Genomic DNA, 60,948 nt, shown 5'->3' with positions numbered 1-60,948 from the left:
TGCCAAGGAGACTAGAGAGCACAGGAGGGCCCTAAACCCAGCTAGCCAGGGCAGAAAGACACCTGGAGGCCATCCCTGAGCTGAACTTAAGCTGACATCTGACCCCTGGCCAGGAGGAAGTGGTGGGGGCAGGGCAGCAGGAATGCACTCAAACTAAGACCCACCCAGAGCGAACACTTACCAAAATAATCTTCTCACTTGGCAAAAGGAGATTTTCTAAAGACTTGGTTTTGAACATTTTTTTATTCGTAACTAAGTTTATGCAAAAAAATTTTAATTAAAACAAGTCATTTCATTATTAAAAAAAAAAAAAAAAACTTGAGAGGCTGGGGATGTAGCTCACTGGTAGGGCATGGACTTTGCATACGCAAGACTCTGGGCTGGATCCCCAGCCCCACCAAAATTTTTTTTAAAAAAACAAAACCAGGGGCTGGGGTTGTGGCTTAAGTGGTAGCGCGCTCGCCTGGCATGCGCGAGGCACTGGGTTTGATCCTCAGCACCACATAAAAATAAAATAAAGATATTGTGTCCACCTAAAAAAAAACTAAAAAAAAAAAAAATTTAAAAAAACATGTTGAATGAAGTTTATACTAGTGCACATCTTATGCTTCAATCATCTTCTTCCTCTTCACCCCTTGCTTTCCTCTTTCTGGAATATTCATCTCCTGAACAGATAATAGATGAGTTGTAAAATTCAATATAAGGCATTTTTGGAAATCTTACTAAAATAGGTTCTAGCTGACAAGGGAAGAGTCAGCTCCTCATGTTAGACCTTGACACTCCTGGTGGCTGACCTGCATCACACAAGACAGTGGCTCTAGAAGGTCAGGCTCCTAGAAACTGGGTTTCCCAGGGCTGCTGTCATGTATGACTGACTGTCTTTCTATACTGACTATGTTTTTGCTTTGCCACACTGGAGATTGAACCCAGGGGCTTGAACATGCTAGGCAAGCCCTCTACCACTGTTTTATTTAATTATTTATTTATTTATTTTTAAAGAGAGAGTAAGAGAGGAGAGAGAGAGAGAGAATTTTTAATATTTATTTTTTTTTTTAGTTCTCGGCGGACACAACATCTTTGTTGGTATGTGGTGCTGAGGATCGAACCCGGGCCGCACGCATGCCAGGCGAGCGCACTACCGCTTGAGCCACATCCCCAGCCCCTGTTTTATTTTTTAATGTTTTAAAATGTGTTTATTTTTATGTGGTGCTGAGGATCAAACCCAGTGCCTCACGCTTGGGAGACAAGCGCTCTACCACTGAGCCACAACCCCAGGCCCACTGTTTTATTTTGAGACAAGGTCTTGCTAACTTACCCCAGCTGACCTCAAACTTATGGTCTTTCAAACCTCCTCCCTCAGCCTCCTGAGTATAGGAATACCTATACCTATAGGTATGTGCACCACGCCTGGTTTACTGAGTGACCTTACCATATTACTTGAAATATGTCCCTCTGTTCCTCAGTACTTCACTTTTCTCTATCTACAATTCTGTATTTTAGAGCTTTTTAAAAGCCTTTTGATTTTAAGCAAAGATTGCTAATGACTTATGTGTTTTTTCAGTATGGTTTTAAATCTTTAAATATATATGCGTATGGAAAACAAATGAAAAAGTCACTGAAGTTTAATTAAGCATTTATGTGACTGTGAGACTTATTTCTATCTGTATCTCTGGAACTTAGAATGCAAGCCAGGCACAGTGGCACATGCTTGTAATCCCAATGACTCAGGAGGCTGAGGTAAGAAGATGGCAAGTTCAAAGCTAACCTCGGTAACTTAACAAGACCCACCTAGGAGGTAGGGGGAAAAGTTGGGGATGCAGCTCAGTGGTAGAGTGCCTGGGGTTTAATCCCCAGTACTAAAAAAATACATACATATATTAAGTGTTACAAAAATAATGAATATGGCTGGGGATGTGGCTCAAGCGGTAGCGCGCTCGCCTGGCATGCGTGCGGCCCGGGTTCAATCCTCAGCACCACATACCAACAAAGATGTTGTGTCCACCAAGAACTAAAAAATAAATATTAAAAATTCTCTCTCTCTCCTCTCTCACTCTCTCTTTAAACAAAAAAAAATATTTTAAAAAAAATGAATAAATTCATATGGCATAAAGGCAATAACAGTGATTCTCATACTTAGTTAAGACTTAAAATTTCTTTGTTCCTTTGAAGTTATAAAAGAAAACAAGGAATTAGTGGGAGAAATATTTCAATAGAAATAACCCTCAACTACTATAATATCCAAACAATAAAGACACTCATTTTCCCACAACAAACATGATAGATCCCTTGTTTTACTGACACCAAACTATCATTCTTTACCTGAGCCATGGTATCTGAGAATCCTGCATCTTGTCTTATAGTATGTTCCTACCTGAAATGCTCAACTCTGGCCCATGTGCCTGCCGAGCTTCCACTTACTCTTAGTGCCTATTAGAAGTCTCCTCTGAGAAGCCTTCCAAGAGCCATCAAGCACAGGTATCAGACCCTTCTCTGGGCCCCTCTAATTCCTATTATTGCATTTGTCTCACTGAATTTCAGTGAGACAAATTGCTTCTGGTCTGTGAGCTCCTCTTCCCAGGAGTTGGTTCCTGGGCACAAGGCCAACCCTTAGAATTGAGTAAATATGGGCTTACCTCATCACCAGTGATTTTCTTTTCTTTGAGTAATCTTTGAACTTCATCTTCTTCTGATCTTTCATCACTGTCGTCTGAGGAATATCTAGCTTGTTCCTCTGAAAGCAAAGGAATTTTAGACATGGTATTGACCTCTGTAGTGATTCAACTTGACCTGACCATAGCCATCTTGAATCATCACCACCATGGTTGCCCCTGAGCAATCCTGTCCTATGCATAGTGGTTTGTGAGTCTTTATGATCAGACCCTAGTTCATCAGCACCAGGAATGTGCCTGACGTCTTTGCTGTTAGTTGCATATAAACCTGGTAGATGAACACCACCTTTGTCCTGACCACTACATAATCCTCCTTCTCTCACCCAAGTTGAGGATCCACTGATCTTGCTGCCAGCCTTAACCATGCTTCTGTCAGTAAGTCCCCAATAAATTGCATTCTGTGCAATCCTGAAACTGTCTACTTCTTTTTTCAGTCTGTCAGCACCTTCTGCCTACAGTGGCCAGTCCTTTTACACTGGCTTTTCCCAGAACAACCTTCGAAGATGATGACCCTTTTATTCTTGAAAGTTTCTTCTGCTGAATATTGTTACTTCCCACTAGACATTTTCCTTGAGAAGACAACAGGTATTTTTAAGTGTCAGTGGGAAGGCAGATATAACTTTCCCACTTGCTGAAATGACTTAGATTGAAAGGTTTTTCTCAAGTTATTTGACCACCTCAAATATCCAAGAAAGGGGCTGGAGATATAGCTCAGTTGATAGAGTGTTTGCCTCACATGCACAAGGTCATGGGTTCAATCCCTAGCACTATAAAAACAAAAACAAAAACCAAGAAACGTTAGGTATTATCATCTTTAAGAACTATGAAATTTAAATACTGAGTCCTTAATTATACAATTAACTACATATATAACAATTTATATGATAACATACATTTTCCTCCACAAACATTTATTTAATAAATTTTCTTTGTTTTGGAAATGCCTTATGTTCACAGTTAACCTTTTCTGTGGGAGAGTGGCTCTAACAAAAACAAAAACAACCAAAGTGGTGGGGGGTGGGGTGGGGGGTGTTGTACTGGCTGATGGACAGGGAGGAAGAGCTCACCAGAGCAAAGCAGGCCCTGTCACCTGAAGTAAGATCTGACCACACCTGGCGCAGCCCAGAGTTTCCCTTAGTGATGGGCCTCAGTGGCAGCCAGGCTGGAGGCCTCCTCACCTTCCTCATCCTCATCACTGCCAGGGTCCTGGTCAAGAACACTTGGCCCCTGCTGGTTCTGTTTCCCCTGCAGATGGACAGCCTGGTGAGTAGACAGCCTCAAGCGTTCTTCTTCTTTCTGTAAAGAAGCAAATAAACTCTTAGCTGGACATGGTGGTGTATACCTCTAATCTCAGCTACTGAGGGGGCTAAGGGGGAGGATCAATTGAGGCCAAGAGGTTTACCAGCCTGGGCTACAGCCACACCCTGTCTCAAAAAAAAAAAAAGCTACTTTCATGCCTACTTGAATCCTCTTTTACCCTAAGAAACATGTAAATGCCTAGTCCAAGACAGCACCTAGGCCTTGTATCTCCAGAGTGCAGACACCTCTCTTTGCACCTCTGTTACCACACACAGTGGATGGTTTGGTTTGGTTTGACATCATGAAGGCAATACAAGGGTGAAGAGGAGGGAAGGATCCCTCACTCTAGTCAGCCCACTCAGATCTGGCACAGGAGTAGTCTCAGAACTTATACTGTTCTCTCAGGACAGTGCCACTCAGCCCATGCAGAAAAGTCAACAGCCTGAGAAACCCGATCCATGCCCGGGACAGCTGAATTGACTTCCCAGGGGAGTGGGGGCTGTCTTTGTCATCCCTGAGCTGCACACACTGGACCTTCCTAGGTTCCACTCCCAAAGTGTCTAGATATTCCTGTCCTGACCCTCAACCCAGAGAGCTTCCCACAGCATCTGACAACAGGCGGGGGTGAGGGGATCCCCAAGCTACAAGGCAGAACCTTCCTTGCCTTACAGCTGCCTGGCATTCTGCACTTTGGTCAAAAGGCTGGACCAGTGTCAGGCAAGTCTGGAATGTTCTTTTGACCTTCCTATTTTCTAATACAGTTTTGTAATGTCTGTCAAAAAGACATTGGGTTCTAAAAATCAATAGTTTTTCTCTGAAATCTTATAGATCATGGGGACAGCGCCTGAGTCCCTTGTTTGCTATAAGCTTCCATCAGCCGTTGAATTATTATGGCTGATTAACTACAAACTTAGCAGGTTAAGCTGGATTCTGGTAACTACAAGAAATGAAATAATAGTGGCAGCAAAAAAAAAAAGTGAATTAATATTCTGTAAAATAACACCTCTTAATACACACACAAAAAAAATCTAGGATAAAACCTAGAGAACATACCTTAATCATTTCTGTGCGATGGCATTCAGGATCACGACCAGCTATTGGCAAGATTCTAATCTGTGTCTTTGAACTTCTATCCAGGAGTGGCAAGGTCATCTTTCTATGTGTGGCACTGTCTGTAGAGTGAGGTCTGCCAGGAAATTAACAACAATAATGTCTCACTCTTTACCAAGAACATTTGGGGCAAGCATACTAACAGCCACATAACCTGGAGACAGTAACAGCCTCACACTGGGCAGAGCAAGGAGGCAGAACCACAGTTTCCCATTCTCTGGCTGAGAAGCTCCCCATCCCCCGCTGCCCCTCCTGCTGGGGAAATCTGACTGTGTAAGTAGAAGTGGAGTGGAAAGGAGGGAAGGCAGGTGGTAAGGTCAAGGGCTTTTATAAAGAACACACACATAGAAGAGAAGTAATATGAGATCTTAGTTCTTAAAGGGTGGCACAAATGCAGAAAGTACAATTGGAGAACTGAAAGTGCGTCCCTCCACCTGGATAAAACTGGGAGAAAGGTCAAAGAGCAAAGGAAGGATGAGCTTTAGGAAAGGGTCTCCGAAGAAGGCATGGCTACAGAGAAATGTGAGAAACAAAGTTGTGTTGGGCAGATATCCCACTGTGGAACACGGGGCAGTATGGGGCAGCACAGGGCAGCACGGGGCATGGTGCAGAACAGGCAGAATAAGTACTGCGTATCTTTGGGATGCCATTCTAGGAGACATCCTTAAAAGGAGCACCATTTATTGTGCCAGGTTTCTGCAGGAAGTTTTATATAGTCTTCAACTTAAGTAACACAAAATCTCCGAGAGGTAGACATTATCTTCATGTTATAGCAGAGGGAACTGGAAGTTAGTGAGTTTGAGACCCCTCCTCAAGATTACACAATCTCAGAGCTGTCCCTCACAATGTTTATATAAACACCAACAAATTCTCTGGGTATAATAATATACCATAACATTCACTCTTTTTAAGTATAGAATTAAATGATTTTTTTTTTTTGCAAAGTTATGCAAGAATGACTGCAATCTGATTTTAGAAGATCTTCATGATCCCAAACAGAACCTGTGCCCATAACTCTGGAGGAAAGTCGATCCTAATCTCAGCAGTGTGTCTTTCAGAGGGAGGGTGTCTAGAAGGCGCCACAGCACCACCCATGGCAATGAGCTCAGCTGATCTACACATTGCTTGGGCACAGCAGGTCATGCCTGTTGCATCTACACACTGGCCCCATTCTGATGACACTTAGCTTCCAGGTCAATTTCACTAAAGGGAAAGGCCACACAGATGCATTGTTAAGACTGTTACCAGGTGCGCTGACCAATGTGAGTCAATATACCTGTCTCCTAGGTTATACATCAGTCTCCTGTGAGTTTTGATGGCATGAGCTAGCTCCCAGAGAAGTGGCGTCCAAAACAGAAACTCACAGTTAACTTGAGAATCAGTCCCCAGTCCTTGGTGAGCTGCACTATGGAATTAGGTCAGTTGGAAGAATCGGGAACAACATCTCCACTTTGTTACTCTTTAACCACAAGTGACAATGTGCAGATAGGAACAATTACCTAAAGGTAAGTCTGGATTTAAAGATGGCTTGTCCCAGTAGACCAGTGTCTTCCCTTATAAATAGGTGGTTGTGATTGCCCTGCAGTGGGGTTTTGTAGACATCAAACACTTCGTTGCCTAAATGCAGAGACATGCTGGAAAGGAAAAGCCATTCAGCTATTAAGATGGATATTTAGTGAGCCCTACAGCATCCATTCTACCCTGTTAGCTTCACTTAAAAAATGAAGAACTGTGGAATCCTGTCTTCATACTGAATTCATAAGGAAGAAAAGCTACTGTCAATAACCTACTTCTCTTCAAATCTATCCTCCTTTCAACTTGAAATATAATTCCTTGTAATTTCCCCAATTGCTACCACTTCATTAGCCAACAGAAATCATTTTTCAAAAATATAAATTAAAATATCTGGAATCTCACAGATGAGAACTAGCCTTAGTCTTTCACATGAACAAGGCAGATATAAGGGATTCAAACACAACTTGGGTCCATGTCCAAGGTCTCCCACAAGCAGGGTTAGAATGACCTCGACTTTGCTTCTCTCAATTTTTCTAGGTAAAGCCAGGGGTCTACCGTTTGTCAATTCTTTAATGAAAATAACACCCAAATAAAGTCCTACTCATCCAGGCCTCCCTGGAGTATTTCAACATTCTTGGGGCATATTGCACTTACCTCCCATCTGACCACTTGACTATCCGGGCATTGCTTTCTTTAACTTTCTTTCCTTCTTCATCTTGGCGAATCCTCCATCGTATAGTATTTTCTACCTGATTCAAAACACAAAGATATTAGAAAACCAATTTAAATACATCTTTTTTCCTCAAGTGATCTATAATCATATGCCAAGAATTGATAGGTAATGATGGAATAAGCTTACTAAACACTGAAACCCATCTGCTGCAAATACCTAGAGTTATTGGTTGAACTAAACAGACATTTTGCTTAAAAAACTTCTCTGAGATTCAATTCACAGCAGTGGAAGCAGAAGCACAGCATGATGCAGGCTGAGGCTTTGGTCCACATATAGTGGGCAGTTCAAACTGAGACCTCTGGGCTGGGGGTGTATTCAGTGGTAGAGCGCTTGCCTAGCATGCATGAAGCTGTGGGTTACATCCCCAGTAGAAAAAAAAAAAAAAAGAATTTGAGACCTTTGTCTTTACAGAGTCCAGGAAAGAAGGGCTTAATATGCGTCCTTTAGCTTAATGAAACAGAGGAACTCTGTGCATGAAATTAAATTTTTAAAAAAGAATAAACAACTAACTAATTAACAAAAAATTAAAACCCAAGACTTGTGCTCTGCCATGTTTTTGAGGCCAAATTTCCCCACATAGTGGGAAACTCCAAGTCATAAAAGTAGAGTAAAAATTGACCATGTCCCGTGCTACCACTGGGGCCCCTGATAGGAGCTCAGAGGAAACTGATTAAGGAAGGCAAAACATCCTGTGGAGCCTGACAGGTAGTGCCCGCCAGCCCAGGCCTTCTAGAGAAGAACAAGCTAATGGCAATGTTTATTTTTGTGCATAATTTGAATATCCATAGAGTCTAAGACTTTTCTATTGTGGAATGTTGCTAGCATCTACCCACCAGAAAATGTGGAGGCAGTTCTGTATACCTCACTACATAATCCTGAAGGAAGAAACAGTTTGCAACAATTTTTATCCCTACTTCTATCAAAAAATTTGAAATTGCAAAAAAAGAAACAAAAAAGAAAAGTGACAAACCTACAGGAAGTTAAAAAGAGAGAGAGTATGATGTCCCTTCTCCCCTAAAAATACTTTGAAAAGTCATTTATTTCTTTGTTCTAAACAGTTATTTATTGATAACAGGTAACATGAAAGATTTTCATAAACTCGAGTCTTGAGTTATCATTCCTGTACTTTACAAAAGAAAAAACTAGGCCAGGCAGAGTGGTGAGTGTTTGTGGTTCCAGCTACTCAGGAGGATCCTTGAGCCCAGGAGTTTAAGGACAGTCTAGACAATACAGCGAGACCCCATCTCATAAAAAAAGCAAACAGGGCTGGGGTTGTGGCTCAGCTATCGAGCGCTCACCTAGCAGGTGCGAGGCGCTGGATTCGATCCTCAGCACCACATGAAAAAATAAATAAATAATATAAAGGTATTGTGTCCAACTATAACTAAAAAAAATTTTTTTAAAGAAACAAACAAAAAGAAAAACAAAAAAGGAATAGAGCATGAGGTAATACCTTTAATTTTAACCTGGTTCTGTCTTCCTCAAAAAGCACTTTCTCATCTTCAAATTCATCTTCATAAAACTGAGGATCGAAAGGTCTAAAATTTTGTAATGTCATATTAGTCATAGTTAATAATGAATATTATTGACACTATTACTCATCTTTCTAATATGCACCAATGTTTCTTAAAATCATAGTGAGCAACTTCATGTAAGCCTTTAAGGAAGTATGCAAATTATGGTACTTTCTTGAAATTTATAAAACATATTGTCTGAAATAAAATCCAAATGTGACTAACAATTCAAAGTCTTCTTTGGAGGAATATGTCTTGCAAAGTATAAGCAACACATGATCTAGCATTTCATATATTTTTTTAAGAACAGGTCATGCTTAATCACAAGAGCTTATACCCATGTGCCACATAGGTACTACCCATCAACATTATTTTGTTGTCAAAATAATTTTTTCTAGATTCACAATGATCTCTGCACTGAACATTTGTGGTTTGTCTCATCTTCCTCACTCATTTTCCAATTATTCAGCTTTACACTAGTGAAAAATGCCTCCATCAATCATGATGTCTGTTTTAAGTACCAAAATGCTAGAAAGATTATTAATATTAAAGCTCTTACCAATAATTCTTCATTTTTCTACCTTAGTACATCCTAAATTCATTTTTTAAGTTACAGGAGAAATATCTTTATGATTAGTCAACTCATGATAAATAAGAAAAATATTTTTGTTCTTCAAAGTTTTAGTCAGTATCTTGAAATTTTTAATCAGTTCTCTTACTTGGATTCTATACTGAGAAACTTGGGTAGTTTAACAAAATATAATTCATTTCCTAAGTCAGAGTTGATACTGGGAATTTTTATTTCTATTCTGGTTTCAGAAACAGGCTCTTCTTCCTGCTGATCCTGAGGTACTCTGTGTTCATCCTAAGAGAGGAATCAGAAGGTAAGAGTGTGAGGAGACATTCAAAATGCACTAGCTTTATTCTGCACCAGGCAGATGAAGGTTTGAAAGGAGGTAAATTCAGGCACTGCTTTAGGGATAAAATAGCAATTTCTCCAAGCCTCTCCTAGAACTTCACCTTCCACCACTTAAAACCAGCCAACAAAAATAACATGGGAACGAGGTCTGTTAGCCTGGGTTACTAGAAAAAATATTTATTTTATTGATGTTTCTATTTTTCATAAGATAGCCAGAGACAGAAGTGTGAAATTATTCAACCCATCAATACTTACTGCTAAAATCAGAAAATACCAACATAGCCCAGGTTATGAGTCCTCCTGGTCCCGCCCGAAGTTGGTATCAGCTTTGTCTGAGCAGTTCCTGCTGTGACTTCTAATATCCCACATTCCCAGTACAGCTAAGAATACCCCCATTCACCAGGTGTTCAGTTATCCTTGTCCTCTCTCAACATCAGAGAAACATACCCTCAGCCTCTGAACCTTTTTCTTACCTTCACATAATGAGATCAATTGAGATTCATGATGGTACTTACAACAGGCTGTCTTGGAATGGGTAGTAGATTGTCCTCATCACTCTCTGAAGAAATGTCATCTATATCTCCAAACAGATCCATGGTCCCACTATGATGTTCAATGTTGGGGGGAAATGCACAATATATATTGGTCTGATTAAAGTTCTTCAACATGCTCCCAATATTTTTCACATTTTTTTTAAAGAGAGAGGTAGAGAGAGAGAGAGAGAGAGAATTTTAATATTTATTTATTTTTAGTTATTGGCGGGCACAACATCTTTGTTTGTATGTGGTGCTGAGGATCGAACCCGGGCCGCACGCATGCCAGGCGAGCGCGCTACCGCTTGAGCCACATCCCCAGCCCAACATGCTCCCAATATTCACCAACCAAATCTCCACTAAACCAACCTCACACTGGCTCTCCAAGCCTGGCCCCAGAAGCCTGACTTGTGCCTTGGAGATGGAAGAAGGCAAAGTCAGTTGGCCAAAGGCAAAGTCGCTATGACTGCCAGCTTTCAAGATGGCTCCCAGAGATTCCCACCTCTGGTTTCCATGCTTTTGTGTGGTCGCCTCCAACATGGTCTCAAGATTGTTCTATGTGGTCAAGGGAGTACAACCTCACTTCTAGGTCAGGCTATGAATAACACTGGCTTTTCTGTGTTGCTCTTTCTCTCTTGGGTCTCACTCTGGGGGAAGCAGCTGCAACACTCGAACTGCTGGTGGGAAGGCCCAAGCAGTGAGGAAACAGGCCTCTGCAAAGAGCCACATGAGCTGTCTTGGAAACAGCCTTCAGTTCCAAGACTAGATACTGCAGTACAGCCTGTGTGACCCTAAGCTCTCCTGAATTTCTGACCCTCAGAAACTGTGTGAGATAGGAAATGTGCATTGTTTTAAGCTGCTGGCTGTTGGAGAAATTTGTTAGAGCAATAGAAGGCACTCTCTCCCTTTGTTCTCTGCATCCCTGTTTCCCATTCACTTTGTACTCCGGGATCCCAGTGACCTCCTACTGTCAGGATACTCAAGTAGAGGCTTGAGTTCTCCAACAGCTCTGTCCTCTACTTAAAACACATAGAGCTACATTGGCCCCCACATCCCTTCCTTCAAGCGAGAATATCAGGTAGAACCATGCATGGTGGTATACACCTTTTTAATCCCAGCTACTTGGGAGGCTGAGGCAGAAGGATCACATATTCAAGGCCAGCCTGGGCAACTTAGTGAAATTCTGTCTTAGAAAAATGAAAAAAAAAATGCTGGGGGTGTAGCTCAGTGGTAGAATACCTACCTAGCATGTACGTGCAGGGTCCTGGGCTCGATTCTCAGTACTACAAAAAGTGGGATGGGGGAGTATTCCATTGGAAATGGTGGCATACACCTATAATCCCAGCAATTTAGGAGGCTGAGACAGGAGGAGGATCACATATTCAAGGCTAGCCTCAGTAATTTAGTGAGACCTTGCTTCAAAGTTAAAAAAAAAAAAAAAAAAAGAAAAGAAAAAAGGAGGGGGCCCTGAGGATGTAGTTCAGTTAGAATACTTGTCAAGAATGTGTGTGCAAGGCCCTGGGTTCAATCCCCAGTACTGCAAAAGCAAAAACAAAATCAGCCATGTGTAGACAAAAATAAACTATGCAAAACAGAATACTCTAAAGGACTGTGGCAATGACGCAGGAAGAAGCTAGCAGGGAGAAAGGAAGCTAAACCTCAATAGATTTTAAAGGTCATTATTATTCAACCCAAAATAAATGACCACTGCCAGTAACAACTGTTCAAAGAATTCAACTTTGTTTTGAATTCTCAACTCCATAAGACTGATCAGCTAGATAAATTTAATTTTTCACAGTTCATGAATATTTGTGTGGTCCCAGGTCCTTCAGTATTCCTAGTGCCACACTCAGCCCTCTGTCCTCATATTTGTCTTCAAAAAGGTATGTCTTTAATATGAATAAGGGTCTGAAGAATTTCCCTTAATCTCATGGTTGGCCTACATGAAGTATTCCTGTGGAGTAGTTTATTCTTCCTTTGACAGACAAGGAATTCAAATGCTTATTAACTTGTCCAAAGTCACACAGGGAGTGAAGGAACAAAGAGGTCTCCTGACTCCAAAGTCTACACACAGAATCATGGCCCAGAAACAGCAGGCTCTTAAGCCCTGTCCTTGCCTCTCTAGAACCCCCTCTAAATGCCCACTTCACCTATGGACAGGTAGTGTTACTTGCAGTTACTGACATAAGCTGCATGATATTTATGCGAAATTACATATGAATAAATATGCCAGCAACATGAAATAGTAACAGGCTAACTTAACAACTTGTAAGTAAAGTAAAAGCAAGTGTCAAGTTTGAAACATCCTAGATTATAAAACAATACTTAACAAATTTAAAAATTTAAAGCCATGCAAAATATGGTCTCTGATCACAATGCAATCAATATCACAAAGATAACTGGAAAATCTCCAAATATTTGGAAATTAATACTTTCAAAATAGTCCATGAGTTAAAGAGGATGCTTCAAGGAAAATTAGGAAATATTTTGTAACTGAATAAAAACAAAACTATAACATTAAAATGTGTGAAATGCAGCTATATAAGTACTTAGAGGGAAGCTTATAGTAATAAAAATTCTTTTGGAAAACAAAAATGATCCTGAATCAAAAACCAAAGCTTCTACCTTGAGAAAATAGAAAAAGAGTGTGATAGTGCACACCTATAATCCCTAGTGACTTGGGAGGCTGAAGCAGGAGGATCTCAAGTTTAAGGCCAGTCTCAGAAATTTTATCAAGACACTGTCTCAAAATAAAAAAGGACTGGGAATGTAGCTCAGTGGTACAGTGCCCTTAGGTTAAATCTCCAGTACCACCAAAAACAAAAACAAAACAAAACAAAACAAATTTCAAAACAAGTAAAAAGAGGAAAAAGAATCAATGTAATTGAAAATAGGGAAAAAAAATCTATGAAACCCAAAGTTGGTTTTTTGGGATCATTATGTCATTTTTTATATTTTGAGAAAGGATCTTGATATGCTGTCCAGGTTGGTCTTCTGGACTCATGGATCCTTCTGCCTCAGCCTCCCAAGTGCTGAGGATGGAACCCAGGGCCCTGCACATGCTAGGCGAGCACTCTACCTTTAAAGAAATTTAGTAGTATTTCACCTTCAAAAACCATAACACTTCTGTAAAAAATGTTACAAACCTTTCCCAAATTATTGGCTTTTAAAAAACGATGCACAGAAATGTGTCACGTGGAATCAGGACAGAGAGCCAAAATGCATGCCTTTCTAGAACACAGAAAGCTGCCATTGCTTAGGGCTACTGTTCTAATTAATGTGTAAAAGTCAATGACTTGATAGACTAGTAGTTGTATACAGCTAGATGTATAATTTATATCATTTTTTATTTTATTAGACTAGTAGTTGTATACAGCTAGATGTATAATTTATATCTCTTTTTTATTTTGTTTTTTGGTACTGGGAGTTGAACCCAAAGGTGCTTTACCACTAAGCTACACCCCCAACCCTTTTTTTTACTTTGAAATAGGGTCTTCCTGTGTTACTGAGGGTATCCCTAAAATGCCGAGGCTGGCCTTAAACTTGGAACCCTCCCTGCCTCAGCCTCCTGAGTAACTGGAACTAAAGGCATGGGCTACCATCCTCAGCCATATACCATGTTATAAGTTGAAGAAAAAGTCATCTTTTGCAATGGAGTTATGCTCTTTTTCTTGTTTAATTCCCCAACTTGTCACAAAGTAGGATGGATAGTAGCTTTAATTGTGATTGTGGCTCCCTAACAGAGACATCTGCTAACTAATGCTGATAGGGCTTCCTGATGAAATGCATAGCACAGAAGCCAGTTGGGTATGTATTTACCCATGTTTTTGCAAAATGTTCAAGTCATTTGGCTCAGAATGCCTGAGTGTATATAGTATGTCATTCTACTCCATTTCAGTTTCTTGGATGTTTTCATTAGTGTCGGCACAGTTACTGCCCCGATCTTGAACTACAAGTACTGCAATCTTTTACATTCTCAGTATGAGTGGAGCTTTTTGATCTACAAAGCTAATGGAAATTTGCTTTGTGTGGCCGCTGTGTGTGAATACATCCAGAACCTAGTAAATATCCATGGTCATTTTAGTATTTGCATTTAGGAGGGCCAAACAAATGAATACATATATTGAGGGTAAATGGAGCCAAGAATTCTTGCTTTTAGAGGAGACTGAAGAGGCAATTCCACAGGTGTCAGTATTGAGAACCCACAAGAAACTTGCTCATACCCTCTGGACCTCATTGGACCAGCTGACAGATTGCCATTACATACACCCAGCTTACAGTTTTGGACATAGGTTCACAATAAGAAGCTCAGCCTGTATGGTTTTTCTTTTCTTTTTTTCCTGTGTGGTTTCTTGATGCCTGCAATTGAGTGTTTAGAAGCAAACCAGCAGGTGTTTCTCAAGCAAGGTCATCTACAAAACAGGGTGTGAATATGGTTCCACCCCCTAGAAGCTGGTGCTCAATTCTTTAGTGATATTGGTTAGAGGGTTCATACAGCGGTGGTACTTGCTGCAGAAATACCAAGCATTATTGGATCTGCTGGATTATCAGGTGTCATTGGAAGAACAACTTGCCCTGCAGACTGGACTGACTGCCAAACATTCCCTTCTTGTTGTCCTTACTCAAAACAGGAAGCATCTATGGCTTACTTGGCAAAAGAGTCAAACAAAGTAACAACTGAAGTATGTGTACATTAGCTCCCAAATCCAAAAGGGTCTACAGTTTTGTTTTATTTGGGTAGCAGAGATTGAACCCAGGGGTGCTTAACCACTGAGTCATATTCCTAGCCCTTTTTAATATTTTATTTAGACACAGGGTCTCACTGAGTTGCTTAGGGCTTCGCCAAGTTGCTGAGGCTGACTTTGAACTTGCGATCCTCCTACCTCAGCCTCCCAAGCTGCTGGGATTACAGGCATGCGCCAAGCACCACTGTTCTTTGGAGGCAATTATCCATACACACCCCATACCATTAGCTCTCCAGAAATGTTGCTGAGGTGATGAGGCCCTGAAATTTGATGGTGATTCTTTCCCACCCTCTGATTCATATGCTCATTAATAAGGCATCTAAAGTATTTGCTGTTTCCTGTTCATCAGATTCACTCAGCATATCAATGTAGTGGGCCAGTGAGATTCATGGACTGTCAAGATGATCAAGGTCTCCTTGGACTCCATTAGAATGCAGGTGGGTCCTTGGACTCAGACAAGGCTGTAAAGTTGTGCCATTGGTGTGACAAGTAAAAGCAAACTCTTTCAGTTTGTTCTTACAAACTGATATGGAGAGAATAAAAATGTTTGTCGCCAAAAGCTACAGACCAGGTATCGGCAGCTGTAGAGCTGCTCCCGCTAACACATGCTCATAGGAAATGGCAGCTGTTATTGGAGTCATGCTCTGATTGGGTTTAAGATGACCCTTCATTTCTAAGGTCAACTTGCTGCCTTCACAGGTCAAACTGGAGAGTTAAATGGGGGTGAGTGGTATCATCACCTCTACTTCTTCCGAATCTTTGATGGTGTCTTTCCTCTCCACAATTCCCCTTAGTCATGCAGTGGTTTTGGTTTATTATCTTGGTAAGCAAAAGAAGTTCTGGGGGCTTCTGCTCGGTCCTTCCTGTCATAATGATGGTTATTACATGACTCAGAAAGACAACATGGGGAATCTCTCAGTGACAAAATATGTCAACTCTAATTGTAAGAACTGGAAGAAATAACCACAGGGTATGTTCACAAATGTGCTGAGCATACTGTGAGTTGAACTTGAGCTAAAACTCAATCTATTACTTAAGCACTCTAAGCCCCCCTATTGGCTAGGTAGGCCACAGAAGCATTTAGATTCAACAACTGAGAGTCAGTATTCAGGAATCCTCGTATTTCCTTCCCCATTGCAGTCATCCTTGTATATGGCTACAGTTTCCCTTGGGGGATTGCTTGTAGGAAGATTCATAATTTATACTTGTGGTGATGCTTCAGAATCCTTCTTCAAGGGAAGGATTCAATAGGAGATTCCGGGTCTGGAAACATATTGCATATCTGAAACTTGAAGAGACAGGGTGATTCTCCGTTGTGGCAACTCATTATGATCTTGGCCTTGAGCTCTAGTCTTCCTATCATACAGACCTTGCTTGGCATCCTCATGAAGGGAGTATCTCTTGGCCCTCTCAGGGAATGAAACTGGGGAGAGATGGGGTAGTATGAAGGTCACACAAGATAAGTTGACTCTAACACTCCTATCTCCCTAATCCTCCTCCACACAACACTGGAGGAAGTTTTGGCATCTCAACTTCACAAAATATAGGCCACTGCTGAGTTTAAGTTTTAATTAACCACTCAACTAGAGCACCATGTCCAGCTACATGCTAACACAGTAACTCCAGAATATATTCTTACAAAATTATTTATTTATATTCAAAGATTTGGCCATGCTCAAGTTGTTTGTTACCTCTTAAAGTCCATTTCCATACATACTTCCCAGGCTTCTGCCTATACTGATTAGCAAAATCTTGTAATTCTTTTGGTGTGCGAGCTATTTCTTCTTCACACTTTGTGCTTGCTTTGCTGGAGCATGAGATCCTAGTGACAGGTTCACTAACAGAAAGGCAGGTCAGATGGCACTCAGTTGTGTGAATCTTGAGATTGGAAACTGCTAAACATGTTATTACAATGTTTTCATGCAAGACTAGTTTCCTCAGACACAGGGAAGGAAGCTATGTCTCACAGGCAAGGGAGGCCCAGAGTCACTAAGAAATTAGGTTTTTCAGTTCATCTGAGACTAGATATTCCCTTAGTCAGCTAAGCTGCTATAACAAAATACCAGTCTGGGAAGTTCAAGATCAAGGTGCCAGAAAATAGATTTCATTCTGAGGCCTCTTCTCTTAGATACTCGGCAGCTACCTTCTTGCTCTGTGTTCTCATGACCTGTTCTTTGTGAGCATGCAGAGTGAGCAAGCTCTGGTCTCTTCCTCTTCTAATAAGTACATAACTTACATTATGGTGCTGTGTCCTCATAACATCATAAACCAATCACCTCCCAAAGGCTCTATCCCCAAATGCCATCACATGGGGGCGGTTAGGGATTCAACATAAATTTACCAGGAACATAAACATTCTGTCCATAACATCCCCATTCCTATTTTCTTTCCCAGTCAATGCCTTAACTTTAACATGAGACGTGGGGAGGCTACGAATTCAATTGATTTTATAATTCTACAACCACACAAATATTATTTTTGATTTTCAGATAACTCAGCCCTACAAGATACAAGACTGTGTTAGGGTTGTGATGAAAGCTCACTTTTCCCATATGATGTGAGCTGAACATTTTATTTTTTAAATTTTAACCTACAGCAACCACTTGACCCCTCAGCCGCGATAATCTTATTCATGATGATCTTATGCATCACCACGCATTTCCAGCATCCCATTTCCTGGGAATGGGGAGCTCAGTCCTGCACCATTCTATTTCATCTTTGAAAATTTGTTTTCTGAACCACCCAGACAGGTTTCTAGTAAGTTAAGGGAAAACACACTCGTTGCCTATACAGATAGAATTTAATATATTTTTAAAGATAGTAATTGAAGTTGTTGACTAGGTTACCAAAAATTTAAAACAAGAACTCGTAGGGATCAGAGTAGTAGTAAATACAGAGAGTAACTTCCACCCCTAGAGCTGAGAGAACCATATTTGAACATATGAGAGGTGCAATTATTAAAACTTAAATGATGCATGTACCAATATATAATAATGAATCCCATCATTATGTACAACTATACTGCACCAATTTAAAAATGTGGAAAAAAATTAAAAACTTAAATGCTTCCAGAAAGGGCCCCTTGGAGTTGAAACTCATACCTGTGGAAGACCAGCTGTCCAACTAGTATTGATGTCTCTCAGGGAATACAATGAGGCTGATTCTCCAAGTGTTGGTATACCACAAATTGGATTCAGCTGCTGTAGAAAAGAACTGCCTCTGCTGAGGTCAAGTGTTGATGGGCGACACTTATAGAAACTGCAAGCTAACAGGAAGCCCCCAGAAAGTTCCATGAACAAACAGGAAGGAGCAATCCTTTCTTTGCTTTTCAAGTTTCCAGTCTTCCTTTAGCGCCCCCTAATGTGACAGCTGGCAAGGCTGAAATAGGGTTTGTAGAGTCTTGAACACAACGCGAAAATAGAGGGATGGGTTTGAAGAAGAGACAAGAAACAAGAGCTTACCACACCCCATACCATTAAGTCCCCAGAAATGTTGCTGAGGTGATGAGGCCTTGATGTCTATTAGTTAAAAAAAAAAAGCAAACAAGAATATGTTGCCTTGGAAAGAATGGAGGTAGAATGAAGGCTTTTAAAAGCCAGGTATTGGCCAGGCACCGTGGCACACACCTGTAATCCCAGCAACTTGGGAGGCTGGGGCAGGAGGATCCCAAGTTAAATAAAAAAAAAAAAAAGGCATTGACATTTCAATTTGATAAACCAGGAAACAGCAAAGCACTTAAAAGTTTTGTTAGGAAAACATTTTTTCAGTGATAGAAATGAGCCCTGAGCCTGAACCTCACATATGCTAAGAGCTCTACTACTTCACTACATCCACAGCACTTTCCCCTCTCTTTTTCCAATGTTACTTTTCTTTACATCTGCTCCCTTTGAATACTGGGACCACCGTGAGCTACTCCTAATAGAATGCAGCAGAAGTGAGGTTGTACGATTTTTTCATACTAGGTTGTATTACAACAGAATGCAAAAACAAGGTAATACAATTTTCACTTGGTACTTTCAGGGCGCTCACCTTTGAAGCACAGCAACCTTGCTTGAGAAAGCAGAGCCAGGACAGGGATGTAACAATACAACACTCACCTTGCTCACAAACAGAAGGGTGTCAAAATCTCTGTACTCAATAATATTGTAATGCAAAAACTTTTTCTTTTTCTTTTTTTTTTTTTTTTTTTTTTTTTTTTGAGTGCTGGGGATAGAACCCAGAGTTTTGGGCATGCTAAGCACACACTGAGCTACACACCCTACCCCTGGTCTCTGAGAAGCAGTAATTTTTTTTTAATCAAAATTCATGTCTAAAGAACTTCATAATAAAAAAAAAATTAAAAATAATCCAGCTAGGGATGAAGGTACACACCTGTATGGCTACTAGAAGGCTGAGGCAGGAAGATTGCAAGTTCAAGGCCAGTCTTGGTCACTTAAGGAGACCATCAGTAACTTGGCAAGACCCTGTCACACAACCACAAGAATGGGAAGTTATATTCCACATATGTATGTCAAAATACACTCTACTGTCATATATAAGGGGGAAAAAGGACCCTGTCTCAAAAAAATAAAGAAGGACTGGGCATATAACTCAGTACTAAAGTACCCCTATGTTCAATCTTCAGTACCAACTAAATGAATAAACTAATGTAATTAATTTTAAAAAAGGGTTGAGGATGTAGCTCAGTGGTAAAGCACTTGTCTAGGATGAGGCAGGCCCTGGATTCCCAGTACTGTTAAAAAACAAATAACAACAAAAACAAAACAGAATTCAACCTGTAGTTGTATGAATCTTGTAATTAGCCTCACTCTATTCTAGTTGTTAAATCTCATTTTAAAATTTTAACTTTGTTCATCATGTATTTTGCATTAATTTTGATTTTTATGTAACATTACTTAATGTGATTATTGTAGGACATTGACTAGTATTCATTGTGACTAGTATTTTATTTTATATTTTGGTCCCGGGAATTGAACCCAGGTATACTTAACCACTGAGCCACATCCCTAGCCCTTTTTTTGTATTTTATTTAGAGACAGGGCCTTGCTGAGTTGCTTAGGGCCTCTCTAAATTGCTGAGGCTGGCTTTGAACTCAGGATCCTCCTGCTTCTGTCTCCCAAATTGCTGGGATTACAGGCATGTGCCACCTAGGACTAGTATTTTATACCCCCTAAAATTTGTCTACCCAGAACCTCAGAATGTGACTTTATTTGGAAATAGGGTTTTTGCAGATGTAACTAGTTAAAATGAGGTCACATTGGATTAAAGTTGGCCCTAAATCCAATGACTGCTTTTCTTATAAAAAGAGGGACATCTAGAGACTCAAGAACACACAAGAAAGAAGGCCACGTAAAGACAGAGGCAAAGATTTGAATTATGCTACCCCATGCCAAGGACTGCCAGGAAACACCAGAACCTGGGAAGAGGGAAAGGAGAATCCTTCCTGGAAGACAGCACTGCTCTGCAAACATCTTGATTTCAAACTTCCTGTCTCCAGAACTGTAAGAGAATAAATTTCTGTTGTTTTAAGCCACCCTACTGTGGTACTTTTGTAGGGCAGTCTGAGGAAATAGACATGATTCTTGAGGTTATTTTCATACTCCTTTAAATACTGCATCTGAAGAGAGGGCTTACTCCCCCTCACCCCAGTCTTGTTCCTGGCCAGCAGACCTCTTTGTGGGGATGAGAGGAAGTGGAGTAGGGGAGCAGGAATTCACGAAAACCCAACTCAATGGAAATATTAACAAAGTCAGCTTGCTTTAGGAAAAGCAGATTTCTTAAACAGTCACTTGCTTTTAATTTTTTTATTACAATTAAAATTACACAAAGGCAAATCAATTCGTTTCAATCAAAATAACTCATGTTTACATCATATTTATAAAACAAACTATACAATAAAATATATAAAAGTTTTCACATTTTGTACTTTAATCATCATCATCTTCTTCTTCATCACTGATCACATACTTCTTATGCTTTTTATTTGCTTTATCATCATCTTCTGCTTTTCTCTTTCCAGAAGGTTCACCCTCCTAAATAGATAAAATTTTTAAAAATCTAAAATTCAACAGAGAACATTTCTAGGAAAGGCTTATCAAAAGTAGCTCTGAGCTGAATGACCCTCTGATAACTCAAAGTAACTTTTTGTTTGTTTTCCTGGTGCTGGGGATTGAACCTTGGGGCACTTTGCATTGAGCTATACCCCCAGCTCTTTTTTAAAAATTTTTCAAACAGCATCTCGAAGTTGCTAAGGCTGGCCTCAAACTTGCAATCCTCCTGCATCATCCTCCTAAACAGCTGTGATTGCAGGCGTGTGCTACCATACCCTACTCAAAGTAACTTACAGTAAAAACATTCAACAGATGAATGAAACCACTAGTCAAGGTGATGGCCAGTTTTCAAATCTATTAGAGGCATTGTAAAATGACAACTCTGCAAGACTCATTACAAACTATAAAATTCAACTCATGCCCCTGCAGATATTAGGAGAGAGCTATGCAACCAAAGTTTATCTCTTACAGAGAAATCAGTGCATAACAGAGTCTGTCCTGGGAAGGATCAGGACTCTCCCAAGGAAGTTTTGCCTGTATGACCATTTCTTGTCCTAAAATATATTCACCCTTATCAGGTAATCGGTCAAAATTTTTTCTCTGCTTCTTCAGCATTTAGCTTTTTTTTTTTTCCTTATCTAAAACTCATTATTTTAAACACTATTAATTTTTAAAATAATAATTTCTTGGTTTGGATATATTAAAAATATAAAGGTCTTTAATAAAATATTTGAAGATGTCAAAATGCCTTCTACTGTCAAATATAACTAAAAAGAACAATTAAAATTTCTTGAAGAAATTAAATGTCTTTTATATGCACATTTCCTCTGTTTAAAATAATTCTGTACAATGTCCTAACAGAAAGAATTCAGAGAATTGTCTATAAAACAATTTTTACAAATAGAATTTGAACATATCATCATTTAAATATCAAATACTCATTACAGGAGTTGACACTAACATGACACTATCCTCCTCGTCAAAAATTAAATGGATCAGCAAATGGTTTGAAGGTTAAGGTTGGGGAAGGCCTGACATCTTGCTGTGACCACAGAGTGCTTCTACATGTACGATGTAATCTGGTGCACCCACTTTTTTCCTGATGGTCCCAGCAGCTGGCCCTCTGAGGGACGAGATAGCATCTCACACTTGTTTCCTGCCTTGTTATCACAAATGCATTCCCACAGACCTAGAGTACCACAGGAGGGCTCAAAAAAGAAAGTTATGAGCCTACAGTAAGGAGTCTACTTTCATCCCAGTGTGCAATAGTACAGTGACCCCAACAGCAATTGTCTTCCATTGTTGCCCATGCCCAGAACATGAACTGGAATAATATGAAGAGGCAGTAGCAGAGGTTGGGAGGTCCAGGCAAAAGTAAAGTCTTTGTATTTAGAGAAGGGAAGAAAGAAGACCAAGAGAATATTTGGGTGGTGAAGGTAGAGGTCCATTTGCATGAGGCATTTTTGAGTTAGGCATTTTGCAACTGCCTAGCCCAGAAGGTCTTTTTTTAAGCAAAGAAAAATCTCATTTCTGAGAATACTAGGAATAAACCGAGTTCCATAGTACTTCTCAATTTTCATTAACAGTTTCTGCTTGCCAGGCCACAAATAGCATCTGCTTAGATGAGGACTTCCATTTGCCAACAGTTCAACACACTGCAAATGTATCATTAAGATGTCACCTCATCTAATTTAAAACCAATATGGTGCAGATTAATTTAACAAATTTTTTACTAGTTATTGTTCACAGTATGGCACTGAATTTCAGTGAATTGTGTATATATCTGTGCTCCTGGTCTCTGAGCTCCTCATTCCCAGGAGGTAGCTCCTGAGTACAAGCCAACTCTTATTATTGAGTAAATGTGAGCTTACCTCATCACTGGTGAGTTTCTTTGCTTTGAGTAATCTTTGAGCCTTATCTTCTTCTGATCCCTCATCACTGTCTGAGGAATAGATTCTGGCTCTTTCCTCTGAAAGCAAAGGAATTAGACTGAGTGACTTTCAATGATAGTGATCTATTCAATCTCAGTTTTTCCTTCTTATCAGAATTGTACATTTTCCCCAGAGGAACTAAATAATTTTGAATTGCTGATTTAAAGATAAAGCTCTAAATACATTGAAATGAAATAGACTTACTCTCTCCAAATATAATCCTTCCCTTCTTCCAACTCCTTGCCTAGCTAAGGACTGCCCAAAACTGAGTGTTACTTGTCTGTTGTGTTTTAATCTCTGAGGAACTGAATATTAAACATCTCTATCCCTAAATATATCTTTAACGTTTAGTTGTTTTTATTTTTGTGTGGCGTAATTTTAAAATTAATTTTTCCTGTGGAAAATTAGCAATGGCAAAAATGGAAAGATCTCTGTACTATTGTCCCAAGATAAATAATAGGTAGGTAAGGCTTAGCAGGTCACTAGACAAAAGTAGTCACTGAAAAATGAGAAAAAGTTTTGTAGGACAGCCAGAAAAAGGAAAATTTGGGTGTTTTTATAATTTTTTTACTCAACAGGAAAAACCACCTGGGGCACACTGTGATTCTCAAGGTGTGTCAAAGGGAATCGAGAGAGCATTAGAACTTCATTTTATGGACAAAATACTTAATATCAAAGAAGGGCAGTCAAATGCTCAAGGCTGATGAGGTGAAACAACAAATGGTAGCTTTAGGTAACATTTATCATTCAACCCTCAAAACACCCTTATGTTGCAAACACTATTAGTAACAGGTTGTTTTTTTTCCAAAAGAGACCACAGATGTTTAGGGAAGTAATAGGATCTTCTAAAAGTGATTTTATGACTTTTGCTAGTAAATGGATGGATCTAGAGACTATTATGTTAAGTGAAATAAGCCAATCTCAAAAAACCAAAGATCGAATGTTCTCTTTGATTTGTGGATGCTAACGCACAACAAGAAATGTGGGGAGTAGAAGTTCAGTGGAGTACAGAAATGGAAATGAAAGGAAGGGAGGAAGGATGGGAATAGAAAAGACAGTAGAATGAATCTGATGTAACTTCTCTGTGTTCATATATGAATACATAACCAGTGAAACTCCACATCATGTACAACCACAAGAATGGGAAGTTATAATCCATGTATGTAAAATATGTCAAATTACATTCTAATGTCATGTATATCTAAAAATAACAAATAAAAAAAATTTTTTTAAAGGTGGTTGGTTGGTAGGTGGTCGCAGGTGTGATTCAGCCCCCTGTGGGGAAAAGGAGGAGGGTTTGAGCATGGCAGAAGGGGACACCTTGGTATCAGTGGATTACACAATTTTGGGGAAGGTGCAAGGGGTGTTTTTCCGCAAGTACACTCAGGGTAAGGGTAAAAAGTTAGGATTGGTAGGCTGGGTCCAGAACACTGACCGGGGCACAGTACAAGGACAATTGCAAGGTCCCATCTCCAAGGTGCGTTACATGCAGGAATGGCTTGAGACAAAAGGAAGTCCCAAATCGCAAATTGACAGAGCAAATTTCAGCAATGAGAAAGTCATCTTGAAGTTGGATTACTCGGAGTTCCAAATTGTGAAATAATAGCCTGAATTTAAATTTTCCAAGAAAAAGTCGGTTTTGGTTTTTATTATTAATATAGAACTATTTTGTGTTCAATATTAGGATTAGTTATTTTTGTATCAAATATTTGTAATTGTATGTTCCATGTGTGATGGAACACAGCTTTACACTTTAGAACCATGTTAAAAAAAAAAAAAAAAAAAAAAAAAAGGTGGTTGAGTTGAAAGCAGAGTAAGCAGGGTCAGGAGTTCAGCCCAAGCCTTGAGTTTGCTTTACAGCATCTCATCTTTCCACCAGTTGTGGGGGAATCTCTGGGTAAGACCCAAGAAGGTTTGTTGTTATTATTATTATATTTTTTTTTACTATGAGGTCTTTCATTATTTACTAAATGAGGTCCATGTCTTAAAAGACTCATCTCAAATAAATAAACATGATCAGATTAAATTATTTATAGAATCTATATGACAATGACACACAGGCACAATGATTTCCTTTTCTAAGAATCAAAATAATTATGCTTAGGTTACATAGCAACAAGTCATTGTATGATAATAAAGACACACTATACAGGAAATTTCATGAGATCAATTCTCATTATATTCCTCATGTAAACCCGGTGAAACAATAACCCTATGGGATTTATTCCACTGACCATAATAAGTAATTCTCTTCCAGGTATTTCTTCTTCCTTGAAAACTATAATTTGATTTTCAATGAAATGTTAGACAAGTGAAGAAAGACTAAGTCAGGAGTCACCATCCTTGAAAAGTACTTAATTGCAAATACTTTATGTATCCTATTGAGTCTGTGGTAAGACTGATCACATTATGATAGTTAGGAAGCTTAATGAGGATGATTCACTGAAAAGGGACCCTATTATATCAGTGCTTTGTCATATTTGCCATCTCTCATTTCTCTTTGCACCTCTATATTCCTGTATTATTGTTCTTCTCTCACAGAAATATAGACACCTCTATCAAAAATGTTATTCACATTCAGTCTGTTATATGAATTTACACTAGAATTATTTTCTAAAACACATATTATGTTGTCGTTAATACTGTTCATTATTCCCACTGCCTGAAGACCAATGCCTAAATAAGACACCCTACAAACCCCACTGAAATGTATCTCTTTCTGAACATAGCATGCTGTTCCATGTCTATGTCTTTAGTTTTAAGTCTTTATTCTCGTTCTACTTTCCCAAGAAGATTTTAGAAGTCAGATGGCCTTGGTTTAAGAATTGGCCAACTACCAATTATGTGTCTTTTGTCAAGTTACTCAACCTCTCGAAGTTTGTTTCCTCAATAACAAGAACAATAAAAGGAAATAGGTCAGGCTAGGGATGTGGCTCAGTGGTAGAGCACTTGCCTAGCATACACACAGCCCTTAGTTCCGCTCCCAGCATCACACAGGCATACACACTTGAACACACATACACACACACACACAAAGGCCCACAGTATTTAGAGATCAAATAGGACAGCAAATATTGAGTTTGTCTGGGGTTCAGTATGTACTGAAAAACATTACCCATTATGAATTATTAATACTTGTCAAAGGAAGGAATCTACAAAGGACAGCTCAGAAAAAAAGTAAAAGAGGAAGAATAAAAGAAAACATCAAGCATTTTTTCATTCCCAATTTTTTGTCATGATTCTCTTGATTCCCAGTTAGTAATAAAACAAAGATAAGAAAAGTTCTAACATAACTGGCAAATCTTCAATCTAGAAGCAGAAGTTCAAGGGATAAAACTGAAAATGGGAGCAACATCAGTTTCCATCTACCCTTTCAGGCTCACCTGAAAGAATTCTGTAATGATGAGACCAGAAACCTTAAAAAGAACCACTTGTTAACACTGGTTCTTTAAAAATAAAATGTTCAGGAGCCAAAGGTATTACTCAGTAGTAGACTACATGCTGGGTTTAATCTCTAGCACCAGAAGAAAAAAATGTCCAGTGACATGGCATTCAGATCATGTACAATTCAAACAATTGGAACCTTGACATTAAATTCTGCCCCAGACTCACCTCGAATGCCCCCTTTGTATCGGTTTTTAATGGCAGCCAAACTGATGGACTCCTCGCCTTCCTCTTCCTCATCATATCGATCAGGTTCTAGGTAACTAGCACTCAGTCCCCGCTGGTGCTGTTTCTCTCTCATTCGACGCTGTTGAGACTCCCTACGAATGGAAGCCCTCAAACGTTCTTCTTCTTTCTGTGAAGAAACAAATAAACCATTTGCTATGGTGTGAAGGTGTCCCCCAGGTTGCATGTGCTAATCGCCAAAGTCATATGTTAAAGTTCTTTGAGAGGTAAGATATGGGGGAAGTGACTGGGTCAGGAAGCTGTGCCATCAAGAAAGGATTAATTTATGCATTAACAGATTAATGGATGGTCATAGGAGCGACTTTGTTATAAAAAACAGCTGCTCCTTGCTCTGTCTCACCAACTGGTGCCCTTCACTGTGTTATAATGCAACAAGAAAGCCCTCATGAAATGCTGGTGCCATGCTCTTGGACTTTCTAGCCACAAAGACTGTGAGCTAAATATCTATTTTTAAAAATTACCCAGTCTATTGTATTCATTTATAACAACAAAAACAAACTAAGACATCATTCAGCTTTTAAAAACAAACTATTTTCAGGCCCACTTGAACCCACTTTTACTATAAAGAACCTGTAAATGCCTAGCAGGATAATGTCTTCAGATTACAGTACTCCACTCACCTCTGTTACCACACACACAAGGGTAAAGAGACAGAAGGGATCCCTCATACTAACCAGTTCACTCAGAACTGGCACAGGAGTAGTCTCAGGAACTACACTGTCCTCTCTGTTGTAATTCACAGTTCAAGGAGAAGCAACCAGCCTAAGAAACCCCTTCCATGCCTGGGACACCTAAATTGACTTCCTAGGGCAGTGGAGGTTGCCTCTGTCATCCTTGAGCTGCAGATACCTGACTCACCCGGGCTCCACCAAAGTCCCAAGGTTCCCAGATATTTCTGTCACAACCCTCAATCTAGAGAGCTTTCCACAAATCCTGACAACAGAGTGAGGAAGTCCCAGTGGTGTGAGGGTTCCCAAGCCACAAGGCAGAGCACCTTCATTTCCTCAGCTGCCTGGCATTCCACATCTTGAAGTTTACACAGAAAATGAGGATGAAAGGAAGTCTGGGGATATTCCGGCATTTCTTTGAAGACCTTCCTCATTCAATTGCTACATATTATCATATATAACTCCAATTCTGTTGTTAGAAATTCTATGCAATAGAGTGTTTAACCCTTTTTGTTCCATTGTCCCAGATGTGGGACACCTATAAAAATTTAAATACAGTATATAATATTACTATTATATTGTAATAATATTAACATAATAATTATAAGCTCTATAATATAATATATAAGCTCTAGATTATGATTCCCAAACTATTTTAATGTGTTGATTTAACTGAAATATTCACAGAATTGAAAATTTGGGACTTATGGGTTAAGTAGTATGTGGCTGTACTGAGGTTAGAGTAAAAGTCACTGACAGTGGTATAAAGACTAAGAACAAACTAGTTGACTCCTTGTCTACATTTCCACAGGAGTTGAAGATGTGGGAATTCTCAGAGTGGTTCACAGCACTCTTCAAAATGCAAAGAATGAAATCCTTAGGTTCCTCCAGCTCCACTTGTCTGAATAGAAAAGGTGGGGAAATGGAGCAAGAAGCCAGACTTCAAAGCTAATGCTCCTTATGCACCTTTAGGCCAGGCACTGTCCGGGTCTTGGTTAGTTCATCTGCCTCCAGGAATAGGCTGGAGGGAAAAGCAGGAACAAGGGCCAAACCTTTCTTAAAGCTTACCAATGAGATTATAAGAAAGGTCCTGAGGCAACTGGATGCCTAGGCCTCAAGGTATTCCATTTCACTTAGGAATGTAATCAATCATGTGAGGCAAGCAGGACAACGACCAAGATTCAGTGAGGATTAGAGAAGATGGAGAGGAGACCATGAGAATGGACTACTGCATTCAGCTTCTCAAAGCAAGCACTGCACCAGGAAACCTTGGTGTCAATACAAGCATATGCTCTGTCACTCAGTAAAAATGCACCAGAATTGAATCTTTGAAGATTATTAACAGTTCTGTCAAATCTGAAAATGTATCAGTAAAATGTTATTAAGCGACCTTATTTTAAAAAGAAAAAACTGGACTAGGGATGTAGCTCAGTGGAGGAATACTTACCTAGCAGAGCAGAGTGCCCTGGCTTCAATTCCTAGCACCAAGAAACAACAACAACAAAAAAATACACAACCTTTTCTTACTCTGCTAGATTCTACTTTCGGCACTCTCCCATTCAAACTCCTGGTCTATATTTCATACTAAGTCTCCAGCACTTGCACTGATTCCCCCCGCCCCCCACTGATTTTTTGACATGGATTCTAAACCAAACATAGATGATTTAATGATCTTTAAAACTATATGTGAAAGTTCACTAGTTTGTGGCTGAACTCTCAGGCCGCTGTGGGAAAGAATCTAGTCTCCTGTTTCTATTTTACCACTACTGTCACATCACTGTTAACAATGCTTATGAAATTAATCAAACTCCCTATTCATGTTGGTTGGAAGGGGAAAGGGTGGGCCAATAAGATGATGGACGGACATTTTGGGAAGTATTGTTCTTAGAATACCAAAAAATTCCAGGGAAAAGACTAGCAAATATACCTTAATCATTTCTGTGCGTTGGCATTCAGGATCACGACCAGCCATTGGTAAGATTCTAATCTTCTGTGTCTTTGAACATCTATCTGCAAGTGACAGTGTCATCTTTCTATGTGTGGCACTGTCCGTAGAGTGAGGTCTATCAGAAAATAACAAAAATATCTCATTATTTATTAAATATATTTGTGAGCCAGTCATACCCATATCACAAAAACAAGAAGTCAATGATAATTTCCTATGCATCAGAAAAATAAGCAGGGACACCAAACTAAATATATTATGTTAGGAACTGTGAACTTTATTTATTATATAGTTTACGAAGACATTTTTATCTCATGGGTAAAGTGAAAAACAGAGGCCTGGGGAAGACAAAAGGATTTGTATAGCATGATTACCTTCTAAAAGCACTAATGGATAAGCTTAGGCAACATTAATTAGATACTATGTACCAGGCACTATGCTTTGTGTTTCACACAATATTTGATTTAATTGCCGTAGATATCCTATAACATAATCATTACATTTTACATTTTATAGATTAGGGAACAAAAATTGTATAGGGTTACACAAGTGGAAAGGGAATTCAAATACTGGTCTGATTCTAAAGTCTATCCTTTGACCATTAACAATTCTCAAATAGCTAAATCATAACCAACATTATTGTGTCCCCTCTAAAGATCAGCATTATCCAAGGAGAATGATCTGATTATAATCAGGAAAAGATAAACAACTCAGTCTAAGGAAGGGTAGTGCCCTTACTAGCTGACCTGTGTATTCCAGTCTGCTTGGGGACACTTCTACAGTCACACTGGATGTGGCAGCACAGGGCAACGAGAGGATCCCAGGCCCCATATTTGACAACTTAATGCCTTTCTGATTACATGCACACAAACTACCTGTAGTTATCAACTGGCCTACCAGATCAATTTTACTGAAAAAGGCACATGGACTAGCAAAGAAAAGCATGTTACACCTTTTGGCAGTTATAATAATCACTGGTAATAAATTGAATTTCTGATTTACAAAATAGTCTCTTGTAATTCTGGTTAATATAACTTGGTTTCCTAACAGTACTTTACAAAATAGGTTTTGGGCCTTCAGAACTGAAAATCAATTCTTGGTCCTTGGTGAATTATACTGTAGGGTAACATTAACCAAAAGTCAGGCACTATAGAAACACCTATATTTTACTGCTTTTTACCATTAGCAAATAGTACATTGATAAAAATAGTTACCTGAAGGTGAGTTTTGTTTTAAAGACGGCTTGCCCCTGCAGACCAGTACCTTGTCTTATAAAAAGATGATTGTGGTCACCCTGCAGTGGGGCTTTGTACACATCAAACACTTCATTGCCTAAATGCAGGGACATGCTGAAGAGAAGAAACACTTCACATGTTAAAGTCACAAAGCTTTCATGATACACTTCACTAAAAATGTGAATTCAGTTGCTGCATTCTCTCTTTACATAATTCACAAAGAATGAAGAGAATAAAGAAGTTATATATGATTTTTTAAAAATGGCTGACTACACAGGAGTAACACCTGCTGTGGTGTTTGCCCAGCCTCTACCATGTTCCCAGCAAAAGATAATTGGGCTGAGGAAGCAGTCTAACTTTTCCAAATAAGATGATTACATTTTGGCATACTCTTAATGTTTTCCACCAGTCTATATGACCTCCAACTACCTATTTATTTCTCTCAGGTTTTCTATGTAATCACAGGAAATAACTAATGGAAACTCAAGGTAGCCCTGAGTCGGGCATGGTGGTGCATGCCTAAAGACCCAGCTATTCTAAAGGCTGGGGTAGGAGGATGGTTTGAGTAGTCTAGAGGCTTGAGGCCAGCCTAGGCAACACAGTGAGACCCCTATCTCTTTAAAAAAGAGAGAGAGCCCCCAATAAGATCCTACTCCATAACTTGCTCCTTCTTAACCCATTCTGGGGATTTCAATAATCTTCAGGCATGTTGTACTCACCTCCCATCTGACCACTTGACTATCCGAGCATTGCTTTCTTTAATTTCATTTCCTTCTTCATCTCGGCGTATCCTCCATCTTATGGTATTTTCTACCTGTTGTAAAATACATATGCCTTAGAAAACTATAGTTCAACTGCCTTCAAGCCTTTTTTCTCAAAAGACTCATGATCTTAAAAGAAGCACACATAGGTAGTGACAGAGAAAGAGACAATGTTGAGACCATCTTACTTTAATCACCTAAAGTGGTATTAAAAAAAAAAAAAAACAGGAAAAAAAATAAGCTTATCTGAATTTCTAAGTTCCCCATATCAGAAACAGAGGATCTGAGCAGACACAAATCTCCAGCAGCCCTGGAATAATTTAAGAGCAACAGTTGAGAGCTGTGAGGGCAGGAGATAAAACTTGAGCCATCACGTCAAATTTAGAGCTAAGATCCTTATAAGTTTATAAGTTGTCTCACGGAACTAAGAACTCTAGAAGTGAGACCAAAAAACTTGGCCAACTTGCCCAACAAATGGGGAAGCTCTGGCGGCTGGGGTGTGGCTCAGCAGTAGAGTGCTTGCCTCCCATGTGGGAGGCACTGGATTCGATTCTCGCACCACATTAAAAAAGTAAATAAACTAAATAAAGATACTGTGTCTATGTATAACTAAAAAATATTTTTTAAAATTTGTGGGGAAGCTCCCAGCATTGCTAAGGCCGGCATTACATGTATATACCACTATATCTGCTATTAATTAACTCTTTTAAGACTGGTAAAATCTAAGAAAATCTAAGACTGGTAAAATCTAAGAAAATCAAAACCCCAGATTTGAATAGGTTGAGAGACAAATTTTGTATTACCGCATAGTGTTTCCCACCAGATAGATTTAGAAAATGAGAACCACTACTAATGAAATTAAAAATTCAGTGAGGCTGGGCACAGTGGCATATGCCTATAATCCCCATGACTAGGGAGGTGGAAGGAGGATGGGAAGTTCAGCCTCAGGAACTTAGAGAGATCCTGTCTCAAAATAAAAAGTAAAAAAAAAAAAAAAAAAAAAAAAAAGGCTGGGGACATGGTTCAGTGGGAAAGCCCCCTGTGGATTCAATCCCCAGACAAAAAACAACTCAGTGAGTCTTCCAGGAAAATACAGCACATTTAATTCATGAAATTTATTACTGATATACCCTAGAAACCCACTAAAATACCAGTAAAGAACAAAAAAAAAGGGGGTGGGTACACTTATAAGGTTAAAAAGAATAAGAATGAACAAAAAGAAGCCAACATTTTGAAAACTGACCACACTTCCCTATTCCTCCACCATCAACCATAAAAACAGCTGTTTTCATTCCCAGTTAGATATTTTGGATCTCCACTATGTTAAATATCAATGTCTTTGCATATGTGTCTTAATGGTTTGCTTCCAGTTTTTCCCCTCCTTATTCATTCCTCACTAAATAAGCAAATATAAAGTCAGCTGATTAAAGGTCTCAATAACACTCTTAAATTAGATATCATATCTGAGATTTGTGTCAAAATAGTCTGGGGGATGCCAGGCACAGTGGCACACTCCTATAATCCCAGTGGCTCAGGAGTCTGAGGCAGGAGGATCACGCTTTCAAAGCCAGCCTCAACAATTTAGCAAGGCCTTAAGCAATTCAGCAATACCCTGTCTCAAAATAAAATATAAAATAAGGGCATAGCTCCAGTTTAAGTGCCCCTGGGTTCAATCCCTAGTACCAATTTTTAAAAAAAATGTCTGAGGAAGGTAAGTATCAAGACAGATGAAACAAGATTATTCAATTTGACAATTGTTAAAGTGAGTGATGGGCACATGAGAACTCATTATACTTTTTGCCTTATATATGTTTGAAATTTTCCTTAATAAGGAATTAAAACAATTTGTCACTATTTACTTGTTTTCCCTCTCATAAAAAAATAGGTTGTCCACCTATAAGTATATATACTGGCATTATTAACTGAGAAGCCATTTTGAAAAATGCTTGCTTTCTTTTTCCTTTTTAATATAGCTGGGGATTGAACCCAGGGATTCATACATGCTAAACAAGTGCCCTACTTATGAGCTATATACATTTCCAGTCTTTCTACTCAATAAAGTGATTCAAATAATAATAATTAAAACACACTGCTAAGTCTTGTCCTATTGGAATGAAAGACTCATGAAAGTATTTCTAAAGATGACCTCAAAGAGGTACATAATCTGTACCTGATTGCTTGTTGATTAAAGAATTAACTACTTAATCAACTAACTCTTTTTGACCTAGGAGACTAGAAGGGTGGCAGGGGCAAGGAAGGTATTAGGGGTTCAACCCAGTGGTGCTTTTCCACTGAGCTACAAAAATTCCCAGACCTTTTTATTTTTCAAGATGGGGTCTTGTTAAATTGCTAAGGCTGACAGGTGTATGTGCCATTATATCAGCTACCAATTAACTCAAGACTGGTAAATCTAGTGTTAAACATTAATTAAGAAATGAAAGGGGCTGTTGTGGCTCAGCGGTAGAGCACTCGCCTCACACATGCGAGACCTCAGCACCACATACAAAAATAAACAAGTGAAATAAAGGTGTTGTGTCCAACTACAAGAGGGAGGAAGGAAGGAAGGAAGGAAGGAAGGAAGGGAGGGAGGGAGGGAGGGAGGGAGGGAGGGAGGGAGGGAGGGAGGGTAGTGAGGCACATGCCTATAATCCCAGCAACTTGGGAAGCTGAGGCAGGAAGCTCTCAAGCACAAGGCCAGCGTGGAAAACTTCTTGAGATAAAAAGGGCTGGCTCAGTGGTAGTGCCCACCGCCCCCCAAACCCACCCCAGTTCAATCCTCAGTACAAGGCAGGCAGGCAGGCAGGCAGGCAGGCAGGCAGGAAGGAAGGAAGGAACAAAAGGTCCATGGTTCTTTTTGTTTTAATCACACACCCAGGTTCTAAAAGACAGTAGTCTACATTAAATACTGATATATTGTACTCTGAAGCACTGAGGCTTTAGAGTAAGGTATTTATTTCCAAATTCTGATGCCCACAATGGAATATATAATAGATAATTGATACTTGCTATTACATTATGACAGATACAAAAAAGAAAAAATGCAAAAATAAATGAATAGATAAAAAGTAAATAAATTTATAAAAAGGATAGAAACAATGGAAAACAGGAGAATAAGGCCAGAGGCATTAAAAGAGCCATGGGAAATTAATATTGCTAATCACAACTGAATACATACATATCCTCCAAAGAAATATTAACAGATGGGCCAATGGTTGAAGGGTGGTGGAGGGAGGACAGCACACACACAAAAAAACCCACGATCTAAGGAGTAGCTCTATTAATTGTGTGATCTTAAGCAAATCACTGGCATTAGTTTAATCTCCATTTTCTTATTTGATTTGCATTTCCATTAAGAAGAGAAGCAGTGTCGGTTGTAGTGGTGCATGCCTGTAAACCCAGCAGCTCAGGAGGCTGAGAAGAAGAATCACAAGTTCAAAGGCAGCCTCAGCAAGTTAGCAAGGACTTAAGCAACTTAGAGACCTTGTATCTCAATGAAATAAAGAAAGGAATGGGGATATGGTTCAGTAGTTGAGTACCCCTGGGTTCAATCCCCAGTACCAAAAAATAAAAGAGAGAGAGAGAGAGAGAAGCAGTGAAGCCTCATTGAAAAGCTTGGGAAGCCCTATACCCCTTGCTCAAAATTATTTAGGTACTTGATCTACCACACTTGGACAGATGGTATTAGTAGAAATGTAAAAACTCAACTTCCTGAACTCTAAAAATGCCAAACTGCCCCTTCTTAACACTGAAATACCATGTATAATATCCACTGGCAAATAAAAAACTTATGAGAAATCCTTCAGATTTAAGAATTTAAAATGTGGCCTTAAAAAAATAAAATAAAATAAAAAATAAAATAAAATAAAATGTGGCCTTAGCGGGTCTAATTTGAGCAAAGTGTCCTTGCCGGGATGGTGCCTCGATGCCAGGTTGAAATATTATATTTTGCAAAAAGAGCTGAAATAACAGGAGTTTGTTCAAAGACCGTTTCTGTGCAACAAGAAATAAAAGCATTGCAACTGTGGAATGAAATAGAAACTCGGCATCCTGGATTGGCTGATGTTAGAAATCAAGTGATATTTGCAGTTCATCAAGAATATGTAGAGCTGGGAGACCAGCTCCTCCTCCTTCACCCAGGAGACGAAATTGCCATTATCCCCCCCATTAGTGGAGGGTAGTGTTTTTTGAACTATCTAGAAAAGATATGGACAAAGTTGAAGAGACATCTAAAGACATAATAAAATTTACTGCTGAGAAACTTTCTGTGGATGATGTCTCCAGTTAGTGACATCTCCTCTCTGTGGGGCAATATCCCTGTTTGTAGGGACTACAAGAAATAACTTTGAAGGAAAAAAAAAGTCATTAGCTTAGAATATGAAGCATATCTACCAATGGCAGAAAATGAAATCAGAAAAATTTGTAGTGACATTAGGCAGAAATGGCCAGTGAAGCACATAGCAGTGTTCCATAGACTTGGTTTGGTTCCAGTGTCTGAAGCAAGCATAATTATTGCTGTGTCCTCAGCCCACAGGGCTGCATCCTTGAAGCTATCACCTATGCCATTGACACTTTAAAAGCCAGGGTGCCCATATGGAAAAAGGAACTATATACAAAGAATGCTTTTGGGCAACCAACAGTTAATCACTTATGTTTTTTTCGAGCACTGAATCCTAAATTTAGTAAACTTCTATTGTTGATCACATTTTGATCTTTCTTCTCCACAGTTTACTGAAGTTTACTGAAGCACAGGTTATACCTGTGAGACAAATGGCAAAAAAGAAAGCAAAATACGTGGGTATGTAGGATGAGGGATTACTTGGGGCTAGCAATAGGGAAGAACTGTGATAATTGAGAGATGTCTATGGAGATATATCATATCCCTCATGACTAATTTTCAATTGAAACTCAAATCTCATATTGGTCGAACTGGAAAGTCATTGTCAGTTTTGATATTGTATGTTATATATTTTCAGAACATACATATTTAAAAAAAATAAACCTAAATAAACCCATGATCTTCAAAAGTAAAAAATAAAAATAAAATGTATAGCTCCAGTTTCAGCATCATGGATTGAACTGCTTCTTTTTTCTTGGTACAACTCAGCTCTAACATATCTAAAGCTATACCCTCCTTACTTAGAAGAAGATCAAAGGCTTTCCCTGGATAGAGATAATGAGACAGTAAAGGGTATCAAAAAGAACATAAAGGGGAATTTAGTACAATATAATTGCCTTTTCACAGATCAAGAGGAATGACTGAAAGCGCACAAAAAGAGAAAAGGACACGTAAGGAAGTGTTAGGTACTAGTAATACACTTTCCTTTCATATGTGATTTAACTATAGATTAAAGAGTCTGAAGAATTTCCTCCTAAGGAAGTTGCTAAAACTTTTACCATAGTACATCTGAAAGTAGTTCTAAATATTTATCTACAGTACTATTAATCTGAAGGAAGCAGACACCAAAAAGAATAACAGCAAGAAAATTATAAACCAGTAACACTTTTACAAAGAAAAGAATATATTTTCTTCCTTTAAAAAAAAAAAAAAATCCTGGAAAGGCAGACAATTCATTTGGTTGCAAGAACAAGAAATATAAAAAAAAAAAAAAAAAAAAAAAAAAAAAAAATCATTTTCAAAAGCAAGTCTCACCAGACATATAGGCCGATGCCTATAATCCCAGCTACTAGGGAGGCCGATTCAGAAGAACTACAAACTCAAGGCCAGTCTCAGTAATTTAGTGAGATCTTGTCTCAAAGTAAAAAAATAAAAAGGGCTGAGGATGTAGCTCAGTGGTAGTGTGCTCCTGGTACTGGGGCTCAATACCCAGTACCAATAACAAAAGAGTAAAGTATGAAATGGTACCTTTAATTTTAACCTGGTTCTCCCTTCTTCATCCAGCATTTCCTCATCTTCAAATTCATCTTCATAATACTGAGGATCAAAAGGTCTAAAAATTGTTTTTTTAATGTAAACTATTAATCATATTTTATAAAGAATATTACTGTTATATATAATGATATATATTATTAATATACACCATTATACCCCCAAAAAATCAAAATAAAATTTCAAAAATTATAATGGTCAAATGACTCCATGCTCAACTTCAAGGAAGTTTTCAAATTACCATAACTTCTTAAAATTTGGAGTTAATATATATTATTTGAAATAAAGTAAAAGTAAGGTTAAATGTTCAAAATATTTTTTATTCTTATGGAAATCTTCTAAAGAATAGGCCATGCTACTCTAACTTTCCACATCATTTTGCTTAGGGAAAAAAACATTTAAATCACACAAGAACTCGACAGTTAACTAAGATTACCTATAAGTAATGTTCAACTGTCCCTAACTATTATTAGCTTTTCTGTATCAACAATAGCTAATACAGTGGACATTTGTAGTTTCTCTAGCAAATTTCATCACCCTCAATTTCAGTTTTTTTAGGGCTCACAAATTTTAAAGTGTCTTGAATTTTGATGCCTATTAATTCATAAGCAAATTAAAATGTTAAATAATCACAAGCATCAAAAGTCTTCCTTATTAGTAATCCATAATTTTTCTACATCAGGATGTTTGATTTGTTTTTCTCTGAGATATACAACCAGTTTTCCATTTCTATCATTGGCCAACTCAATGTATAATGAGAAAAATATCAACACTCCACATATTGCTATTCAACATCCAGAAAAAATTTTTAATTAATTCCCTTACCTGGGCTCTACACTGAGAAAGTTGGGCAGTTTAACAAAATATAAGTCATTTCCTAAATCAGTGTTTACTTTGGGTATTTCTACTTCTATTCTGGTCTCAGGAATTGGTTCCTCCTCCTGTTGATCCTGAGGCAATCCATTTTCATCCTAGTGAAAGAGTCATAGAATTTTAGAGCTTTCGGAGACCTTATTGACTCCCTAGTTGTCCTTCACACTTTATTCAGGTAAGCAAGAAACATTTTTGGATATCACTTTAGGGCAAAAGCAGTCCTAAGGGCTGGAAATATAGCTCAATTGGTACAGTGCTTGCCTTGTATGCACAAGGCCCTAGGTGTGATCCCAAGCACCATTAAAAAAAAAAAAAAAAAAAAAAAAGCAGTCCTAAATCCCTATCCTTACTCAATTACCCCCAAAACACCTTAGGGGAAACAAAGCCATCAGTACAAGAAAAATATTTCATTTATGAAAAATTTATCTTCCAAATAATCATCAACAAAGTATAGCTAGGGGCATAGTTCAGTGGGAGAGTGCTTGCCTGGCATGAGTGAAGCCTTGGATTCAATCCTCAGTTCCAGCCAAAAAAATTTTTAAAACCAGTATGAAAGTAATTATTACTTCAATATGAAGTCACTCTAGTAATCAAAGTCAAAGATACAGCATACATTTCTTTGCATGAGCAAGAAAAACAAAAGTCAGTGGTTCTCAGGTCACAGATCCAAACAAGACTTGCCCCCTAAGGCAAAGCACCACCTCATGTTGGGTGGTTATTTTTACTCCTCCTTAGAATCAAGAATTTCCTATATAACTTAAGAAACTCATTTATTTATCTTATTTTCCTACTACGATTCATTTATCAACTTCCTCTTCCTGGAGTAAGAGAGACCCTTCATCTGAATTTTTTGTTACTTGTTTGTTTACTGGCAGTGCTGAGGATCAAACCTACAGGCATGCATGCTAGGCAAGCACTCTACTGCTGAACTACACCTCAGCCCACTTCTGAAACTTTTTCTTAATCTTAAATAAGGGGCTCAGCTCACATTAATCATTTTACTTACCACAGGTTGTCCTGGAGTAGGTGGTTTATCTTCTCCATCACTCCCTGAAGATATATCATCTGCACCTCCAAATAGATCCATGGTTCCACTATTATCTTCAATGCAGAAAAAAAAATTTACAGAATTAATATCTATAACTAAGATTCTTCAAAGCTGATCACTTTAACATATCCCCAAGGTTTTTAAACTAGCACCAGAAAATCACCCAAAACACAACTCTGATACTAGCTGTCAAAGATCTGACTAGCCTATGTGTGGGGAGGGAAGGCAAAGCTGCATAAGAGACATTTCTTTTTCCTTCTATTTTCTGCATACTTATTTATCCACTTTTCCTTAACTCCCCAGGACACCTAATGTTTCTTCTTGTCTAGTTGGAGCTTAAGCACTCTGTATAAGCCTGTTGTCTATACAAGTCCCTCAAGTTTCTAAATTGTATATTCATATCTGCAGGACCCATCTTCACAAGAACATTATCTAGGTGCAGGCAAAAAACAATGAATGATAATTCATATAAACCAATCAACAAAGGTGGGCCAGAAAGCAGACTACTTGAAATTGAGATTATAGAAGTTACACTTATTAACAATGACATGGTCTAGGACATGGTTATTGAAAAAGGAGAAGTACATGGAAGGCCAGGATATTGATGGTTCATCTATATGATAAAATCAGCAAAATTAAATTCTATTTACCCATTCTCATGCAGTTAAAGGGAAAAATAGGTATGGAAATACACATACAAAAGAAATAATTAGGAGTACCTTTTGGCACCTCAGTGTCACTATCCGCTTCTGAATCAGATGCAATTGCATTCTTGCGTTTCATCCGTAACACCTCATCTTCACTGTCACTGCCTCTTGCTGATTCTAAAAGAGTATAATTAGAAATTTTGCATAATCCCAACTGCATCATAACTTTGAATTTTGTTCTAAAAGTAACATTGGAAATATACAAATTGTGGTACATCCACAAAATGAAACACAATTTAGCAATACATAAGAACTATTGAGGCCAGGTGCAGTGGTGCATGCCTGTAATCCCAGCAGCTCAGGAGGCAGAGCAGGAGGATCATACGTTCAAAGCCAGCCTCAGCAATTTAGGAAGGCACTAAGCAACTCAGAGAGACTCTGTCTCTAAATGAAATGCAAAATAGGACTGGGGATGTGGCTCAGTGGTGGAGTGTCCCTGACTTCAATCCCTGGTCTTATCCCCCACCCCCATACCACCACCACCACCACCACCCGCCAAAAAAAAAAAAAAAAAAAAAGAAGAAGAAGAAAAAGAAGAAAGAAATATTGATATATTTAACAATTTGGCTAAATCTCAAATGCATTTTAGTGAAAGAAGCTAATATAAAAAGGTTACAAACTCACTTTCTGATTCTATTTATACAGCTTTCTCTGAGCCAAAAATATAGTGAAAGAACAGATCAGCAGGTGCCAGAGGTTAAGAGTGAGAGGATATGAGAACAAAAGGGATAGCATGAGGAAGTTTTTTAGGGTAATAGAACTATTCTGTATCCTGACTGGTGGTGGCCATAGAAATCCATACAACGTGTTAGTTAACACTAATAAAACTGTATACACAGACTGAAAAAAGGGCTAGAGGTGTATCTTAGTGCTGTGCATTTGCCTAGCATGAGCAAGACCCTGGATTTGATCCTTAGCATCAGAAAAAAACAAAAGTATTTGAGTGTATGTATATAATAAAATGAACAAATGAAAAATCAACTTGCCAGCCTCAGCAATTTAGTGAAGCCCTGTCTCAAAAAATAAAAACTTATGACTCATTATAGAAGAAAAGCAATGTAAAATTACTAGAAAGGGGAAAAAAAAAACAAATATATCACTATTTCTAGTTCTGGTACAATTGTTTACCTAAAAAATTCATGAAAATCCCTAAACCAATACAGAACTACCAAGAGTTAAACAAAATAAGTAGCTGTATTCTCTTCTACATGTCCTCAATCTTGACTTACTTTGCTAGTATGAAGAATGTACTGTATGAGTCTTAAAGATTCTGATAACACTACAAATAATCTACCTAATCTGAACTAGTTATTAAGTATTAATATAAGGGGTCTGGGGATATCTCAAGTCAGTAGAGTGCTTGCCTCACATGCACAAGGCCCTGGGTTCAATCCCCAGCACCACAAAAAGAAAGGAAGGAAGGAAGGAAGGAAGGAAGGAAGGAAGGAAGGAAGGAAGGAAGGAAGGAAGGAAGGAAGGAAAGAGAGAAAAGTATTAATATAAGGCAGTCTGATATTCTACATAGACCTATACCTATATATCCATCTCTGGAAGTATTCTGCCTTCTCTCCTAATAATGCAAAAATATGTGTGTTTCTTTTTTCTTTTTCTTTTTTAGTTGTTGATGGACACAATAACTTTATTTAATTAATTTATTTTTATGTGGTACTGAGAATTGAACCTAGTACCACACACATGCTAGGCAAGCACTCTATCACAGAGTTACTGTCCCAGCTCTGAAAATGTGATTTTGAATATTAATGAGGTATGTGGTCCAGGGAGAAAGATACTGCCATATTTAAACTCTCTAAGAAAATGGGAGGGCTGGGATTGTGGCTCAGCGGTAGAGCATTCGCCTAGCACAGGCGGTTCGATCCTCAGCACCACATAAAAATAAAGGCATTCTGTTGTGTCCATCTACACCTAAAAAATAAATATTAAAAAAAAAAAAAAAAGATGGGATCAAGGACTGGGGTTGTGGCTCAGAGGCAGACTGCTTGCCTAGCATGCATGAGGCAATGGGTTCAATCCTCAGCACCACACAAATATAAATTATAAATAAAATAAAGGTATTGTGTTCATCTACAACTAAAAAAAAATAATAAAAAATAAAAAAGAAGATGGGATGAAAATGTAATTAATATAATTGACCACCTACAAAAATGAAGCAACCCAAATATTACTTCAGAAAGACTTCAACCTAATTAAGGTAACTTTTATATAAAAGAAACACGATCTCTATTTTTTTTTTATATATTCCAGATGAAGATGTCTTAACTTCAGCAGAATAGTCTAAATAATAATCATAAAAGGGAGATCCAGAAGCTAAAGTTAATCTGTTTCCTGTAGTATTTAGGGAATGAGTGTCATGACCCCAAGCTTCATAGGGTAGGAATGCATGGGCCAAACAGGCAACAGCTCAACTATCTGTTGAGCTCATCAGTCATGTTTGCATTTTCTACACATTATGGTCCCCAGGCAAACTCCTGATTAGTATAATTTGGCATCTGCTGTAGATTTGCCCCTAGGGAAATACTATGCTCAGTGAGAAACCTGAAACAAATAATTTTGCAATTCAATTTTTATAATTAGTTTCTTACAAATTTGAGTGAATTCCTTGGAGTCTGATCACCTCTAGTTTATCAAATTTTGGATCTGAAAAAGCTAAGTTGGAACAGTGCCCTTATTTCAGCACAACTAACTTACAGGGATATTTCAACGGTATTTAGTCTTTCCCCCAGAAAAATCTTGTCTCACATGAGATGAGCTTTATAGTTACCCATGGAAAAGGCTCCAATTCAATTAATTATCTAGTTCCTCTAGTACTATACATCTCTCTGAGACTACTATCTTTTTCTTTTTTTGTTTTTTTTTTTTAACTTCTGATCACCAATGAAAAGAAGGGGAAGAGACAGAATAAACAGGAAGACCCAAAAGAAGCAAATTTCATATAATGAGAAAATGTCAAAATGGAGGGACAGAAAGAAAAAAAGAGTAATGATGGAAATGAAAGAGAATGGGTCACTGCTATATCTGCAAGTTTCTAGTAAGTAATTTTGGTTCTCATAAGTGTATCACCTGATTTATGGTCCTGTTCCTCTTCATCATCTGAATGCCTACGATCTTCATCTGAGGCCTGTGGCCTTTCATCATCAGAATTTTGCATTTTCTCCTCATCGGACATCTGTGGTCGTTCATCATCATCAGAATTCTGTTTCTCATCATCATTATCAGAAGCTGCTGGCCGCTCATCATCAGAATTAGCCTTTTCCTCCTCAGATAGCTGCGGTCTCTCATCATCAGAAAGCTGAGGCCTCTCCTCATCATCTGTGTTCTGCATTTTCTCATCATCATCAGAGTTTTGCAGTTTATCTTCATCAGAACCTTGTGCTCTCTCCTCATCATCAGAATTTTGTATCTTTTCATCATCTGACTGGTCACTTTTGTCTTCTCTGTCCCATTTTTCATCATCTGAATGTGCTTTTTCCGAACCTTCAGCTTCTGAGTGATGGCTCCCTCCATCTGATCTATGACCTTCATCTTCTTCATCATTATGGGCTTCTGATCCGCTGTGCTGATCTACATCTGAAGGGTCATTGTCCTCATGGTCAGAACGCTCAGAGGCTTCTGATCTATTGTCTGACCTTTCAGAGTGATTATCACTGCCACTGTGATGAGAAGCTCCTTCATCCTCACTGTCATCTCCAAACAGTTCCTTATTATTTGGTTGTCCTGAATCACCTCTTTCATCTTGATCACTTTCACTTCCAGAGGCATTACTGCCAGAAGCAGCATTCTCTTGATCAGAATCTGAGTCAGATCCAGAATCAGAATCTATGATATAAACATAAGGTAACATAAGGGTTATAAAAATATAAGGTAACATCAACCAAAAAGGGCAGAGTAAGGAACCCCAAAAGTTCATTCCAACATAACAGCCAGAAAGAAATTGGCAAAAACTGTTAGAATCAACTTTCTCAGTACTCTGGAGACTAACTAAAAGTTGCAGGAACCTGGGGAATGCTTAGTTTAAAAAAAATTAGCTAAATCTTGGTAAGAAAAAGAACTCTTGGTATTTTAGCTTACCTGGTCCTGTTCCCTAGCTCAACTCTGCCTTGAAGATAACAGCCTACATTTCTGGTACAGGTGCCACTACTGGAGGAAAGAGAATGGACCTCATTCACAAAGAATTGAAATTGTTAGTTTTGACCCCTCTGGTGGCTCCCTGAAGAACTGGCTCAAAAAGTTGCCTTTATCTCACTTAACTTGAAACTCTCCCAGTGTTGACACAGCTACCTGGAGTTTGACCAAAGCATTAATAGGCAAATGTCCTAGTTGCCTCAGCCTGGGTCAACGGATAGCAGCTGGAACAAACAGTAGAATAACAAAAAACCTTGAGAGGAAAGGGCTATTTGCATGATGAAGAAAGAACTGAGAAGCTATGCTAAGCTCTCACCCTCTTCAGGCTCTGCACAAGCAGGGAAAGGGCAGGATTGTAAACTGCCTGGTAAACTGCCTGGTTGAAAGCATGCCCCCAACACATACATAGAGCCAATCTGCAAAAAACAGGAGGTTTTTGGTGGGTCTTAGGCATTTAAGAAAATTCCTATCCAAACACTACTGACCACTAAGGAACAGAAACTTCAGTGGCAATATCCATCAAAATTAGTTGAAAAGAACCACTAAATAAATGAACAACTACTGCTACAACAACCAGCAACAACAAATCCCATGGAGGAGGGAGAATGATTGCTTGAGCTGTCATATTTTAATATACAAAATACCAGTTATCAATCAAAATAATAAGACATACAAAGAAACAAAGAATGGCCCATACATAGGACAAAGGTTAGAAACTGTCCCTGAAATAAAAAATTTCCCTGAAGAACAGATATGAAAATGATGTATTACAAAACAGAATATTAATAGAGATAACTATGAAAAATAACTAAACTGAAATTCTGGAGTTGAAAAGTACAATAATTAAAATGAAAAAGTCACTAGAGAGGCTCAAGCAGTAAGAAAATAGTAGGCAATTCAGATTATCCAGCCTAAGAATCAGAAAAAAAACAAAGCCTAAAAGACTTGTAGGGAAAAAAAAAAAATTATACAAGGACACAAAGTACAAGAACATGCAAATAAAGGAATCCCAAAGATAAAGGAGAAGGAGGTAGAGAGGATATTTGAAGAAATGATGGCTGAAAATTTCCCTAATTTAATCTACATTTCCAAGTAGGATAAACTAAACAGATCCACACCTAGCCATATAGTTATCAAACTGCCAAAGACAAAGAATTTCCAAAGCATCAAAAGAGAAGTAAACTATCCTACACAAGAGATCCCTAGTAAGGATAACAGCTAAAATTATGAAAGCCAAAAGGCATCCATTGAATGACATATTCCAAGTGCTGACATAAAAAGTATTGATAAGGACAACAATAGATGGAACAATTGTATATTGCTAGGGATAATGTAAAATGGTTCAGTCACGGATTGGGTACATAGTTCAGTGGCTGAGCAGTTGCCTAGCATGCTCTAGCCCTGGTTCAATCCTCCGATACCATTCCAATTTTAAAAAATGGGGGTGAGGGTGGGGTTGTGGTTCAGCAGTGGAGCACTCACCTAGCACATGCGGGGCCCTGGGTTCAATCCTCAGCACCACATAAAAATAAATAAATAAAATAAAGGTACTGTATCCAACTACAACTAAAAAAATACATTGCTGGTGGGACTGCAAATTGGTACAGCCAATATGGAAAGCAGAATGGAGATTATTTGGAAAACTGGGAATGGAACCACCATTTGACCCAGCTATCTCACTCCTCAGTCCATACCCAAAGGACTTAAAAACAGCATACTACAGGGACACAATGTTTATAGCAGCACAATTCACAATAGCTAAATTGCAGAAACAACCTAGATGCCCTTCAGTAGATAAATGGATAAAAAAAAAAATGTGGTATATATATTCAATGGAATACTACTCAGCATTAAGAGAATAATTTGGAGGTAAATGGATGGAATTGGAGAATACAATGCTAAGTAAGTTAGCCAAGCTCCCCCAAAACAAATGCCAAATGTTTTCTCTGACATAAGGAGGCTGATTCATAGTGGGGTAGGGAGGGGGAGTATGGGAGGAATAGAGGAACTCTAGATAGGGCAAAGGGGTGAGAGAGGAAGGGAGGGGGCATGGGGTTAGAAATGATGGTGGAATGAGATGGACCATCATTATCCAAAGTACATGTATGAAGACACAAATGGTGTGAATATACTTTGTATACGACCAAAGATATGAAAAATTGTGCTCTACATGTGTAATGTGAATTGTAATACATTCTGCTGTCATATATAACAAATTAGAATAAAAAAAAATTAAAAAAATGCTTAACCACTATAGAAAACAAGTTGGCCATTCCTCAGAGCCAAGCAAAGAATTACCTTATAACACCACAATTCCACTCCTACTAAACAAATGCTTATATGTAAATGTCCAGGATAGCACTATTCAAATGACCAAAAGGTATAAACAACCCAATGTCCATTAACAAACGACCGCTTTAACAAATTTGGGATATATATGTAGAATGGAATATTGTTCAGTCTTTGAAAAGAAATGGAGCCAGGTGCGGTGGCTCACGCCTGTAATCCCAGCAGCCTGAGAGGCTGAGGCTGAAGCAGGAGGATTGGGAGTTCAAAGCCAGCCTCAGCAAAAGCAAGGTGCTAAGCAACTCAGTGAGACTCTGTCTCTAAATAAAATACATAAAACGCGGCCAGGGATGTGACTCAGTGGTCGAGTGACCCTGAGTTCAATACATGGTAACCCCCCCCCCCCAAAAGTGCTTCAAAAACAGTATGCTAGGTGGAAGAGGGCAAACACAAAAGTTCACATTATGTGATTCTACTAAATGAAATTTTCAGAAAAAATAAAAATAGATACAAAAGCAAGTAGAGGGTGACAGGGGTTAGGGGAAGGAGCAAATGAGGAGTTAAGTACTTACTAGACATGAGGCTCTATTTTTGAACTAGAAGAGGTGGTGATTATACAGCATTATAAATGTTCAAAATACAACTGAATTGTTCACCTTAAATGACTAATTTTATTATGTGCATTTGTCCTAAATAAAAACAAACCGAAAAAATGAAGATATTCTCAGATTAACAAAAATTTAGAATCTGGCCAGGTGTGGTGGCGCACACCTGTAACCCCAGTGATTTGGGAAACCTAGGCAAGCTGGAGGCCAGTCTGGGAAACATGGTGAGACCTGTCTCAAGTTTTTAAAAAGTTTTAAAAAGGGCTGGGGATGTAGCCTAGTGGTAGGGCATCTCTGGGTTCAATCCCTAGTACTGGGGAACAGGGGAAGCAAAATGGCAGAAGTCCATCAATAATTATTTCTTTAAATGCAAATGAATTAAACTTTCCAATTAAAAAACTGAAATTAGCAGAATGGATTGAAAGTGATCCAAATACACACGTTCGCTTACACACACACACACACACACACACACACACACACATTATCTACAAGAGACTCACTTTTGAACTAAACACTCACATAGTTAAAAGTGAATGAGTGGAAAAAGATCCCACAAATAGTAACCAAAAGAGAGCTGTGACTGCTATACTAATATTAGACAAAATGGATTTTAAAGCAGAAATTGTTACAAAAGACAAAAAGTGTGTTACAAAATGATAAAAGGGTCAATCTATCATAAAGATGTAACAATTACATATAACCTAAAAACTGACAGAATTAAGGGGAGACGGGTAGATTGATAGACATAATAGTTGGGGAGACTTCAATATCCTTTCAATAATGGATAGAACAATTAGACAAAAGGTCAATAAAGAAATATAGGAGAGGACTTGAACAACACTATGAACCAACTAGACTTACTAGGCATCAAAAGCACACTCCACCCAATAAAGGCAGAATATACATTTTTCCCAACTTCATATAGAACATTTTCCAGGACAGACTACGTTAGGACACAAAACAAGTCTCAATAAGTTTGTTTTGTTTTGTTTTCTCAGTAAACTGTGTTTGTAGTTTTTGTTTTGTTACTGGAGATTGAACCCAGGGTGATTTGCCACTGAGCTACATCCCTAGTCTTTTATTTTATTTTAAGATGGTCAAAGTTGCCAAGGCTGGCCTTGAACTTTCAATCCTCCTGCCTCATTAGGATTACAAGTATGTGCCACTGCGCCTGGCTTAGTGAATTTTAAAAGTCTGAACTCTATTCCCTGATTACAATGGAAGGCAAGTAAAAATCAGTAACTGAAAGAAATAAGAAAAATTCACAATACATAGAAATTAACAACATACTTTAGAAAAACTGAAAACTAAGGAAGAAATCACAAGGGAAATTAGAAAATATATGAGATGAATGAAAATGAAAACACAGCATAACAACACATAAATGATACAGAAAAGGCAGTACCCTGAGGAAAATTTACAGCTGTAAATACCTACATTAGAAAGGAAAACTCTCAAATCAACAACCTTAGGATTCAGAAAATTAAAACTAAACCCAAAACAAGTAGAAGGAAAGAAATAATAAAGATTAGCAAAGAGATAGATGAAATAGAGAATAGAAACACAATGAAAAGAAATCAATGAAAAATCAATGAGATTAAAAAGTTCATTCTTTGAAAACACCAACAAAATTGGCAAACCTTTAGCCAGACTGACAAGAAAAAAAGGCAGAAGACTCAAATTACTAAAATAAAGAATAAAAATGAGGACCTTACAAAAATAATGACTATACAAGAGTTCTATAAACAATTATATGCCAACAAACTAGAAAACTTAAATGAAATAGATTAATTCCCCAACGCACAGAAACTATTACAAATGATTCAAGATGAAATAGAAAATCTGAATAGACCTATAACAAGTAGTTTGAATCAGTAATAGGAAATCTTCCAACAAAGAAAAGCCCAGGACCAGATGGCTTTACTGGCAAATTCTATCAAAGGCTTAAAGAAGAATTAACACCTATCTTTCTCAATTCTGCCAAAAAACTGAAGTGGAGGGAACACTTTTTAACTTATTCCTGATGAGAAAACTAAGATATCATTAAGAAAACTACAAACAAACATCCCTTAAGAATATTAGTGCTAAAATTAATTTTAAAAAATCCAATCCAACAGCACATACACCGTAACTAAGTGGGATATATTTTAGCATCACAAGGACGGTTCAACATCTAAAAATCAATTAAAGTGGAACCTTATATCAAAAGTGAAGAAAGAAAATTGTGATTTTTTTTTCATTTTTTTGTCTGCAAAAAAAAAATCTGATAAAATTGAACACACTTTCATTATAAAGCCACTCGACAAATATAGAAGGGAACTTTCTCAACCTGATAAAGAGCATCTACAAAAATCCCACAGCTAAAATCACAGTAATGATGAAAACCTAAATGCTTTCTCCTAAGGTCAGGAACAAAACAATAATTTCTACTTTCACCACTCTTAGCTGTGCAAAAAATACTAGTAAGGGCAATTAGGTAAAAAAAAGAAACAAAAGATATCCAAACTGGAAAGAAGTACAACTATTCACAGATGACATGATCTTTTATGTAGAAAATCCTAAAAATCCACCAAAGAATTGTTATCACTAATATATTCAGTATGGGTGCAGGATGAAAAATCAACATATCAAAATCACTTGTATTTCTATACACCAGCAACAATCAAAAATAAAATTAAGAGAACAATTACACTTGTAATAGTATTCAAAAGAAAAAAAATAAGTCGGGCATTACAGGTGCATGCCTGTAATCCCAGCAACTCAGAAGGCTGAGGCAGGAGGATCCTTAAAGTTTGAGGCCAACCTCAGCAACTTAAACCCAGTCTCAAAATAAAAAATATAAAGGATTAGGTATCTAGTTCAATGGTAGAGAGCTCTGGGTTCAATCCCTAATACCAAACAAACAAAAAACGTAATAAATTTAGTTCAGAAAGAGCAGGATTACACAAGAAAAAATACAAAACACTGTTGAAAGAATAAAGAAAGACCTGGCACATTTACACAAGAAACCCATTGGGTCTAGATAGGAATTCTACCAATTGTTATCATGAAAAACTTGTCAGATGTAGTAATTTCCCACAACTCTCATAGCCCAGAGAAATGAAATATGCTAGGCATCAGAGCAATTACCCTGTTACAGTCCCACTATCTTCAGGACCAACAGCAGTCTTCAAGGACAGCACACCAGATTTGGAAGTAAATCCTAGAGAATCCATTTATATAATAGTAAGATAGAAAAAAGCTGCAATGGACTTAGAAGAAGGTTAAAACTTTTTTAATTAAAAAAATATGAAATCCAGGGCTGGAAATGTAGCTCAGTGGTAAAATTCTTGCCTACCATGCATGAGGCCCTGGGTTGGAGCCCCACTACAGGAAAAAATAAATAAATAAAAGAAGAAAAAATAAAACCAGGGAACCAACCATCTTTACACATCACTTCCTTTTACAATGAGTTTGCAACAGAAAATTGCAGGGTACATCTTATTAAATGATTGCTTCTACCCATCCAATTATTTATCAAATATGCACTAAGTATTAATGTAAACTAAGGAGGAGACTATATTTTAATCCCCAGCACTCAGTAAAGTAACTGGAATATGATATAGATCAATAAACAACTTCGTGTAAGTCATGAGAGAGCTCACATAGAACTGTGCCTTGAAGGAATGTAGATAAGAAAAAACGAGGGTGAAAGTAATGAAACAAGAGTTAGTTTACGGGGCTCTATTCTTCCATACTTCCTAACTAGAATCTCCTGGATAACCATCTGGGTTAGCGCCCTCACGCTAGAATTCAGTTTTATGTACCTCCACCTAGTGCTCCCTTCACTACACTTTATAAAATTAAGTATAAGAAATTGAAGAAAATAAACAAGTATGTTGGGAGGGGGACAAAACAATGCACTTAGCTAAGGAAGAAATACATGTAGGTACACTACTTTGAGCATGGAGGATTGCAAGAATTCTGAACTTGGTCTTGGGCCCTTTTTCACTTCAAATTCTTTCTATTCATCTTTCAAATCCAAATTCCCACCATTTCCGTGGTAAAAAAACTTCCATCCACCATAAACATACATCCATTCATTCGTTTCATCAGCAAATCTTTCATCACTCCTCTCCAAACAGACCCAATATGCTCCCCCAAAACTAATAACACAGACTAAGGAAATTCTGCCGTTTCTACTACACATTCTCCAAAGATACCCTACTTCCCGTGCATAACGCCTAACGCGTAGCTCCATCCTGGTCCCCTTCCCGGACCCCTCATCCAGACATCTCGTCTCCCCAACACACCAAGCTCTGGTTTCACTCCAGAGGACAGTTTGAGCCCCTTGGTAAACTCGTCTACCTCAAACCCGTAATCTTAAGCATCTCATTTACATTCATTCACAAACAACCCTTTCTCGCTGGCCTGTGCAAGGCAGGACAGAGCAAGACCCTAAAGTTCTTCCCTGGGCTGCGCAGGCTCGCCCGAGCCTCCATCACTGCCCCGAGCCCCCGGTACTCCCCAGGAACCGCATGCTCCTAAGTCACCAGAACCTGGAGGCGCAGACTCGGCGTTTGTCTCTCCATCCCCGCCCGCCGGGAGAGGATGGCACCGCCAGGAGTGCAGGGGGCGCTGAGGCAGGAGTGGAGGAAGCGCCTTCATGCTGGCGGTGCCGGAGCCTCCGCAGACCGGAACCGGACGGCTGACGGGCTCCCACCGCTCACCCCTCCTCCGAAGCCTAGCCGATCCCACCTTTACGCTCGGCTTCGCTTTCAGCGTCGCTCCCGAAGAGATCCTCCATATCCGCCATTGCCGCGCACCTCCACTGCTGCCTCAGCTGGGGGCGGCTCCGCGCCTCTCTTTACGACACGGAACCAACGAAACGCGACAGTGTCGCAAAGATTTGATTAAAGGACTTCTTTCCTACTGTGACCTAGTTTTCGCGTTCTCTCAGTAGGCAAGCTCCGCCCTTTCGTCAATATCTGTGCCTGTAGGCTGGGATTCTTGTTCCCGGCGGGGACGGTGGGTGAAGTTTGGGGCTCTCGGGAGAAGGGCCTCCGTCTGGGTTAAACCTACTACTTGAGCAGGCCTGAAGCCCTGGCTTGCATTCTTACCAGCGGCTCTCAAATGTCGCTGGTCTCAGAGCTTTTCTACCCTCTTAAAAATTGGAGGTTTCCAGAGACTTTTTTGCTATGTGGATTATAGATATTGATATTTACTATAGTAATTAAAGCAGAAATATTTAAATATTCATTTAAAAATATGTGTAGCACGCCTGTAATCTTGTGGACTGGGGAGGCTGAGGCAGGACGTTCAAGTTCGAGACCAGCCTAAACAATTAAGCGAGACCCTGTTTCAAAATTTTAAAAAGGGCTGGGGGGATATAGCTTAGTGGTAGGGTGCCTTAGGGTTCAATTCCCAGTACCACAAAATAAGTAAACATGTTAACAAATTGTTTTTTTAAACTTTAAATGACTGTTTTCTTTTTTAAAAAATTACAGATTTGAAGTTGTCTTTTAATATGTGACTTAAGACAGCTGAATTCTCATTCCTGCTTCTGTATTCAATCTATGGGAAATGTTTAGGCTGAACTGAAACATGTTGGAAAATCTGACCTCAGACAGATAGATGTGTGTATTTGGAAAAGGAAGGCTCTCTTGATCCACTGAAAGAGACTTCTTCTAACCATTTTTTTCTTTCTTTTTTAAGAGAGAGAAGAGAGAGAGGGAAGAGAGAGGAGAGGGGGAAAGTAAGAGCTGTCAACCCACTTTTTAACCAGCACAGCTTTACAACAGTGTTTCTTTTTCTTTTTTTTTTCCCCAGCACAATGCTTTTATTTTTATGTGGTGCTGAGGATCGAACTGGGCAGTGCTAGGCGAGTGCTCTACCGCAGAGCCACAATCCTAGCCCAACAACAGTGTTTCTTAAACATCATAAAGTTTCCATCCTAACCTGTTTTATGTACATACTATGTAAAATTGAAACAAATGTTTCATGAAACATTATTTCCCTTGATACTGAGATGAATTCTGAGGTTTCCTATTATATTCGATTCCATTTTGGTTTTATGTTTTTAAAATACTGGTAGGCAGTGCAGCCCACTACATTGATTTTATGACTTTTAATGGATTGCAACTGGCAGCTAGTAAAACTATTCAGAGGATTTTTTGTTTAACAAGAAAAGTCTTGATTTTGGTAGGAAATGTTACTACAGATGTACATTATAGGCCAACAATAATTGAATTTCATGAATGGTTAGTGTTGGGTAAATTCCCTAACTTTACAGGGGCTCAAAGAAATATTTGCACATTAGAGAGTCAGGTCTCTTCAGGAAACTTTAATTAAATTTCAGTTATTAAAGAAATAGACATCTCCAAAGCAATCCTTAGCAAGAAGAGTGAAGCAGCTGGCATCACTATGCCAGACCTTAAACTATACTACAGAGCAATAGTAACAAAAACAGGGCTGGGGATGTGGCTCAAGCGGTAGCGCACTCACCTTGCATGCGTGCGGCCCGGGTTCAATCCTCAGCACCACATACCAACAAAGATGTTGTGTCCGCCGAGTACTAAAAAATAAATATTAAAAATTCTCTCTCTCTCTCTCTCTCTCTCCCCCTCCCTCCCTCCCTCCCTCCCTTCTCTCTCACTCTCTCTTTAAAAAAAAAAAAATAGTAACAAAAACAGCATGGTGTTGGCACCTATAATAGACTGGTAGACCAATGGTACAGAATAGAAGACACAGAGACAAACCCAAATAAATACAGTTATCTTGGGCTGGGGATGTGGCTCAAGCGGTAGTGCTCTTGCCTGGCATGCGCACAGCGCTGGGTTCAACCCTCAGCACCACATACAAAATAAGGATGCTATGTACACCGAAAACTAAAAAAAAAAATCAGTCTCTCTCTCTCTCTCTCTCTCTCTCTCTCTCTCTCAAAAAAAAAAAAAAAATTAAAATTAAAAATAAATAAATACAGTTATCTTGGACAAAGGAGCCAAAAACATATATTGGAGAAAATATAGCCTCTTCAACAAATGGTGCTAGGAAAACCAGAAATTCACATGCAGCAAAATGAAATTAAGCCTGATCTCTCTCCATGCACAAAACTTAACTCAAAGTACATCAAAGACCTAGGAATTATACCAGTGATCCTGAATCTAATAAAAGAAAAAGTAGTCTCAAATATTTATCATATCACATTAGGCCCCAACTTCCTTAATAAGACTCCTAATGTGCAAGAAGTAAAATCAGGAATCAATAAATGGGATGGATATGAACGAAAAAGCTTCTTCTCAGCAAAAGAAACAATCAGTGAGGTCAATAGAGAGCCTACAGAATGGAAGCAAATTTTACCACATGCACATCAGATAGAGCACTAATCTCCAGGATATATAAAGAACTCAAAAATCTTAACACCAAAAAAAACAAATAACCCAGTCAGTAAATGGGCTAAAGAATTGGATAGACACTTCTCAGAAGATAATATACAATCAATCAACAAATATGTGAAAAACTGTTCATCATCTCTAGCTACTAGAGAAATTCAAATCAAAACTAAGATTTCATCTCACATCAGTCAAAATGGCAGCTATTAAGAATACAAACAGGGCTGGGGTTGTGGCTCAGCGATAGAGCACTCGCCTTCCACATGTGAGACCCTGGGTTCGATCCTCAGCACCACATTAAAAAATAATAATAATAATAATAAACAAAATAAAGATATTGTGTCCATATATAATTTAAAATTTTTTTAAAATAATACAAACAACAATAAGTGTTAGCAAGGATGTGGGAAAAAAGGCACACCCATACGTTGCTGGTGGGACTGCACATTGGTGCAACCAATATAGAAAGCAGTATGGAGATTCCTTGGAAAACTTGGAATGGAACCAACCACCATTTGACCCAGCTATCCCACTCCTCTGTCTATACCCAAAGGACTTTAAAACAGCATACTATAGTGACACAGCCACATCAATGTTTATAGCAGTGTGGTGAGCCATTTTGCTGCGCTGCCTTGTGTGGGTGTTGGCTTAGTTCTTGGACAATGACTCAGTTCTTTGTGGTCGGCCAGTTCCGGAGCAAGCCGATATGATAATGCGCTGAGTGTTCTAAGAACCAGCAAAAACTGGTAAGAACCAGTTGACCTGTACTTCCTGGCTCTGGGCGCCAGTGCTGAATTCCTTGCCTTATTGGCTGCTGCTGTGTTGCTATGCGCTTTTGTCCAATCGCGTGAGACTTAGGCCGCGGCTCTAGTATATTAGGGGTGGTCTTTTCGGGCTCAGGGTCCTTTCTCTCAACGAACCATAATGGATGCTCCCAATAAAGCATGCCTAAGAAGAATCCTGTTTTGTTGTCGTCATTCCTGCTGGCGGGTAGACGCGACAAGTGGTGCCGAAATCCCGGGAATTGTCATCTGTCGGCTACGAGGGGACCCCTGACATTTTGCGGGAGGATTCAGAACTTTACACGCTGAGCGGTGGCGCCGGTAAGTAATCCCCTGATCCGGTGGCTCTGGCTTAGTATAGTGCTCTGTCATGGGTCAACATCAGTCTGTCTTCCTGAAACCACTACATGAACTTTTACATCAGCGTAAATTACTTGTCCCAGATTCTGTTATTAAAAGTTTTTTAAAGGAGGTGGAGGATGCTGCCCCTTGGTTTGAATCCACAGGCAGCCTAACGGTCCCTTGCTGGAACAAATTAGGCAAGGATATAGACCTTTTAGAAGAACAGAGAAAGTTGCGCCCTGGCACAAAGCCGTTGTGGCGTTTAATTAAGGCATGTTTGGAGGACGTTCGTTGTGCTGATGTTGTAAAAAGGGGACAGGAGATTTTGATGGAGCATCAGGATAGTAGGTCAGAGTCAGAGGAATCTAAGCAAGAAAGACATGAAACAAAACAAAAAAGGGGATCTAATGCAAAGTTAAGTGAAAGTGCACTCAAGGAACAAAAGGATGTGACTCCAACATTAGGAGCACGCCCGAAACTTTATCCAGATTTATCTACCTTCCGCAAATTAAAGATAGCTGATTCAGATGAGTCTGAATCGGAAGGCGAGTCAGAAGGCCTTACCCCAGAAGAAGAACAAAGCTTAGAGAAAATGGCGGCTGAATATGAGCATGGCCGCTATGACGCGGCACCGCCGCCCTTCTTCCTCCGAAACCTCCAGCGTATCCTGTAGCCAAACAACTGTTGCCACGTAAAGGGTCTCCACCCACTGCTCCAGGCGGATCTTGTGGCTTCATAAAACGCAGTACTTGGAGGAAGCTGGAAGAGGAGGGTGCATATCCTGTTGGTGCATATCCTGTTTTTGAGGATGCACAGGGACAGAGATATTTTGAGCCCATTCCTTATAAATTAGTTAAAGAAATAGCTGAATCTGTAAGGACAAATGGTGTCACAGCATCTTTTACAATTGCATTGCTTGAACGCTTACATCTTAGTGCTATGGCACCAATGGATTGGTTTCATCTTGCAAAGGCTTGTCTCTCCATGGGGCAATATCTTGATTTTAAGGCATTATACTTGGATGCCACTACACAACAGGCTCATTTAAATGCAGCTAATGGTCAACAAGCCTGGGATGTGGAAATGCTGACCGGGACAGGTCAGTGGGCCCAAAATCAAAATGTTTATCCATTATTAGTATATCAACAGATTAATATTTTGGCCTTACGTGCCTGGAAGGCTCTCCCTAATAGAGGTGAAACAACGGGGAATCTTACAAAAATTATACAAGGCCCTGCTGAGCTGTTTTCAGATTTTGTTGCCCGTATGTTTGAGGCAGCTTCCAAGATTTTTGGGGACATAGACCAGACAACGCCATTAGTACAACAATTGGTGTATGAACAGTGTACCTCGGAATGTAAAAGGATTATAACACCAATAAAAGAGAAAGGGTTGAATGCCTGGATGAAAGCCTGTCGAGAGATTGGAGGCCCTTTGACGAATGCAGGGTTGGCTGCGGCAGTAGTTGCGGCAACCAAAGGAAACCAAAATTTCTCTTCTTGTTTCAATTGTGGTCGTAAAGGACATTTAAGAAAAACTTGTCCTTTCAAAGAACAACCAAAAATGTCATCTCCTCGCATTCCAGGGCTATGTCCAAAATGTAAAAAGGGAAGGCATTGGGCTAGTGAGTGCAGATCTGTTAAAGACATACAGGGAAACCCACTTAATCCTGTGACCGAGTCAAAAAACGGGCGTCGGGGCCCCCGACCTCAGGGCCCTCAAATATATGGGGCGCTGCAAGCGAATGCACAGTATCAACCATCTTTTCGCCCGACAGAACCCCGAGGAGAGCAACACAAGGGTCTGCAGGGTTGGACATCTGTGCCACCACCAGACTTGTATTAACACCAAGTATGGGAATTCAGCCAATTCCTTCTGACCTTAAAGGTCCATTGCCCAAGAATTCAGTGGGACTGTTGCTTGGCAGGTCATCATCAGCATTAAAGGGATTGGTCGTTACCCCTGGGGTGATTGATCCTGACTTTGATGGTCAGATAAAGATTCTATGTTCTGCACCCAGAAATATGATAGTCATATCCCCAGGAGATAGGATTGCTCAACTTCTTGTGTTGCCTAGTCTTCATGATTATTTCCCTTCTCAAAAGGATGTGAGGGGGGATAAAGGGTTGGGCTCTACAGGAGTACAATTAATAAACTTATCTTTACAACTAGAAGAGAGGCCAATGTTGGAATTGATCATTGAGGGCAAACAATTTCAGGGTCTCCTCGATACAGGAGCAGATAAAAGCATTATCAGTGCAAAATTCTGGCCACAGTCTTGGCCACTGCAGTCATCTTCCCATACTTTACAAGGATTAGGCTATGCTAATGCCCCTCTGATCAGCACCAAGTCGCTTAATTGGACAATGTCCAAGGGACAGAAGGGTACAGTGATACCATATGTTATAGATGTACCCGTTACATTATGGGGACGAGATATTTTGTCTCAGATGAAATTAGTATTGACCAATGAATTTTCTCCACAAAGCCAACAGATTATGAAAAATATGGGACATATTCCAGGTAAAGGATTGGGAAAAAGGTTACAGGGACAAACAGAACCATTAATGCCTAATGGAAACAATGGGACCCGGGGGCTGGGTTTTTCGTAGGGGCCACTGGGGAAGCAATCCCCATACCTTGGACCACTGATAATCTGGTTTGGATCCCCCAGTGGCCCCTATCCTTAGAAAAACTCAATGCAGCCAAACATTTGGTAGATGAACAATTGCAGTTGGGACATTTAGAATCCTCTTGTTCTCCTTGGAATACTCCTATTTTTGTTATCAGAAAGAAATCAGGTAAATGGAGATTGTTACATGATTTGAGAGCGGTAAACGCTCAAATGCAGTTGATGGGTTCTATTCAGAGGGGCCTGCCTTTGTTATCTAGCCTGCCAAGGGAATGGCCTATAATTATAATTGATATCAAAGATTGTTTCTTCTCTATTCCTTTATACAAACAAGATTGTCAAAGATTTGTGTTTACTTTGCCTAATATTAACCATGAAAAACCTGATGAAAGGTATCAATGGAAGGTTTTACCTCAAGGCATGGCAAATAGTCCCACTATGTGTCAACTTTTTGTGGGAGCTGCCATACAACCTATCAGAGACAAATTTCCTAAGCTGAGAATATGTCATTATATGGATGATATTTTACTTGCAGCACCTAATGATGCTCTATTAGAGGAAGCCTTCGCCTCTATGATTAAATATTTGGAAGGAACTGGCCTTCATGTAGCACCCGATAAAATCCAGCAGGGGGCTGTTGGACATTTTCTAGGAGCTACAATAGACTCTAAAGTTATTAGACCTCAAAAGATCACTATATGTACTGATCACCTGCAAACTCTTAATGATTTTCAAAAATTGCTTGGAGATATAAATTGGATAAGACCTTATTTAAAAATATCCACACATGAATTACAACCTCTTTTTGCCTTGTTAGAAGGTGATTCACAACTTTCCTCTCCGCGAGAGCTGACGCCTGAGGCTCGAAAGGCCCTACACCTTGTTGAACAAGCTCTTCGCTCTGCACAATTACTCCGAGCAGTGCCCAACCAACACATTCAACTATTGGTTTTGCCATCAAAGAATGCTCCTACTGGAGTTTTGTGGCAGGATGGGCCACTGCTCTGGATTCATCATTCTTCTACTGCTCATAAGACTATAGCTCATTATCCAACCATGGTGGCTAGTATTGCCTTACAAGGAATCAAATTGTGTGTTACTCATTTTGGTGTTGCTCCACTAAGCTTAGTGACTCCTTATAATGCTCACCAAGTAAAAATCTTAATATCTACTGTGGATGACTGGGCTGTTCTTGCTTGTTCCTTTTCTGGAGTCATTGATAATCATTTTCCTAGACATCCTTTGATACATTTCATGTCAGTTCATCCTGTGATTTTCCCAAAAATAACAGCCATGAGCCCGTTAAAGGGTGCTTTAGACATATATACTGATGGATCTAAGACAGGCATTGGAGCTTATGTAGTTTCTGGCAATACGCCGGTAACTTTTCAATTTACCCCTGACACTCCTCAAATTGTTGAATGTCAAATTGTTTGTCAAGTTTTTGAGACTTTTCATTGTCCTTTTAATTTGGTGTCTGATTCGTTATATGTTGTTAATGCTCTCAAAGGCTTGGAGACTGCTGGTATGATTTCTAACCATAGCCGTGTGGCTCCTCTCCTAAAACACTTACAGTCTCTCATTTGGAACCGAACTGCTCCTTTCTTTGTTCAACACATTAGAGCTCATTCTTCATTGCCTGGACCTATGGTATCTGGCAGTGCCCTAGTTGACAAAGCCACTCGTGCCTTTGCCTTTATATCTATGAGTCCTAATGATAAGGCACGGGACTTTCATAGTCTTTTTCATGTTCCTGCTCACACCTTGCGACGTCAATTTGTGATTCCACGTGCAGTTGCACGAGATATTGTTGTGAACTGTCCTGATTGTGCCCCCTTTTTACATCCGCCCCATGTTGGTATTAATCCTCGTGGGCTGCGTCCAGGGGAATTGTGGCAGATGGATGTAACTCATATATCCTCTTTTGGAAAGCTACAATATGTTCATGTCTCTATTGATACTTCTTCTGGAGTTATGCATGCCTCTGCGTTATCCGGGGAACGTGTTAATAATGTCATCAACCATTGTTTAGAGGCCTGGGCAGCGTGGGGAAAACCACGTATGCTTAAAACTGATAATGGTCCTGCTTATACATCTAAATCTTTCCAACAATTTTGTAATACCATGCAAGTACAACATTCATTTGGCTTGCCTTATAATCCTCAAGGTCAGGGCATTGTGGAACGAGCACATCGCTCTTTAAAAGAATGTCTAACAAAACAAAAGGGAGGAATTGGATATGATCAGACGGCTAAAAATAGGTTGTCTTTAGCCTTATATACTATAAATTTTTTACATCTGGATAATAATAATAGATCTGCAGCTGAACGACATACAGCAGAGGTTCCCTGTCATTTTGATGATGTGAAATGGAAAGATGTCTTGTCAAACTCCTGGCGTGGCCCAGACCCGGTGATAGCCAGGTCTAGAGGAGCTGTATGTGTGTTTCCACAGGATCAATTGGAGCCAATTTGGGTACCTGAGAGACTTACTAGACTCATTCAAGGATCTTCAGAGAAGGAACAAGATAACACCACGGATCAACATGCAGCTGACTCGGTGGAGCCTCCTGGTGGGAACTCTCCTCCTGTACCTGAATTTCCAGGCGCAGGGGATTAAGGAGTATTATTGGGCCATTAGTAGAGCATGGCTGGTACCTGTTCCTGTACATTCTGACTCCCCAGTACTATCTGCATTTTTTTCTACTAATTGTCAGGGAGAGGTGCCTTGTGCACCCAAAATTGCATCTGAGCAAGGAAAATATAATGTTACTTCCTTTAACCTAACAAAAACCTTGTGCCTGTTTTGGGGCTCCCGATCTGGCGCCCCTCCGTGTATCGTCCTGCGCAGAAAAAATATCAGTGCATGGAATGACCCCACGGAGTCCGCCAAGGTTTCACCAAGGGTCTTGCAGACAGTCCTCTCGCAGGTTGTCAGTGGTCAACAGTCTGGCTCT

General features: G+C 39.1%; 4 protein-coding genes across 6 annotated transcripts; 2 read left to right on the top strand and 2 right to left on the bottom strand.

Moving 5' to 3' along the window:
- Nucleotides 1–602: 602 nt before the first annotated feature.
- On the bottom strand, nt 603–10,355 carry LOC308648190 (RNA polymerase-associated protein LEO1-like; the record flags this gene model as incomplete). The annotated part of the gene is made up of 9 exons (XM_081292866.1): nt 603–665; nt 2,634–2,731; nt 3,848–3,965; nt 5,022–5,154; nt 6,578–6,712; nt 7,248–7,342; nt 8,780–8,864; nt 9,560–9,705; nt 10,275–10,355. 9 exons carry the CDS (start codon nt 10,353–10,355, stop codon nt 603–605), a joined length of 954 nt encoding a protein of 317 aa, XP_081148992.1.
- A 10,471-nt stretch (nt 10,356–20,826) lies between these two features.
- On the bottom strand, nt 20,827–51,757 carry LOC308646119 (RNA polymerase-associated protein LEO1). Of its 3 annotated transcripts, none has more exons than XM_081288724.1 (12): nt 51,604–51,757; nt 42,911–43,666; nt 39,845–39,949; nt 39,084–39,178; nt 38,030–38,175; nt 37,181–37,265; nt 31,276–31,370; nt 30,536–30,670; nt 29,304–29,439; nt 26,631–26,817; nt 22,959–23,056; nt 20,827–21,069 (listed from the first exon to the last, which is right to left on the bottom strand). In XM_081288724.1, exons 1-12 carry the CDS (start codon nt 51,659–51,661, stop codon nt 20,965–20,967), a joined length of 2,001 nt encoding a protein of 666 aa, XP_081144850.1. In that variant the 5' UTR covers nt 51,662–51,757; the 3' UTR covers nt 20,827–20,964. The 3 variants fall into 3 exon arrangements, with proteins under 3 accessions (XP_081144850.1, XP_081144851.1, XP_081144849.1); XM_081288725.1 differs by having other exon boundaries at nt 20,827–21,065; XM_081288723.1 differs by lacking the exon at nt 51,604–51,757 and adding an exon at nt 51,405–51,582.
- Nucleotides 23,063–26,623, top strand: LOC308646121 (acylphosphatase-1-like). The gene has a single exon (XM_081288727.1). The coding sequence runs from the start codon at nt 24,322–24,324 to the stop codon at nt 24,619–24,621; it is 300 nt and encodes a 99-aa protein (XP_081144853.1). The 5' UTR covers nt 23,063–24,321; the 3' UTR covers nt 24,622–26,623.
- Nucleotides 35,202–35,706, top strand: LOC308648474 (molybdopterin synthase sulfur carrier subunit-like). Its single transcript, XM_081293236.1, has one exon. The coding sequence runs from the start codon at nt 35,229–35,231 to the stop codon at nt 35,493–35,495; it is 267 nt and encodes an 88-aa protein (XP_081149362.1). The 5' UTR covers nt 35,202–35,228; the 3' UTR covers nt 35,496–35,706.
- Nucleotides 51,758–60,948: the final 9,191 nt, after the last annotated feature.

This window comes from Spermophilus citellus (assembly GCF_964194105.1).
Source record: "Spermophilus citellus genome assembly, chromosome: 4".
NCBI lineage: Eukaryota > Metazoa > Chordata > Mammalia > Rodentia > Sciuridae > Spermophilus > Spermophilus citellus.
The sequence above is the reverse complement of the archived record's forward strand: the minus strand, read 5'-3'. Positions and strand labels throughout refer to the sequence as shown.

What these genes read in the sequence shown, in the direction of transcription:
- LOC308646121 (XM_081288727.1), top strand. Translation starts at nt 24,322, where the DNA reads ATGGCAGAAGGGGACACCTTGGTATCAGTGGATTACACAATTTTGGGG.
- LOC308648474 (XM_081293236.1), top strand. Translation starts at nt 35,229, where the DNA reads ATGGTGCCTCGATGCCAGGTTGAAATATTATATTTTGCAAAAAGAGCT.
- LOC308646119 (XM_081288723.1), bottom strand. Translation starts at nt 51,513, where the DNA reads ATGAAGGCGCTTCCTCCACTCCTGCCTCAGCGCCCCCTGCACTCCTGG. An exon ending in GAACCAGGTTAAAATTAAAG is followed by an intron (nt 31,371 to 37,180) that starts GTACCATTTCAT and finishes ATTTTACAACAG; the next exon opens with GTAGAAAATACCATAAGATG. An exon ending in AAAACAAAACTCACCTTCAG is followed by an intron (nt 29,440 to 30,535) that starts GTAACTATTTTT and finishes ATTTTCTGATAG; the next exon opens with ACCTCACTCTACGGACAGTG.